General features: G+C 40.0%; 2 protein-coding genes across 2 annotated transcripts in view; both read right to left on the bottom strand.

Moving 5' to 3' along the window:
* Positions 1–15,623: 15,623 nt before the first annotated feature.
* On the bottom strand, positions 15,624–52,350 carry rgs8 (regulator of G protein signaling 8). Its single transcript, XM_033622724.2, has 5 exons — positions 52,212–52,350; positions 27,477–27,587; positions 25,040–25,101; positions 18,052–18,218; positions 15,624–17,543 (listed from the first exon to the last, which is right to left on the bottom strand). The coding sequence occupies exons 2-5, from the start codon at positions 27,575–27,577 to the stop codon at positions 17,349–17,351; spliced, it is 525 nt and encodes a 174-aa protein (XP_033478615.1). The 5' UTR covers positions 27,578–27,587; positions 52,212–52,350; the 3' UTR covers positions 15,624–17,348.
* Positions 52,351–71,909: 19,559 nt separating this feature from the next.
* LOC117253805 (thiamine transporter 2-like) overlaps positions 71,910–72,089 on the bottom strand; it is a 16,080-nt gene continuing 15,900 nt past the window's right edge. Inside the window, exon 5 of the mRNA XM_033621506.2 lies at positions 71,910–72,053. Coding sequence (XP_033477397.2) covers positions 71,910–72,053 — 144 coding nt within the window. The remainder of the gene's footprint in view (positions 72,054–72,089) is intronic.

Below are 72,089 nucleotides of genomic sequence, written 5' to 3'. Positions count from 1 at the left end.
TAGGTCAGTTCTGTAAGATTTCCAAAATGGCTAACAGGATCTGTTTGTTGTTAGCCCAGTTAGCTGTTGTTTGTCTTTTATCACCAGCAGCTGAAACTGCTCGCTACAAACAAATGTTTTTTTTTAGCCATATATAGTGAAAAGTATTAGTATTTGGAACATACAGTATTGAGCATAAAACAGATAGCATATCAGTGGAGTATAATGCAACAGTGATTTAGGAAGTTTCTAGCTTGGATGTCTCAGTAGTTTTTCACAGTAACATTATGTGACTGTCAGAGGCCATTTTAGTACACAAACTCATCAGAGCCCCCATTTTAATAATAATAATAATAATAATAATAATAATGCATCAGATTTATATAGCCTTTGTCAGGACACTCAAAGATGCTTTACAGTGCTGAAAAATGTCAATGATAATAAAATAAAAATGAAAAATGAAAAATGACTGCTGGAAACTAGGGAAAAGCCAGTTTAAACAGATGGGTTTTTAGCAGTGATTTGAAAGTCTGTAGGGAGTCTGCATTTCTGGTGTTGAGTGGGAGGGAGTTTCAGAGGGTTGGGGCAGCGGCGGCGAAGGCTTGGCCCCCCAAGGTTCAGTGCTTGGCTCTAGTGATGGGGGTCAGGGGGTTGGAGTCAGTAGAGCGAAGTCAGCAGGTGGGGGAATGGCGGTGGAGGAGGTCAGTGAGATAAGAGGGGGCAAGGTTATTGAGGGCTTTGTAGGTGATGAGGAGGAGTTTGTACAGGATGCGGTATTGGACAGGGAGCCAATGAAGCTGTTTGAGGACAGGGGTGATGTGGTCCCTGGAGGGGGTGCAGGTGAGTAACCGGGCAGCAGAGCAGAACCTACAGGTGGTGACTGCCTAAGTATTACTGTACAGATTCCAATGGTAGATACACCCAGTTGCCAGTTAATAAGTACACTTTGCAAAAGTTATTGTCATACCATCTGAATCAATGACAATAGATATCAGAAACACCTCTCAATTAGGGCTTGGTAATAAATCAATATTATATTGATATTGTGATATGAGACAAGATATCAACTTAGATTTTGGATACTGTAATATCTTAAATGTTGTCTTTTAATTTTAAAGGTTGCATTACAGTAAAGGGTTGTGATTTTCTGAACTTACCTGACACTTCTAGCTGTTCTATTATCAGTATATCGACATTACTGATGACTTATCAAAAATCTCATAGTGAAAGCACCAATAGTCAATTTCACAATACCATCACTCTATTCAGGGCCGTCGCAACCGGACAGGCAAACTAGGCAATTGCCTAGGGCCCTGAGCTGGAAGGGGGCCCCCAGAGAAGGCTGACATTGGTCCATATCAATGACAATATGATGGAACCCCTATAGACACTGCAACAACGACAACACGTTGGAATCCCCCCTAATGGGGCCCCCTACTAGCTGCTGCTTGTGAGTGGCTAGAGGGGGGCCTCCCAGAGACTGCTGACATTTGGTCCGTAATCAGTGACACAACTTGAAACCCCCTTAGACACTGCAACGACACATTGGGAGACCTCCCTAATGGGGCCCCCTACTAGCTGACTTGCTGCTAGGGTGACCAGACGTCCCACATTGTGCAGGACTGCACAGCATTTCTGTCTCTTTTCATGCATCACGCAAATTGAGACCATGTCCCGCATGATTGGTTGCCACCTGTGCTAGCATTGTTGGAGTACCGTAGTACTACGGTACCTCACGGTACCACTACTGTGGGAAAAGTTCAGAGTCCAATTGCAAGAGGGTGAGTATCCATGCGCCGTCCAATAACGGCGCGCGCTGGCCACCTGGCACTCAATATCAATATAACAAATCATTCAGGAGCACGCTGTGCGAGTACAGGTGAATCCTGCCGGTTGTGGGTCACAGGGGTCACAGACGCCGTATTCTTGTCAAATACGGCGCAAGATAAGGGCTTACCGGCGACGGAGAAGTCTGGCTCCAGGTCCAATAATTTCCTCTTTGTTGATTTCATGACTGCCCAGTAGTACCTGGACAGCCGAGCCGTGGCGGCACACAGGTATGTGACGTGTCAGGTCCAAGGTGCCTCTTGCCTAGGGCCCCCAGAGTGTCTTGAAACAGCCCTGACTCTATTAATATCGAGGTATTTGGTCAGAAATATTATGATACTGTAACTTCCTCCAGATTGCATAAACAGACTCCCAATGCAACACAGTTCAAAACTATAGCTGCCAAACTGGCAATTAAGTTGAATCAATAGCTCTCTAAAACATTTCTAAAAAAAAAAAGAGTTTAACATTTTAACCTTCCAGGCTGTTCACATTCACTGTTTGTACTTAAACCTACACTATAACTTGTATAATGTAATTATAAGCTAGGAGGCTATGATCAGGCAACCTATGTGCTACAAGCTGACAGCAAAAGAGGGAGTCAGGTGATGTGATATAAACAGCGACAGAGTCCAGGTAGGTTGAGATAGCGGTAGGATCCAACAAACATAGGACTTTGACCTAGAAAACCGCGTTTCATGTCATGTGTTAAAATCAACGTATTCTCCGTCCTAAGTCATCAAATACTGCCGCTCGATTAGTGATTTTGACACCGACGCAAAAAGGCATCCTCTTGCAACGGCATGATACACCACTGGGTGGCATCTGTGTGTAATGCCACCGGATGACATCAATTTGAAATGTTGCTGGATAACAATGTAATTTAAGGAGCTGAAAAGTCCCTATACAGCAAGTGGGAGCCCGTTGTTCGCGCTCCATGTGAATGTTGAGCTAAACAATTAGGTTTTTTCCTAAACCTAACCACGTGCATTTGTTGCACAAGGAAGTAAATATGAGGTGTTTCACCGATGGGCAGTTTATTTTGAAAAAAACTGCAGTTCCTGTGAAAATGGAAGTGTTGTATTTTGTATTTTCTTTTAACTGCTACGGTGTTTCTGAACTACAACAGATGCAGGAGGATACCTAGCGCATCATATGGAGACGTGAAAGTCTACTGCCCAAACTTTGATATTTGATGAGTTGAGAGTGACACCGTGTTTTTTCAACCAAAAATTAATACTGAGCTATTTTAAGTTAAGTATGTATGTAACTTAGGCCCAGCCACGGATAGGGACATTAAGGGCTCATTTATGCTCAACGTTAAATACGGATCTGGATACGGATGGAGCCTTCTGTCCGCTCCGCGTTTATTTCGTCTGTATTTCTGCACGTTTCCATAAAGCTCCAAACGGAGCAGTACCACCGGGAATCGTGGGGGCAGTGTTGCTGTCACACTGAGACACGAAGAAGAAATAACAATTCAATTTCTCTCATTGGCAGTACAAGAGAAAAGAATTCTCCGTCCTCCAGTCGCGATGTATTTAACGGCCTCACCAACCACCACCTCCTACAACGCTGCCTCTGTTTTTGTCTTTTATGCAAGAGGTACATAATCAATATCTCCTCTACAGTCGCCATGTTTGTTTCTGAGTTTGTTGTTGTCATAAACTTTTGACGCTGGGCTGCCTCTTGGTGGATATATTGGTTAACATCCATGCCAACGTAAAAGACGCATGGAAGTATGTGGGCAGTGACGGTAACATTGTTTGAAACGGACGTATACATTTTCGTACGTAAAGGGAGCATAAATGAGCCTTAATTCGTAAAAATACCATATGAACTGTGTGCATAACTTTTTGTAAGACTAAGTGCTATCTTCTCAGATACTTCTGTGCCATAAGGAATGACAATGTTGTTACGTTTTTGTGTCTCTTGCTCTCTGTCTTTTAGAGGTTTTAGCAAAGGCCCAGTTGGGGTAGCCACAGGTTTGTAGGGATGTGTAGGTTTTCTGTACACCTCAATGTCACCTGTCGTCTTCAATGTGTACTGCACAGTCTAAGTGTTCTGTGAAGGTTTCCACTACCTTAGTTTTGATTCACATCCACATATTTGAAACAGTGGCCAGGAGCAGTTCCTGTGCACAGTGGTGCTGACGATAGCGGACTACTGTGCCAAAATCTCAACTCTGCTCAGTGACACAGCCACATATGAGACATTGAGGTGCGATCCTACCATTGGCTATGAAAAGAAGGTCATAGATTATCTACAAAAACTGGAAAAGAACAAAGTCATTGACAGACCACTGTATTATCGACTGTACCCGACTGCCTAGGTGAAACGTCTTCAAGTCCAGTTGCCTATGATATACAGTAGCACTTATGATTACCATGACCTGAATGACTGAGAATCTTCACCGACAACTTTTTGTAAGATATCATATAAACCGTTTTATAAGAATATGTTGAACTTTTATGGCAGTAATATTTATCAGTTGTATTAGACTTTAGTAGTTTTGTATTAGTCTTTCCATGATTCAGAATATTGAATCAGCATTTGGTCAAATGAGATTTGCTATTGAACATAGTCAGAACAGAACAGAACAGAACAGTTTCCAAACAGGATGAGCAGCTTGCTCCTTCTGTTTCTATTGATGATGACTACACAGCTACAAAAACCATTGTGCTCTGGAGGACAATCCAGCTCTCCACATGCTTCAACAAGGAGGCTGCACTCCTTTGTTTCCACATGAAGCATTAACCAGCTGTTAAATTTGCTGCGCTTTGTGTTGCCGATCGCAAATCACTTCCACAATACAGGACGTACACATTAGGCTGCAGAACGAACACACAGAGCAGCTGTTCCGATGACACACTCGAACTTAACTGAACAAGCTGTTTTATGTGTGAACTTCCAGTACGCTGCCAAACTACTGATGCATGTGTGCACCCCACTGTGCCGTCAATAAAACTCAATGGAGACAAATATGGAGGAGCTTCCTGCAGGCGTTGTTTGACTTTATGCCTGAGGGGGTGTTGAATGCACTGCAGAAGCAATCATATTCGAGTAATAGACCTGTGTTTGTGGACTGTATGTGATGGAGAAGAGAAAGTGAAATAGGAAAAACCCAACAACCTGGTCTAAGGTCAATGCCACAGGAAGTGTCTGTAATGTTTCCCAGCATTACATCGGCTTCTTTGTTTGTTTGTTTTTTCTGAAGGTCTCTCAGAGCGGTGACTCAGTAGAGAGCGGAAGCGGACAGCAGAAAGCCCATTTAAATGGATAACTAAACGGAAACATTAAAATAGAGATATGGATTGCTGGGAAATTTTTGCCAGTGGATCTGCACAATATTCGAAATGTTTCAAATGGAGATGCAATTATTAAGGAGGGATGATTCAGCTTATTTTGGCCTTGATCTTTGTACAGTATTTATTAATTATGTTGTAATTAAAGCAATTCTTGGCCTAATGCTGGGTATTTGTCCTCTCACTGGTCATGGGTGGACTCATTCTTTTCATAGTATGAGTTCTTTGGGGTTGATATATGTAAATGAATCAAGCCTTATATGTCAGTTTCCGTCTGACACAGCTAGTGCAGCCCGCCCCATCCTACTTGTATGTATATGAGCTGTTCTTATCTGTTGTTCTTTGAGGGGCAGACATTACTGCAGTTTTGTGCTGCATTCATGTGGAATGAGAATAATCTGAAAAATAAGTTCCCAATCCAATTTAATGATACACCTTATCTGTTTCCTTTGGTATTTGTTATCAATGTGTTGTTCAAATGCTCTGGCACTAAAATAAATACGATGTTAACTTATTATCAATATTACTGAATTGTTTGATTTTATAATCTATGGATACATTGCTGCTAGGGAGAGGGAGAGAGAGAGAGAGAGGGGATGACATGCAGCAAGGGGCCATGAGCTGGATTCGAACCCAGGCCGCTGCGGCAACAGCCTTGTACATGGGGCGCCTGCTCTACCACTAAGCCACTGACGCCCCGCTGCTTGTTTTTTTTAACTTTGTCTTGTAAGGTGTTCTTGAGTGCTTTGAAAGGCACCTATGAATAAAATGCACTATTATGATGATGATGATGATGGTGATGATGATGATGATTATTATCTACTTTGTAGCATCCATGTTGTTTCCTCATTACAACTTAAAGCTTATAAGCACACCAATGTTAGGAGAATGACCATCTGAGGAGCATGTGAATGCACCTTTAGTCTTGGCTGGTGGAGGTCTTGACTCAAGTCTGATTCAATGGCTGCTTGTTCACTCATCGTAGCAGGCAGTGTGAGCCATACCCTACGAAAGTGAGGGAGTGGGTGGGAAAAGTTGGGAATTCATGAGCGCTCGGAGGTTCGTCAGTCTGACCTGGTACATACTGGACAATAAAAAGATTTGTTTGTTCATTTTTGCTCATTATTACCAATCAGTGAGAAAAAAAGTGCACATTAAAATAATCGTCATTATTCCTTTATGGCAAAGCCATCCCACAATATTTACTTTGCTTAATGTTTTCTGGCCGTAGAGGAGTTGTCTTAAGATCGAAGAATCTATCATCAGTCATTAATTCAATCTGGAAAAAGTCAAAACAAACGAGTAATACAGCATGTTTATTGTTGATCTTTGGAGGTGCTGGAAGGAAGATTTTGTCAACGTTAGACATCTTTATACTAAGCTAAGAGTGGTATCAATCTTAGTCAGTGTTGTGCTAGTTACTGAAAAATAGTAACTGGTTACCATTACCAGTTACTTAATTAAAAAGTAACTCAGTTATTAACTCAGTTACTTAAACCAAAAAGTAATGCATTACTGAGAAAAGTAACCCTCGATTTAGGACTCTCGTCTTGGCTCGACATCAGGCCATGACCTTGACACACGCGCACTAGTGTCATCTATACTCTGAGTACATCCTGGCTGTAGATGACTGAGTGGGGACGCTAGAGGGCGCTAGGTGCTTTCTTTTTTACAGTGTAGTTTTTCTAAGCCACAAACAAGACAACGCTGCTAAGAAGGATCATATTTTGGGAAACTCAGCCCTGCAGCCCAAAACATTTCCTAACTGTATTGGCTCGTAGCTACATCGCCTAAGTGACACCGGATGGAGTTTAACCAAGGGACTCTTAGACTACAACTTAACAAAACAATTGAACGGTATAGTGGAGTCACACGCTGTCAGGCAGCTAAACGTTTTACAACTACGGTACTTGGATACAAATATGGAAAATGAGCTAAAGAGAACATTTGAAGAGCTACATGATGATGTCAAGTCTGTCGCCAACCGTAGACATTGTCCACAACAAAAGCTTCCTTGGGATAACAATGGATATCACATCACTGTATATAACGTTACTGGGACTAAAAATCTACAGAAGCAGTACTGCTTAATGTTACAGCAGCGGTGAGGCCAGCAGGTCGACAGTGACTTCAGAGATGGTGAGAGACTAGGCTGACCAAACGTCCTCTTTTGCCCGGACATGTCCACTTTTCACATCCCGTCCGGGGCGTCCGGGGCGTCCGGGTTTTTTTAAAAAACTGATGATAATGTCCGGTTTTCCGTGTGTTTGTGTGTGTGTGTCAGAGTGCAGCACAGCAGCATATTTCTGTCCGAACCCGAACCGAGCCCGACATTATTTAATGACCAGAGCACTGAGTTTGTGTCACTCAGTGGTTACAGGCTATTTAACAGGCCGGGCGTGCGCCGTGGGTGCTCAGCTGCGGAGAGGGAGACCTCTGTGTTTGAGACGGGAGTGGGAGGCGGGAGGTCGGAAGCTTCCAGCGAGAGGAGAGGGAGAAATAAAACAAAATAAGATAAAATAGGAAAAACCTGTCTCTGTCTTTTATTTTATTTTCAGCGTTTAATCAAGGCGGAGGCGGGCGGCTGGAGGTCCGAGACTTCCAGCGAGGGGAGAGGTAGAAACAAACAGCCAACGTGTGTCTGTGTGTGTTATGTTCAGGTGTTGTCACGTAAATAACAGTGCCCAAGCAATAAACAGGACAGACAATAGGATTTTATTTATTTTTACACTACATTTTCACTGAAAGCTGACCGAATCTGACCCGAGCTCGAATACAATTTATAGCTACATTTTTGACCAAACCCGGCCGACCCGTCGGGTACCATCGGGCTCGGATCGGTAGCCACACTCTAGTGTGTGTATGTGTGTCCTATCTATAGGGGCCTATCTGAATTTCTGTCTTTGAGATTATTTTGTAATATAACTGAATTTTCTATCCATACATATCAATTTTAAATATATTAAAATTATAAGGCATCTTTGAGTAAACTGCGAGTATCATTTAAGTAGGCTTTAAAGGTTTTAAAACCTGGCCAAAAATAACGGAGTAACGCACCATTTGCTAACGGTAACTGAGTTACTGAATTTAAAAACTAACGCGTTAGAGTATTAGTTACTGCCAAAACTAACGGCGTTAGTATTAACGCGTTACTGCCCAACATTGATCTTAGCATCACCTCTTAGCAAGAAAGGGAATACATGCATTTTCCAAAATGTTAAACTATTAATTTAAACTGAAAAATAGGCCATACTGTGCCATACACGTGCTGTTTTAGTCACCACAGATGACATCAAAAAAATGCTCTCAACCCTTGGAACGTGACATTCCATGACACAGCAACACCTCAAAATGAGGCCAAAACCTTGTTTGCCTTGTCTGGCCCTCAGTTTCACACGTTTTTTCACTGCATACATTAGCAGCATGACTGTTAACTGATTGCAGGGCTCTGTCCTATAAAACATTTCTTCAGAATACTGTGTTTTTATAAAGATACTGTAACTATGCAACCTTGGCTTAAATGCAAAAAAAGTTGGCAATCTCAGCTCACAAGATGTGAGTGAAGGGGGCTTCATGATCTGGCCTAGAATTTTAAATCATTTTAAAGACATACATTGTTTCTGGGCCTCAGCCACATTCCTCTAAAATAATTACTGAGTAAAACAAAATATTTTGGGTTAAAATATTTTAAAAAGAGATAAAGATAAAGATACAAATCAGTTTGGCTGGGATATTAACTACTACATTATTTTAGAGCTGTGATCCTCCCACATAGATCCTTTTATTCACATTTTGAACAAGAAGTGCTAGGATTTGTGCTTGGGCAAGTTTTCCCAAGCCTCTCAACATTTGTGAAGTGGTCGTGTTTGGTCTCTGTGGGAGTGCGTCTGGCAGTGTGTACGGCAGAGCCTCAGGTTGCTCATCTGTCTGATCATCCTCTGGGGAAGAGAGGAGCAGCCTGGCGCAAGCCCAACCAGATGCTCACTGTGGCTGTTAAACAATAACCACTGGAGTGTGCTCCCCCCTCAGCAACACTATGATCCGTAACTACTCCCAGGAGGCTGTTTAGACTGAGGTCAGCCGAGCCCACAATATGCAAACTGTCCTGAGATTTTAAGTGATAATCTGTTAGATAATGAATGTGTTTTACACTGTTTTTGCACTAATTAATACCAGAAATCACTTCATGTTTAAAGATTGTCTTGACGTGGATTTGGTTTTTCTTTTGATTGTTTAAGTTGAGTTTGTACTCTCTGTTTAGTTATACAAGATGCATGTGGTCACACCACCTACTTTACTTTTGTTCCCGAGTATGAAGAATTGAAACTGTTAATGTGTACCATCAGTGCAATGTGCAATGATACCTCAGGCGGTACAGCAGGAGTCACACAAGCATTAGTCAGCTGCATGCTGCACATACAGTGCCAGGTGGGAGCTCGGATTCTTTAACAAGACTCCACAGCCAGGCAGGCAGGCAGCTCTGAAATCTAATGGCACAAAAATTGCATCATTTCCTGTTAGTGCATATCAATATTTTTCACACTATTAGCATAGTTAAAAAAACACATTATAATGAGTTTACCAGCTTACAAAAATATATAACCAGCAACACTGTGCTGCTTTTACAGTATGTTTATTCCAAAAACTGTCAGTTTTGGTGGATTTAGCATCACCCGTGGTGATCCAGCATACATATCACAGAGTTTCTCTTTTTGGATTGTACTAAAATCAAAGTGGCCATGCAATATTTATCTTGACTGACATACAGATCCATACTGTATTCTCCACTGCCAAACAATTAAACACATTTATGAATCAAGTGTTTGCTTTCAAAGATAACCAAGTGGTTGAACACATGTTAGTAGCCTACCCTGTTTCCTCTTAGCAATATGCTACTGTCGCATCTATGAGCTGACATCTTGGTTATCACCACCTCATCTTTTCAATATTATGACGCACATGTATTCATCGTCATTTGCTATGTACATATTTACATATAGTATTTGGTGGAGCCTGCCACCAACACTGGTAGCTAGGGACATTTCTTTTTTTCTTCAAATACCAGTATGAAATAGCATCAAACATTGTGCTTTTTACATGATGATAATTTAGGTGCCCTCTCGGAGCACCTTGGTAACATATGTTTACAGCACAAGCCACATAACTGAAATGTTGCCAGTTAGATTTGGTGGTCTGTGACCTTTGTTACATATCACACCCCCCTCCAGTCTGCCTCTTCTCCATAAACCGACCAATAAAGGTAAAAATTCCCCCCACCTATATAATTATAGGTGCCATCTTCACTGTTAATCCACAGCAAGCACACGTGCCACAGCATGTGCAGCGTCTGTGAATGTCAAACAGTCTTCAAGTGTTTTGGTTATGTCATGACAAGACAACAAGACCATTTGTTTTCAGTGCTGCGCTGCATTCTAGAAAGAAGAGTGTTTTTAGGATAAAACCTGTGACACTGCATTGGAAATCGTTCAGACTTAAGTTGTGTGTGTCAGTGCTGTCACACGTGCTCTTCATTTACTAATTCATTTCATTTGTACTAATACTGACAGAACTAATAGGCCCAATAAACCTTTTAAAAGTGTGTGTGTGTGTGTGTGTGTGTGTGTTTGCGTTGTGAAGTGTGTATTGGAGGAAGGTGGAGTGAAATAAAAGAGAAGTGGGGTTATCTGACTCAGGTGAAACAGATTTCACAATCATGAATAAAATATAACAGGGATGCTCTCTCCAAAAAAAAACACCTCCAGCTGTGAAATGACCGCAACTTGTGGGTGGTCCTTTACCAGTAAAGCTGAAGAAATCACTGATAATGATTAACTTGATGTCGAATGGCGTTGTTTTTTGTGCCGTATCCTAGTGGTGGGGTTGCGAAATGTCACGACTGATATTTGACTCTTATCAACATCACACGCACACACACACACACACACACACACACAGTATGAATGTACCTGCTGCCTTGGAGATCATAACAAACAATCAGTAATGCCAATACCAGGGAGCAGCAGGTACTGTTATTCCCAGAGGCTGCTGTTTGTGACTGAAAATAAGAGGTGACACATAAGTGGACAATCCATCCTCCGGGAATTTGGTTTTATAAGGACCTCAGGGTACAGTACAAAGCTAGATGGATATTATTGACATAGTTATGGTAAAATAGAGCTTTAATGAAGATACTGCTGTTTGTGCTTAATATATTATACCCAGATAACGATAAAGCAAACTGAATTCCACTTTTCCCCACTTACATTGAATTTGGGGTTGACCAGGTCCTCATTTTTGTCATTTATAGATTACCACCTCAACCTGAAAGCCAATGGCTGTTGAATGTTAAATAAGAGACTGTGATCTTTATCCCCCAGGAACTAAACACATCCAGGAATATGCTGTTTTTTAGTTATTCAGAATCATTATTTTACTGCCATATATAAAAGTTGATTTGTAAGTTTATAAAGTAATTTCTCAAGCACTTTTGGATATGCAGAAATGTCAACAATGTCACTGTATATTAATGAATCTGGGCTTTTGTAAGGAGAACTCAACAGTGAGCTGATTCATTTAGAGGCTACATTTAAAACTTTTGGTCTTGTGAAATAATAAATTGACTTGCACTTGGAAAGTGCCTGTCTAGTCTTCCAATCACTCCATCTGTTTGTCTCTTCAGAGTCACATCCACCCATTCACACACTGGTATCATAGGCGAAGGATACTTCAACGTGCAGAGTGGAAGAGCCAGGGATCAAACTGTTGATCGAACAGCTGCCCTGTTAGCTATCAGTTGCTTATCGGCACTTCCAGCAAACACAGAAAACAGTACCATTCACTCAGCCATGGGCAAAAATGTAAGTCCAGTATTATCTCTTTATTAGCCTTGGTTTGGTCTCCACCACCTCCTGAGGAAAAATGCTTCCGTCTTAAGTTGCTACATGTTCCACTTTGATAAGCAATCAGTGTTAGCTAATTGTTAAGTCTGTCTGCTGTGTGTTGCTGAGCAGGTAGTGGGTTCACAGATGGGTTTATCAGAGCTTGTTTGCTGAAAACAGCTGTCAGCTGAGAGAGCTGAGACTGCAGTAAATGTGCTGTAAAACCAAAACAATCAACACAGCTAAAATGGTTCATAGAGCTGCAGAAATGGTCAATAATTCTCTTTGGATTTATCATTCCATAGATTCATTTAATTCAGTATTAAAAACATATTGACAAACTGAGTATTATAATTCACATCTTACGTCATCACAGTCATGTGAGAGTGGTGCAGCCTCTGACAGAGATACACAATTGTTGCAACATGAACAATCTAATTTGTTTTGTTGTTTTCCCGCACAATGTCTGTTGTTTGTCTCAGAGTCGAACAGAACAAGTAATCAACTGTCCTGTTCATCCGCCCCATGATCTATAGTCATGGCAGCACTGCACCATGGGTATTGTGTTTACTATTGATTAAGAGCCAAGAGAGATACAGAGAGAAGAGAGATACTGTAGAACAGTAGGAGAGGGAGAGAAACAAAGAGCAGAGTGATAAAGAGACTGAACCATACTGACGTCATTACCACTCTCTTCACATTAGTTACTGTCAATTAAAAAACACATAAATCGAATCTTTGTTTAGAGTCAGTTGAAGGAGGACAGTTGAGCTTGAGAAACATTGTCAAAGAGCTGTGGTTAAACTCTGCAAACAACTGCATCGTGACTTAGATGAAACCAAGGCCTTCTTACTCTTTAAAAATCATTGTGGAGATAGTAGCTTCGTACAGGACAGCAGGGAGAAATGCTGTCCTTAAAGCAGTGCATGTCGTTGCCTTCCATTTCCATTTACCCACCATGTGAAGGACAGTGTTGCAATTGCAAAGCATCAAGACAGCATCAGCACTGATAATGGATCCCATCAAAGAGGCAACATCACCTACAAATGCTGTACTCTCTGATGCTCAGCTGTAATTTACACTATCCTAACCACAGATAAGTTGGAGCGGTCATCATGTCATACTGAGTTGTTGCTCGGCATGTAATCACTTCCACAGTTGAGATGTGTGTCGGCTGCGTCTGCAGTCTACTGGCCCAGATATAGGCTGGTGTTGTGTCTATTGAGCAGGGTGCTGTCCCACATTCTGTCTGCTCTCCATACCCAGAGAGACTGACACATTACCAACAACATTAAAGTTAATGGACATGGAATGTCACAGTGGGTGACTCCATCCAACCAGTGCCCCAGATACCAGAAGAGAACAGTGGTTTTCTCGTGAGCGGTGCTGTAGAGAGTAGAAATAGTGCCATGAATGTTTGATTATGTGTTTATTATTATCTGTTTTTAGTTCATTCTTCACTACGTGTGAGTCATTGTTGTTGAAGCAGCTGCAGCATCTGACCTATAATGTGCTGAAACATAAAGTTTGCTGAGCAAAGTTCTTTCCCTTTCACACAGTATTTAACTGGGTCTGTTGATCATCAGCCAGTTATCTTATCTTCATTACATTTCTTGCCTGCTAATTATCCCAATAGAAAGGTATATAGAAATCAGACAATACAATCTTAATTCCCTTTCCAAAAATTAAATAGATTGATGAATCACCCCAGACTGAGGCCTAGGCTTTTATTTATTGCTTTTTTCTCCCTGCTCTGGTTTCTTTGCCGTTATAAAATGGCATTGGAATCGAGGTCAATCCTTCCGTCTGATCAGCGGATGAATGCATTTTCATATCTCTAATACCCTCTTGGCATTATGAGAATGAAGTCACGCAGGGCCCAAAATATAGATGCAGATTCATTTTTAATCTCAAAATATAGGGAGGAGGTTACATTCATGTGGAACACAGTAACATACCATATAGGACGATATGTTGTTAAGCCAGTTATTGTTGTATTTCAAACAGTTTGGCCTTTACAGTACACATGCAATAAAGAAAATATTTGTCTCCCCTGAAGTCTTTTCAATCAGCTTATTTAAAAAGTGCAAATGCTGAGGGAGCACATTTCAAACACATTTGTCATGTCACAGACATTTTTTTGCAGTCACTTTTATAACATAGGTTAAAGAATATCTAAATAGTTATTCTGAGTATTGCATCATGCTGAAAATAATTTAGGAAACATGTTTTTCAACTCAGAACAAATGTATAGCGGGCAGGCTGTCACTTTCAGTTCACCACTAGCAGGAAGCCAATGTTTAATATTCAATTTAGTGAGGCACCGAATGCTGGTCATGTGATGCCTGTTAGCAAATAACTTACGTAATAAACTGCAATTTCCATTTTAGTAAGGTATGTTCATTACTTTAGCCAGCACTTCCAAACTCAATGCAAATAATGAGTCATTCTGAATCCATTGTTGATCGGTAGTCCACAGAAACTGATTACATTTAATGATTGTACTGTAGTTCAATGACATGGCTTCAATCAAATCTAATTGAAAATACATGAACGGTAATAAATTACATCAGAGTCCTGGCTGACCTCTTCCTGAATAGGAACAAACTGAAAGCAAAACTGAACCCAACCCATTATTGTAGTCCACATTTGATGTCACATAGAATACCTGCAAGAGTTTACAATACACAGGATTATATAGCTATATAAATATCTAAGTGCAGTCTAGTTTGGCACAGTTTCAGATATTAAGAGTTCACTCACTTCATTGTTCGTCGTAAACACATAAACTACCACAGCAGAACTAATCACCTGCGTACGACGATGTCTATTTCACAAAGAACTGAAGATAAGTAGAGGTAGTGCTGGGCGATAAATTGATAACAGTATTTATCTCAATCAGAATACTTTATAGAACTCTTTACTCAGTGCATTGGATCAAACACACTGTTTTCTACTAGCACTGTGTGTGTGGAACCCCAACAAGTCAATCCAGTTTAATTTATGAATCTCCTTTCAACCGTCACTGTACTTTAATGTAAGGATGAAAAGTATGGTAATTGATGGAGAGATGTGAAGAAAACAGACTTGAGGAATGATATTATTTCACATTTTCTATGTCTGTCTGTGTTTGTCATGCCCCAGCAAAGACCCCAGACAGCCGACATCAAAGAAACAGTGACGATTGATATGGTCCACAGACAGAGGACCCTTCCAACAATAGTGGGACCTCTTTGAGAGTCATTTTTTTAAACATGACTCTTTGCCTAATTTCGGAGGCAACAATAGATAAAGAAAAAGTCCAGATGCTTGCAGAAGACCAATCTTAATAGTGTGCAATCAAATGGACTTGGAAAGCACCTTTCTAGTCTTCCAATCACTCAAAGTGTTTTTACACTACATGTCACATTCACCCAGTCAAACACACATTCACACACTGGTTGGTGAGGCTTCCATACAACCTGCTCACGAAAATATTGATGCCCTCTCACACACCAGGGGCACAGCCATTGGGAGCAATTTGGGGTAAAGTATCTTGCCCAAGGATACGTCGACATGTGTACTGGAGGATCAAACTGCCGATCTTCTGATTAGTGGATGACTCACTCTACCTCCTGAGCCACTGCCACATTAAGATTGTGGGGGTAAAGGGTCTGTGTAAAACGACTGCACTCATGAATTGCCTTCCAAAGCCACCACTGTATTGAAGATATACAACATGTATTAAGACCAGAAAGCAAGAGTGGTGAAGGACTTGGAAGAGAAACTACAGCAGGTGCTCACCAGAGACTATCAGACTTCACTCATACCGCTTTTCTACCAAAATTAGTGTGTGTATGTGGATTTTTTAAACATGGGTTAACCCGCAAAAAAATAAGCCATAGATTCCTTTTCTGTTGCCAGTAGACGAAAGCTGCTCTGCACCAGACGAGCATGTCTTTTTGTGGGTGTTTTTTTTTTTTTGTGTGTGTGTCATGTTCGACACATGGCCAGGCCAGAGAACAGGTAAACAGTAGAGAGGAGCATGGGGGCCTATGAAAACTTTATGATTGTTACTTCTTTGTATATATCTCTAAGTTATTCAGTCTCTCTTTTAATTTCAGTGCAGACTAATTTGGATCATTGTTTGTGTGCTGCTTGGGTAGAGACGGACGGTATTTTGTTATGGCTTGTCATTGCATCTCGCCAGCAAAGGAGCTTAAATTAGCATGATCACCTGGATGTTGTGCTCCTGTCAATGCTGATCAGAGCTGAAGGCGATAAATACCTGTGACTACCACAGAGTCATTTGACCCAGGTGTGCATGCAGATTAAAACCTTTCCCATTGCATTAAAAAGCCAGGTGTTAGCAGGTGTTTTTTGCAGTGGAAAAGGGGCTTCGGCAATCACAGTTACCATAGGGTGAAAGTGCATTATCTTAACCAACAGTAGGAACATCAGCAGTTGCAAGTATTGACTGTTATGAAGACAGAGAAGAGGGATTTTGCTGAAGCATGCATCAAACACTTTATACAAATAGTAAAACAGTGGGACATCGATCAAATTAGCATCGAGATATTTACTTGGTCATACTATAAGTAACAAAATTTAGCAGGTCGCTGTGCCCAACTATTTTTGTCTGTTGGGCTTGAGTTTGCCAATATATGATTTAAGTGTTTGTAATGCTACTTACAGTACCCGTGAGGGTTTCTGGACAATGCTTGTCACTTTTTTTTTGTGTGTTGTTAATTTGCGATTAACTATGAAAAATCACACGATTAATCACAAATAAATATCCTAATCGACTGACAGCACTAAAAATATACATCTTGGGATATAGAATTAAACTGATAAATCCTCAACTCAAACTTGAAAATGTACTCTTGAATTTGGTAATAGTTTGAGCTTTCATCTGTATCTCATGGTCTTCATTCTGAAGCCAGGGGTTAGCATCTGTTACTCAAAAATAAATATTTTGAATTATGAGAAATTATTGTACAAGATCAAGACTTTATTGTGGCATCTCAGTAATTGATCTTTCTATTCAATAGTACTAAATAATTGTGATAAATATTGTTATCCCATGATATGGTACTTTTTATTGTGTTAATATGTTAATACATATCGCCCAGCACTAAGTGGAGGTGAAACGATTAGCTTATCCTTATCAAGTCCCCTTCTCTGTAATTTACAGAGCAGTCCACAAAGACTCTTCTCTAGAGGGATTGCATGCATGGAGCTGGTGCAGACAAAGGAAACAGTCAAGCATTTGGCCCCATCTTTGCAGATTCACAGTATTCAGTGATGATGTCAAAGGGTTAATGAGTGATTTACAGTGTAGGTCCAGTTTTATGTTCTCTGTGGTCTTCATCAGATTGGGTCAAACAGACCTCCGCTGGCTTTGTGCTTGCGACCTGTTGACTATCTCCTGGTACATCCTGGACCTGAGGAATCGTGGGTAGGAGTCTTTCTCCATGAGGCTGTAGATTTTAGCTTGGACTTCGTTGAGGCTGGTTGGGGACGGATCCTCCAGGCTCTGCTTGGTCTTTTCCCTGGTGTGGTAGTCAATGTTTACCTGCCAGGATAAGGAGAGCAAATACACATTTTTTTTTAAAGAGAATGTCCCTCACATTAGGTCATAACATCATTGTCACAGCATTTTTTCTGCACGCTCTACACCACTTGACCATAATCGTAAAAAAAAAAAACTTAACCAAGTAGTTTTGACTGCCTAAACCTCACCTTAACCATAACAGTAGCAGATCATAAACACTGATTAAGAAAGGCAATGGCAAATGAGCTATGTTGGGGTTTAGCTGGGTATGTGATACTGAGAGCCAGTCAGTAAACTGAAACAGGAAATGAGACTATAGTGGGGTTTATCAAACCTTGTCACTCCTCGATCATGTGTGTCTTTCTCAGTAAAGAAATGTAGTCTTAAATCTGGATCTGACTTTGGTCTCTATCATGGGCAGTATATAATTATACCAAGATATCACAATTACTATATATTGATGTTAAGAAAAGGCTTTTCCCAAGCATCATTAAGTAAATTGAAGAACTCATTAACACTGGTCACACACCTCTCTGGGTGCCTGAATATCAATGAACTCCTGAAAGATCTTGTTTGCTTTTGACACAAGCTTGGTTGAGCTTTTGATCTTTTTGTACTCCTCGCAGGCCATCCAAAACTCGATGTTCTCATCGCTGAACTCTGTCTTGAGAAATGTCCGGAAGGCAGCCAGGCCATCTGGAAAGCACAAATGGATTAGACGGTATGAGGAGGCGGTAAAGACAACAAAAACACTTCAAAAACATGATTGATTTTGCAGCATAGCACCTATTTCTGTACAGCAGGATGCTGGATGTTTTTTTTGCCTTCTTCAGCATAGAGTAGCTTGATCATGTGATAATACCCTTCACCCTTTGTTGATATTTTTCCAGTGCGTACACACTCTTATTCCCATAAGCGGGAAACAGCTCTCATGATTAGAACACAAACAAATCAGAACAAAATACTCCCACAAAGAGATCTTTTTTTTTTGCTGTCTTCATCAGTCAAGATAAGTGATCAATTAATGTGCTCCCCATTGATGATAACACAGAGGAAGGGCTGTTTTTCTATGGGCTCATGTCACGTTGACATGTTATTTCCACCCTTCTCATTTCTGCTGTTTACCTAATAAAGCTGGGCAGAGCAGAGAGGGGATGGTCCATCTGTGCATATTCAACATCATTACTCACACACATTCTGATGAGTGTACACACAACAACATGCAGGTTTACATGAGCACAAAGCTACACACAAACACAAACACACACACACACACACACACACACACACAGAGCTGCTGTTTGAAGAAGCCCCCAAATAACCACGGTAACACAAATGGAAAGCAGACGTCACAGGCAACAGGGGATCGTCAAGCTTTTACAGATTTCCCTTTTGTCTACTTGAACTTTGTGGAAAGCTTATGAAAAGATTTCCTTCTTAGTGACACACTTTGTGAAAAGCTGTCGGGGAACACAGACCTCTGCTGAGAATGCAAACTTCTCAACGTCAGTTATGAAACTCTCGGCATCTGGCGCTACATCAGAATTTAAATAGCAGACAATAACAGAAAACAGGTGCCATAATCTTTAAGTTCAGTTCAGTAGTTTGTGGAAAGTGGTTGAATGTTCAGTCTTCTATTAAAGAATAATTCACTCCCCAAATGACCAGTCCTATATCACTTCTTCACCCCATGTGACGGTGAAGAAAACTTTGGTTTTCTCGCATGCCTCCGATGAACAAAGAATCCAAAAACAGAGAAAACGGTTGACAAATTGAAGTCATTAAAGACTGCTTTTAACAACAGCAAAACTATATCAAAATATCTGCTGACAAACTCTCACAATGTCTGCAGTGTAATCCCAGTCTCATTTATCCAGTCAATTTCTCAGTACTTCCCAAACAGAAGGCCCTTTTCAAGAAGAAACTGAATGAAAAGTGGAAGTTATTTATGATTTCTTCAAAGCCAGACTCCATTGACAAAAACAGTAATTTGACCTTACTGAATATGAGAGCTGAGGGGTTTACCACAAAGCAAGATTACTGGCTTAGCGAGGTATGTTGAGCCCAAAGTAATTTTTCTGTCCTACAAAGGTGGCTCTCCTTAAACCTGGCTAGATCGCCATGGTAACTAAGGCCTCAGATCTAACTTGGTTGGGTCTTGTTTATGTTCTGAGTTTTGGCTTGAAATCAACTAAAAAACTTCAATTCAATTCAATATATGAGCGATACGGATCGTGAAAATGCACTCTATCCAGCTTGTTAAGCCGTAACGATGAAAACAGAATGACAGTCCTTCTGTTTCTGTGGCTGTAACGTTACATACATGTCCTGAAGGAAGCCATGCAGTGACAGTAGAGCTTACTGCTTGCATCACGTCTCACTTACATGTGGAACCTAGACTACATCAGTGATGCAGAAAATAAGAGAAGATAAGAGACAAAGTAAGAATATTGTATTATTTTGTTTGCGAGGTTGTTCTTGCTCTTACTAAACCACTGGCTTTGTTTGTGTTTCCTGGTCCATTTGCCAATACTGGCTATAAAAAAGAGAGTAAAATAAGATAAGGAGCCTTCTATAAAATCACAGGTAGCATACAGTTCATTAAATTATTAATCAGGATACTGTTTATATGCATATGAAATAAGATATTATTCCTCCAAACCACCATAACATCACCACTTTGGATTAGGTTTTATGCTGGATCCTGATTTACTGAAGTCTGTTTTACACAGCTGGTAGCCTGTATTTCAGCTGATAGAACACCAATCAAAGAAATTATCACTACTATGGTATTTATGACAGATATTAGCCTATTCAATCAGGAAAATCATTTTGCTTTGATTTGCCCCCAGTGATTTCCACGTCTCCTTCATTATGGGACAGTACATGCTGCATCAAGTTTTAAGTTCAAGAGCTGTTGAATGTGCAGCTGTCACGTTACAGATAAGTGGAGTGATAAAATATATTTACCAATGAGTTCATACAATTACTAATATTAATGCAATCAGTCCTCTCTTGCCTTAATTAAAGCAAAAGAGTTGCTGTTAACTTTGATACTTTTTAAGATTCTTCAAAGGGGGACGTAGGTGACATGCGATTGATCAGTTTTATAAGTCAAATGATGTACTGCATGTCATTTGACTTTTTTTTTTGTTTGTTTTAATTTTTTTTTTTTTTATTACCCCTTTCTTCCCACCCCTCTCCCCCAAAGCAGGCTAGGAAAAGAAGAAAAAAACAACAACTCTATAACAAAAATTTCTGTGGCCATCTGCGACTGTAATCACATTATACTTGAGAAATTACAAAGAAATAAATATTCAAACACTGTCAAAACATTGAGGTGTCATGAGGGTCCTCTCCACTGTGTGATGTGATCAAGAAATGGTTGCCATATCTGATGGAATCTATTTGATTTCCCTGATATCTCAAATCAAATTTTCTCCATATACAAGGTACTTGAGAGCTCCGTGAGCCAGGCTTCAAAACTTGGAAGTATGTCTTTGTTCCAGACTTTAAGAAAACATTTCTTAGCAACGACCATCCCATACTGGATTGACAGGACCTTCCAGTGGCTAAGAGTCTCGAGCTGTTGAGTCCAGCCAAGAATGCCTGTCTCTGGGTCTGGAGGAAGGTCATACCCATAAACCTGGAGTCATCTGACTTGTTTTATGTGAACAAACACAGAGCCTGAAGCGGAAAGTTGTTAACCACCTTTGTGGTACCCGTTATTTCTTACTAATGTTTTAGGGTTCGTGGAGTCATCTCACTCAAAGAGAGCCTGGCTCTGTTGAGCTTGCTTCGTGGTACAACCCTCTTGTCAAACAAGACCTAGATCAATTTGTTTGTGTTATTGTGTGACTTTGATATTTTAAAAGGTTGATTTGGGTTCAATAAAGTCACACAATAACAAAAACAAACTATTGATTGAACCAGTTCATGAAGAATTTTCTCTGTTTGGATTCTTTGGTCACTGTGGAGGCATGTGAGAAAACAGAGTTTTGGTCTCAATTTCAACAAAACAGGATTAAATGACATACAAATGGTCATTTTGGGGCTGAAGTATTCAATTAGTATTTCTAGAATGGCTCCCAAAATCCATCATTTTTGCACCAAGCACTGACACATTTTTGTTGCAGATCTCTTATAAAATGGATGTGACAAAAAAGAAGACTAAATAGTTGTATAAATATTGGTTCCCTAAACAAATTTACAGCAAATGGCTAATGGTTAAAAAAAACTCAATAAGGCACTCTACCTGGTTTGCAAAAACACAGCTATTTGCTGTCTAAGGTCCTCAGTGGTGAAATAAACACCCCACTTAACAGCAAGGCAAGAGAAAACTCTATACATCTCCTAAACTAATGTGGCACTTGAAGTAAATCTTGTATTTGATGAATTCGGTGCACTTGCTTGATTCGTGCACTTTTGTACCCAAATGGTCAAATGGTTAAGTCACTTTGGATAAGAGCAGCAGCTAAATAAATGAAATGTAACAGAATGGATTATCTGACACCAGAGTGCACCAAACAGTAGACACAAGACAAAGACTGGTAAAGTATTAGGATAGTTTTCATTTGGAAAGGAGAGGGGCTAAAGGTCTGTAGCATGGCAGGTGGATGGTGAGACTGAGGCAGATCGGAAGTGTTGTCTGAGAGCAAGGACTGGGTGAGGGAAACAGAGGAGGGCATAAAAAAGGCTGGCAGACTAATAATGCAGTGCAGGTGAAGACCAAGGTGAAGCAAAGGTTTTAACAGGTTACAGGCAAATTAACATGAATTTAGTAGGAGCTCTGGCTGAGAAACTCTAAGACAGGGTAGCACGGGAACTTAATGAACCGACAGGCTGTCCAGAGACTCAAGCTTAAACACATCAGAGCAATTAAGAGCAGCTGGGAGTAATAATGACAATGTACAGCAGCTGGTGGCTGAGACAATCACTGGAGATGTGATTGTGATTGTCGGGTGTGATCATGCAGCAAAATGGGACCAGCTAAGATATTATTTACGAAGTAAGTACATAGCTGCTGCATTCTTGAATTGCTGGCATTTTGATTTGTTATCATCCTGAATAACAACCTTGGCTAAAATACAAGCTGTAACCCTGATACAGTGAGCTTGAAATGCACAGCAGTGTTGCTTGTCAACCTCACACAATGTTCTTGTACTAACAACTTTATAGCAGCTGACAGTGTGCACAGGCCAGGCCTCAAGCAAACACATAATCAGCATTACACACTGTGACACTACAGTGCAGGCAGGTTTACCAGTAATACACTATCCCTTCTTTTAAATGAAATTAAGGCCTAGGTAAATGCAATATCCCATCAAGGGAACATTTGGTACTGTGTCCCTATTGCTTTGACAATACTTATGTAATATGTGTGTGTGCATGTGTGTACATGCTGTAGTTCACCTCTTTAATACTTGGTCAATTGAAACAGGATGCACAGGCGTATCGCGCTTTCCGCCTGGGGAGGCTCTATTCTCGGATCTACAACAAACTTTATGTTTTTTTTTTTTTGGTGGTTGACATTAGCGCTTCATTAGTTATGTGTCAGACAGAGGTGTTATGTCACAACCTCGATACGAACAAAACACATAATGTTTATGTGAGTGCAGGGTGTCTACAGCTTCCTGTCAGTCTAGACTGGCTGTCTCTATGGCCTTTGTTAGCGCAGCATTTGATATGATCACTGTAATCACTTGGATAACAGACCTGTGGGAAAAGTGGTGCATCCTAGATTTGCAAGCTCAAACCAAAGCTTTGAAGCATAATTGTGATTAAGGGCAAAACTGGGGAGTTTCACCTTTTCTGCTTATGGAGCAGAACTGGAGATGATTAAAATCTAAGATAATAATAATGATAAAACAAAATAAGACAGTTTTGGCAGAGAGATGTGATTACAGGTGTGCAGTAAACCACTCATAACCCACAAAATGAAATAATGTGAGACATCACTAAAGCATTAATTAAAGAGACATCCATCAAAAGCAATTGGCATTAAAAGGTGATGAAAAGTGGTGGATGGAGACCAAACTGGAGAGCTCTGACTTTGCAGTCACATCTCTTACATCAGTGGCTGATTGACTCACTTCCTCATGTAAAAATCAAACAGTTATTTTAAAAGGCTGGCAGCAACCACATTAGTAGACAAATAAATAAAATCCAAAAGACCCCTGTGGAGTTTTTGGACTGTTGGTAAACCAAAGAAAGGCATCTAACATTAGGCTCTGGGTTTAGTTTACTGTTTTTTTTCTTTTTTTTTTCACTTTTTTTCAGACATTTTAAAGACAAAATAATTATGCCAAGTAATCAATAAAATAATCGGCAGATATACTGAAGATGGAAATAATAGTTGCAGCCCTATTGTTTTTCCAGTGGTCTCTTTCTGCCCTGCCTTTTTGTAACGCATTGCTACACTTATTTGTGGCTTGCATTTATGCCTTTTGCATTTGACAGGAAGGTGTATAATGTCAACCAAAGCCATGGGCACTGGAACAACACTGGGAGGGATCAAATCTGTTGGGCAGTCTGGGGAATGTGGGGGTATATTACGGTACTTATCATAATAAGTGAGGATACAATGCAATCCATGCAATAAATTAAAGCTACTTTCCACATAAGTTACACACGCAGTACAACATAGCTGATTGACACAATCATATTACATTGGAGTTGTCCAGTTTTTAATACATTTTAAGGTAATCAAGAAGAGAAGTGAGATTTTATATGAATCATACCCGAAATTATTAGGAGGAACACATCTCAGTCTTGTTGCTTCCAAATAAATATTTTTCTTTTACTTACAGTGTATATTTTTTAGCATCTGACCCTCTGGTGCTCAGTAAAACACTAGGCCTATCTTTTTTTTTTAAAAGATATTTTTGGGGGCATTTTAGCCTTTAATTGACAGGACAGACAAGTGTGAGGGGGGGAGAGAGAGGGGGAGTGACATGCAGGAAATGGCCACAGGCTAGAGTCGAACCTGGGCCCCTGTGGCAACAGCCTTGTACATGGGGCGCCTGCTCTACCACTAAGCCACCAACGCCTCTACTAGGTTTATCATTTTGATAGGTAAAGAGTCAATTTTATGTCAGAGTGTTTCTGTTGATTTGAATGAAGACATCTCACAAAGTGCATGTACTCTAAGCCCAGTGCATTTTCTTTAATCAGTGTTCAGTGAATTTGATGTCGCTGTTAGCAGTTAGAAAATAAACACAAGACCTGTTTGCAGATGGATATGTGTGTTTGTGCCAGTGTGTGTTCGGTCCACGGGGAAGGTCACAGACAAGTATATGAGTCATTATGCAGTAAGGAGTTCTCGCAACACAGAAATAAGACCCTTACATAAGACATGCTTGAAGCAAGGGAAACAGACCTGTACTGAGCGAAAAATAGAAACCATTAAAGAAACAGGAAGGGCCTATTTTATTGCTAAGTGGCTTTCATTTTCTTAGCGTTGGTGGTTGGTGACTTATGCAGCAGGGACACTTGAAAAATAGAAAATGTCTACTTACATTTGTGGGAGAGGAGATAATCGAACGATTCTGACCATCGAACAACCTCATCTGTTGATACTCTGATGGAGAAAAAGACAAACTGCCTGTGTAAGATGCAAACCCACCACTGTGCTTTTATGCATTTTTAACACAAGATGCTGCTGTATGTATTATTGAAGAGCAGCTGAGTTTAATGTATGCATCCATCCTGTGCTCACAGCAGTTCCTCTGCTAAAGGCTGTAAAGTAACTGTTACATCAGGTTTCATTTGCAGAATGATGACAGGAGACAGAAGAAGAGCAATAGCTGACCCTATTGCACATTTTAATGCTCTTTTATGAAGTGGTGAGAACATGATGGGATAACACACTCTCTCTTAGAGATTAAAGGGACACATTAACATTATTGTACGCCTCCAGCTTTGTGGATGGTATATGGAGCAAAAGGCCATTTATGAAACACATTCTTGTGAACATAAAAGCTCAATAACAACGTATCTTAAAGAGGTAACAGATGGCATCTTTTCCTAAATATATCATTATGAAAATAATGTGGGCTGCACAGGGTAGTGGCCACAGTAAAATCAGACTATCAGTGTTTACATAGGTTACTTAGTGGCTTTGCAATTGTTGCAATAAGCTTCTGCCACTGGTGCTGAAATTTCAGGGAAAAAATCTGCTTTACGGCAGGAAACGCGTCATGTATTGCGAAATTGGTCGGTCAGCCAATCAGGGACTGGAGCTGGTCCTTATGAGGAGTTGGGCATGAGATAGTTGAGTCATGAGCAAAGTTTGGAGACAAGTGAAAAATGGCCTAGCAAAAGAAAAGGAGCTCCTCTGTCTGAGGAGGCAAAGAAGAGCAAAAAGGAGAGTGATAAAAGAAGAGGAAAAACAAGAGTAAACCTCAGTCAGGCGTTCAAGAGATGGAGGGAGCTCCGTGACCAAAGAGGCTTCAAAACCAATGTCCAGCTAGCTTTCTTTCTAATGGATCAGTAAGTAACACGGCTAAATGTTAGCTAGACAAGAGAGGACTGTACTGTACTGTACTGGCTGCTAGTTAACTCCTAGCTGGCCAGCATCGCAAATCGCCGCAACCAGGGACCGGGTAGCGAGTGTTGGTCGGCTGACATCATCGTTACCATTCTACGGCAGCCCTCGGACAGTGATACCCCCCTCCCTTCCTTCTGTTCTCTTCTCATGGAGGCAGCTATCGATGGACATCGCCCAGCTAAGTTACGCCCAGCTAAGTGAACACTGGACTTTGTTTCCCATTCAATTTGAGCCCCAACCAGTCGCATCGTTTCCATACGGTACCGTTTATTCTAGAGTCGGGACTGTTTACATGTGCATATTGGTATAATTCCACTGTGTCTACTGTTGTTTGTACTGATACTGTACATATTGGTATAATTTACTGTGAGTTGTTTGTACTGGTACTGTGCATTCTGGTATAATTATTTGCATTACTATTTGTTTTTTCTTCAGATAAATCTGATAATTGTTGCTCGGTTTCTTTACTCATTTATTTAGTATAGTGTCCACACACCTTCTCATTCTACATATACATATGGTATACCGGTGGCTTTACAGCCTACATTTTATTTAATTTAGAGAGTCTAATAGAGTCATATTATTGATTATCTCTGATCCTCATGGTCAATTTGGTCGTTGCGACAGTACGACGCAACACCACTGACGTTAGGTGGCGCCAAGCTAAATAAAAAAATGAATTCTATCTGTTGCCTCTTTAAAAGTTTCAAACCTGCCATAAGTCTGATATGAATTTGTGTGTAAGCACCTCACTGGTATACTTTGCATAAAAGTGGGTGGACTGGTGACAAATGGAGAAAAAACACATTTTCTTGGAAATATTTTAAATGTCATGGGGCTTTGATTTACCACCCATATGTTATGCACACATTAATAATACATTAAGCCTAATGACTGAGCTCATTTGCATAAATGGTTGTGTTTAATATGTCATATTGATTATGCCAGGGCAGCTGACGTTTGAATCAGTTTAATTACACTTGCAGAAATGTTATCTTTTGGTATTCATTTGCAAAGGCCTCGTCAACTGTCAAGGCTGTTTCAAACAAGAGTAAAATCAACCCTTGATTTCATAGATAACAACAATAACAGATGCAAAATTTTGGTATAATGAACAAGAAAAGATATGATTTGCTACATATTGCTGGCATGTTGGCTGACGGGATGGCACCACATTGAACTGAAAATCACAAAATACTATAAACTAACAAATATCTTGAAGAAGACAGGTTTTGCTTAAAAAGTTTAAACATTTTGAAAGTAATTTCATTTCATTTGTTCAAACACTGAAGGCCAAGTATGGTGTCTAGAGGGTTATTTAACACAACAGAAGCTGGGATTTTAGTTTTGTTACAATGTTTTTGCAGTCCTGTGGAAGTGGGCACAAGATTTTTTGGCAGACTCACTTCAGACACCTGGCAGTGGTTTCGTGGGCAGGAGGCAGGAACTCGGAGAAGTCGCTGTAAGAGTCAGATTTGTTGGACAGGCAGCCTAGTCTGGTCTTCATGGTGCTGATCCTGCAGAAGAAAACCACACAATTCTTAATTTTTCATCTGGCTGTATACCTCAGCATACAGCTACAACCATCTAACAAAGAAAATATACAATCTGTGCATGTGGGTGCATGGAAACATTTGTCACAAAAATCCTCCCCCATCTATTCTTCCATTCCACTGAGAAGTAAGACTGTGACCAGTAAGTTGTAGGTTTACACTAAGAACCAGTTCCAAATGAATAGATGTGGAAAAAGCAATTATGTCATTAAATGTTGGTGATGGTGATACAAATTGCTTGTATTCGACAAATCCCATACAACCTAAAAATGCATTGTAACTGTGAGCTCAGCCCCTTTAGACATTTAGCCTATGTATGAATTCTTAAATGTTGGGAAACCTGATGAATAAACTGATTGTAAGAAACAAGATGCAGAGAGATGAGCCCAGCTGACTGAACAGGACTGGACTGGATGCAGACGACAGGTGCAACTCCATATGCAAGGAGCCGATTGGGTATGGCTCTGCCTCATTCAGCACGGAGCTTTAAACATCCCTGATAACCAAATTCACATCATGATAAGGTTTCTTGTTCGAGTGTAGTTTGCAGAGCTTAAGAAAAACTCCTACGCAAATTGCTGCATTTAGTTCTACAGAGGTTGAGCTATGGAGAACACTCTGTCTCACCAATTTATTTATTTGTTGGCTGTGGAAATTAGAAAATGATTTTTTTGTTGATAGTCTTTAAATTTAACTATGACATGATATTAAAAACAAAACCCATTTCTCTCAACCAGAGATCTGAACACACTGAAATGAGCCATATCCCCATCCCTCATCACAATTTGTCCCATCTTATTTGTACACTGCTGCAGTCAAGTACCATCAGTCAGTGTTTTGCCCTCCGGGGCACACGAGTCACTCCAGATGGGGCACGGTCGTAAAGATGCAACGTCAAACATTTGTGTAAAAGTAGGTCTTGGAGGGACAGGCAGTTTTTAATACATTCAGGTAAAATCCTGCAGGCTACACTTTTGAACATGACGGGCCATGACAGAAGAAATGGAAGACAACGTAACAAATGAAAGATTGAATTAGCCCTTTCTGATTTCTCCTTTTTGTGTCATTAGGGCTATGGGCCCTATCTGAAGGATCTATAGCACATTGTCTAAAAGGTGTGATGGAAGTGCATGTCCAGCCACTTTTGCTAGGTCAATGGTACATAATTGGAGCACAAAATAAGGTGCAAGGGGCTAAGAGGCTGTATTTATTGCCCCAATTAATCATAGGTGTGTTCTGGGCGTAGCATGAATTCAACCAATCAGAGTGTCATCACACCTGTCCTGTGACTGCACCTGTCGCACCACTATTTACATGGCAAAGTGAATGGTTTTCTGCTAAGAATATTGCAGTAAAGCAGTAATGTCAGTTCAGCAAATATCATTAGACATTTAAGTAGGAAATCTAAAAACTGTATGGTTATAAACTTAAAGCTACTCTTACCTTTCTTGCATTTCACACAGCACTTAGAAAAACTTTGAACATCGACAACTCCCGCCTCCCTCCAAAGTCCCATCCCCCTCCTCCTGCAACTCCACCTCCCTCCAAAGGCCTACTGCCCCCTCCTCCATTATGTCCTCATTATGTCTATGATAGACGTAGGCGTTGTCATGGTAACGTTAGATACACGGAAGAGGAGGGTGAGTGTAACGTTACAAATGCAACCCCGGAGTTTTAAAACTCAACCGGAGTCAGTGATGACTGATGAGTTTTAGAATAAGGTGACAGTGCTAACGTTAGATAGCAGTGTTAACGTTACTATTAAGTGGAAACGCATAAGGAAGATAATGTTAATGTTTCAGAGGCTACGCTACAGTAGGCTAATGTTAGCCATTAGCAACTGAATGCTGTGTTGTCATATAACGTTATATGTTACATTAGAAGCAAACTAAACATAACGTTACCTGTCCTGCACAGTCAAACACAACCCCAGAGTTTTAAAACTTATCCGGGGTCAGTGATGACTGATGAGTTTTATAATTTAACGTAAACACTAACGTTAGATAGGCTAGTACAGTCAGAGGCCTCCACGTGGGGAAGACAGACAGAGTTTTCTTAAAACCATATGAGAATGGTACAATGAGTTTTTATCTCTGGTGGAATTCACTTACATTTTAGTGTGCCATCAGCTTATTAATAGCATTTTAACCTAAACAAAGAAAAGTGCATAGGTAAGTGTCGCTTTAACAGAGGAAACAGAACTAAACTGTAGCTTCTGAAGTAATCAACGCTGCTCTTCGTGTGTAAATGCGCACACTGTCTCTCTTAATGGAAGGTCAGGCAGCAGCTCTGCTCTGGTCTCTGCTATGCTGACATTTTAGAGAATGTGATTAATAATTTCCTCATTATGTCCCTGTGTGTGTAAAAAGGCTTCTCAAAATTACATTTCTGCTTCTGTTTTTTGGAAAAATTTATAACATATAATACAGTCTACAGTCAGCTTAGCTTAGCTTAGCTTAGCACAGAGACTGGAAATAATGAGAAATTGCTTGCCTGCCTCTGTCACAAGATAACAACATCCACATACAACACTTCCAAAGCTAATTCAATAACATGTATATTATTTGTTTGATCCAAATAAAAACAGTATATACTGACTATACACTGACTTTGATAACGTGTTAATTGGCGAGTTTTAGAGGTGCTGGTGCTTATACCCTGGGACTGCTACACATTTACATGTGTATTGATCTCTTTAATTAACTCAGAAGAAAAAGTGTTTCCCCAAAGTATTCGTTAAGAAGATCTAGTTCATTTATTCATCAAACTTCAAACAAGGTACGTCAAATGGACGCTTTATTTGTGTTCGAACAAGAGAACCCTATAACCTTTGCAGCAATGCTACATACACATGATGCTTCCTTGGCTTTTACATATATTTATAACCTTTATTTAATCATCTCACTGAGATCAGAATCACTTTGAGTGACCAGAGTACAGCAGAGGGAAAGAACAACAAACATGGCTAGACAAAACAAAAATACAAATACATGCAACAAACATATCCAGATAATAAAAGAACATATCATACTAAGAACACAGGCAGACATAACAAAACCACGCAGCAGCAGTGACAGTCCACCTCAATACATTTCAAATTAAGTGTTTAAAATCAGCGAGTGCAATGGGACATTAAAGTTTTAAAGTCCTCTTATCATCCACTCATCCTTCCATTCATAGTTTTTGTCCATTCACCTTAAAAGCCACTATTTTACAAGTATTCACCATTAGTACTTCTGTCTCTTACATAGTATCAGCTGGACCAGTGGCTTGTTTTGATGCTTGGGCCTTGTGCTGGGAACATTACATGAAATGTACTGTTCATTGGCTAACCAAAAGCCATTTGCTGGAATTAATGGACTCCATCCACTACATGTCTACCAAGGCTCTTTAAAATGTCACTTTGTGTCCTCCATCTACCTCTGACAGCTTGTTTTGAAGTTTAATATGTGTGTGTGCAAGAGAGACAGCATGTGCATTAGTGTTTTGGTTGGACTAATATATCAGGTTTCTGATATTACCTTTAAATGAATATTGGATGGCGGTCTGCTTTCATCAGGTGTGAGTATCAGAGAGGTAAATATATGAGATTTTGCATAGAGAACATGAGTTTAAAAAACATCAATAAAACCTGCCACATGGGAGGTGAGGGGCATTTGTTTTGGGATTTAGCAGAGAGTTAATGGTTCGTACGCTCTCTCGGAAGATTTGCTAACCAACCAAGAACAAATGTGAGGAAACAAAACACTTGAAATTTTGCAGCCTTGTTTTGAAAGCAGTGTAGGTATGAAGCTGTCTGCCCCAGAAACCCAGATGTTATATAAAAGAGATGCACTGGAGTGGAAAGGTAGCTTGCGTGTCATCTACAGCATATGAGTCATAATCTCAAAGTGCACTTCATTTGTTAATGTATAGCTATTTTCAGAAAGGACTGAAAAAATAATGAGTGGAGATATTTAAAGTGTAGCAGACTATGTATAGACTATGAGTTTGAAGATTACCCCTGAGGGGCAAGCTTTACGTCAGAGTCCTCCACAGACATGTGGAAGGTTGTTAAAGAGTGTTGTTAGGATAATTTTCTCACACAATGATGGCAGTAACACCAACACCTTTAACATTTGTTAGGGATGCACGATAACGTTTCTTTTAAACCGATACCGATAACCGATAACTTTCAGCTCCTAAAGGCCGATACCGATAACTGATAACCGATAACACACACACATATACAGTATATACCTAAGATCATGACATCAATACTATGAACAAAACCAAAACAGTTTTGACTCTTTAAATGAAGAGATACTTATTTTTTCCAATGAAAAACTATTGACAAGCATCTCAAACATTTTCAAAAAGATATCAAACAAAAAAACTATTTGATATCTCAAATGAACATCAATTTAAATAAGGTGCATTACTTACTGATATAAAAATAAAGGCCCCTTGAACTGATGCAAATACATGCATCAGAATTACAAACTGAAAAAGTTCATTCCAGAAGTTCAAAAAAATAAATATATATAGAAAATGATTGCACTCAACAAGTTAGACAAACTGAAAACGTGCATTCCATAGTAACAAAAAAATAAGTTTAAAGAATTTTGGCATATGGTCCCATTCAAATGAATAACTTTTCACTAAGGTAAATGAGGTTCAGTTGTTCTTTTATCTCATATTAGGAGAGAGAGAGAGATAGAGAAAGAGAGCGAGAGAGAGAGAGTGCATCTGTGTGTGTGTGAGATAGTGTTGTCACGGTACCAAAATTGGGACCCACAGTACCATACCAGTGACAGTATCACAGTTAAATGAGGCAGATGTGCCTTTTGTCATTTATAAAAAGGTAAATCACTTTTCACTTTTCAGGAATAAATTACTTATTGACTTATTCATACTTCAAAAACAGCATCAATAAGTGATTAACATAGGGGGGATCAAAATAAAATAAAAAATTAAAATAAAAATCAACCAGCCACCCTCCTCCCCTGACAAGTAAAGAACAGTCCCTTCATAAGTAAAGAACAGTCCCTAAGTTCGGTGAGGTTTGTGGGCCGTTACTGACACAAAGAGAAATGTGATCGGCCCGTTTCTCCTCTGACACGCCACATACCTGTGTGCTGCCGCGGCTCAGCTGTTCAGGTACTTCTGAGCAGTCATGAGGCCAACAAGAGGACATTATTGGACCTGGAGCCGGGCTTATCCGTCGCCGGTAAGCCGTTATGTTGCGCCGCGGAGCACTATGGCCGCCGTATTTGACAGGAATACGTATTCCTGTCTGTGTCTGTGACCCCCGTTCAACCCACAACCGGCAGGATTCGCCATTATAGGACAGTGTGTGCTGTTATTGGACGGCGCATGGACAATCACCCTCTTGCGACTGGACTTTGAACTTATCCCACAGCAGTGGTACCTGAGGTACCGTAGTACTACGGTACTCCAACATTATGGTATCATATGTACTGTGGAGTTTTAGTGCCGCGGTCTACCGTTGGCACCAGTATACCGTGCAAAGTGTGAGAGAGAGTGTGCGTGTCTGTGTGTGTGTGAGAGAGAGAGAGAGCGTGCGCGTCTGTGTGTGTGTGTGTGTGTGTGTGAGAGAGAGAGAGAGAGAGAGAGAGAGAGAGAGTGTATGCATCTGTGTGAAATTATGACCGGGTTAACAAGTTGTTTTCTGACATGAGGGAGTATTCTTGAATTTTCCCAGTCAGAAAGAGTTTTTCTGATTATGCCGTCGTCACTTGAACGCAGCATTCACTGCAGGCCATTCAGGTCTCATAGTGGGAGCGGGGCACTGCCGTTCTGACAAAATTATATATGTTATCGGGGCTATTCGTCATGATATCAGACTTATCGGAATGACGTAATAATTCCTGTTATCGGCCCGATAATTATTGGCCCGCTAGTCATCGTGCACCCCTAACATTTGTACTCATACTAATGCAGGGCACATTGATTTCCTTAAAGCCCTACAGCCATGGAGGCTACAGAATATAAAGCTAAAGATCATCGAAATCTAAAACATTACTTGGTTCTTCCTCTGAGGAACATGGATGTGTTTGTACGTAAAACTGACATGGCACACATAACATACTGCACGCAAGTAAACTATTAGTATGTGCCGGAGAAAAGGTCAGTATATTACTAAAATGAATAGGATACATCTTCTGGAGAACATTTCAGCAAATTTTATGGCACTCTGGTTATTAGTCAGCTTATGTACAAAGTTAATAGATGGGCTAGGGATGGAGGACACAATGGCTAAAATGGACTGATTTTTAACAGTAGTTGGAGACAGTAGTTAACAGTCCATCTCACCACAAGGTCCATTTAGCCGCTGTTCTCGAGCTTTTGATTGGATCAAGCGATCATCCCCAGCAGATGACGACAGGTGCTCAAAGTGCGCAGAAAGAAACCATATTTTAACCTTTACAATCCCTTGACAACTGGGCAGCTCCATCTGCTGAGGAGGACTGATCAAAAAGTATCTTAGTCTGGACCAAAGTAATGGATAGACAGACCAACTTACCAATACTGCACATTATAGGATGTGATGATACTGACGTTTCTACACAGCAAAGGTTTGGGACTTTGGGAAATTTGGGACTTTTCACCTCTGCACAATAACTTTTATCTTCTGTTTGATCAGTTTTATTCAATTTTAGCCTTTTTTCTTTTATCTTATTTTACTCTTTTCATATGTACCTTTTTTATTGCCTTATGTTTTTATATCTTTTTATATATCTTTTCTTAAAGCGGACCTATTATGCTCATTTTTAGGTTCATACTTATATTTTGGGTGTGTACGAGAACATGCTTTAATGTTTTAAAAGCCCTTTATCTTCCTTATACTATTTGTGCAGGAACACCTATATTCACTCTCTGTCTGAAACACTGCATTTTAGTGTCTCTTAAGTCCCCCTCCCAAATACCCCATGTCTGTTCTGATTTGTCAGCATTTCCAGGTCTTCTGCATCTGCGCTCTTAGCCTCTCTCTGCACCATGATTGCTGCTGTGAAATGACTCAAAATCTTCACAACTGAACATATTCCATGAAGAATATGATTCGAAATAAGGGAGAAATTAACAATATCTGCAACCAAGATTCCATGTTTCCCTGATGTTAGCATGTAGCTACATGTAGCATTCTACAGTGAATCACCATTAAACACTTCAAAACCTAAATCTTGACACGAACATGAACAGCTGGAATATGATCAGGGAGAAATTAATCAGCAACCGAGATTACACGTTTTCCTAGCTACATATAGCATGTCAGTTACCTAATGTAAAGAAATATGTCCAGCTGACGTCAGCTTGTCTTGAAAGTAGAAAAAAATGAGACAAAAACAAAAGCAAAAAAACAAACAAAAACAAAACAAACATTGGAAACAGTATACTCCTTGTGTGTGTGTGTGTGTGTGTGTGTGGGGGGGGGGGATCCCAACTTTCAGCATGAAAATCCATTATTTGAACCTGTAATGCATTTTTATCCCATCCATGACCCTTCAAGTGGACAAAAATGTCCACCTGTCATTTAGCCATTTGTATTGTTGCTGGGATAAAATTACATTACAGGGTCAAATAATGGATTTTCATGCTGAAAGTTGGGATTTTCAAATTTAACCCAGAATGACGCCCACATGCAAAAAATCACCCCCCTGTGACCTTTTGTTGGGCACCTTCTAGAAAATGGACATTTTTGTCCACCTGAAGGGTCATGGATGGGATAAAAATGCATTACAGGGTCAAATAACGGATTTTCGTGCTGAAAGTTGAGATTTTGAAATTTCACCCAGAATGACACCCCCATGCAAAAAATCACCCCCCGTGACCTTTCATCTGTCTGTGAGGGAGTTTTGAATTTTGGAAATGGACAAAAATGTCCAGGGGTCACACAAGGGATACAGAGCAACACATTCTCACTCCGACCTTGTCACACATTTACATTTGGTTTCCATGTCCACATACGACGTGCAAGGTACCGTGGGTGCATTAGTTGTTGACGTTCTGGGACAACATGTAAAGTTCTGCCTGTTACATGCATTGGCTTTAGCATCTTATGGGATACGAACACTGCTCTCTCAGGTGAAAGTCTTTTGGTTTGTTGGATCCATCCAGCACCCCTTCTGCCTGACCCACTTGAACTTTCGCCGCCTCAACTTTGTCCTTGTCCCTCCATGTTTACTACCCTGGAAATCCAGAGTTCTCGCTAGGGCACAATTTGAATTTGTTCAGCGAGTCACTCTGCCCTTGGAGCCGAGCTGCACCAATCACATCGGTGTATCTGATATAGGCGGGCCAGAGGCGAGCTAAACAGATGACGACAGCGCTGCGACGACGAAGTCCGGAATCAGTCAGTAAACATTGCAAGATGGCTATGGATGAACACCAGTTGTTTGAAACGGCTTTGGCCGCTACAATGAACGAGTTAGACTTGGCTTTTTCTCTAAAAGAGGAACAGAAGACGGCGCTTGAATCTTTCCTTTGCGAGAAGGACGTTTTTGCTGTTTTGCCGACCGGATATGGCAAGAGTCTAATCTACCAGTATATATATATATATATATATATATATATATATATTGTTACAATGGTGGAAAATAGGATGGAAAATAAGAAAAAGCATAAGAGGTGCATTTAAAAATTTTTTGCATCTTATGTAGATTACTCTGAATTGCTGCAACACAAATAAATCTTTCTTGCTTTGCCTTTGCTCGTAGCTTCATCTTTGATTCCACCACTGAATTTGCTTTTTAGGTGTAGGTACCCTCATTCATGGATTGCATAATTAGAGAGAGATACACAGAAAATAGAGGTTATTTCATGCAGACTGTATATGCATCAACACGCTGTCAGACTGCAATTAGTGCTTTGAATTTTATGTAAACACATCTGGCCCTGAATTATTATGAGGCATGAACCCATGGAAATTCAAATATTAAATATTGGCATATTTGACAGCAGCTTTCATACATAAATATTGGAAGAGGAAACCAGCCTTCAACAATTTATCATGGTCGAATTTGTATGTGTGTCAGCGTGTGCCTTTTCTCAGCAGAGGTCATCAAGTGAAGATGATGAGGAGAGACATGGATATATTGATAATTCTGGTGTGTGCCAAACTGTCAATAACGTGATAACAGACCTCTCCCTTCTATTTTGTCTTCTCCCCTCGTCTCTCTTGACAAATCTGTATCTGTATTTGTCTGACTGTTGTGTGCTGCATTCTTGGTCTGCAGTGTGGTGCAGACACGTGCTGCCGCTGAGCTATTTATAAAAATCCCTGACAAATCCATGTAGTCAGGAGGAAGCAGTGCGTGTTCTATTCAGCCATGCAGCAAGGCTGGCTCCTGGAGGAAGGAGGCTAAAAACAGCAACAGCACTCTAATGTCCCAGATATACACAAGTGTGCCTCATGAATCTGAAAGTACAAGTAACATCCACTAGACATTCAACGTCTGAGATGCCTGTTGGGGTTGGTGGATTAAAAAGTAAAAATCTAGATTGTGTGTGTGTGTGTGTGTGTGTGTGTGTGTGTATGGACATCTTGTTTGATGTTACCTAACTTGGTGCAATGCAGGTTTTCAGATTTTCCTAAATGTCCTCATTTTGGGATGCTGACAGCAGTTCTATAGCTTGGTGTAGTATTAGCTGACATGCTGCAAAGTGATTATGAATCAGGTTTTTTTTAATGTAACAATGAATAGATTAGATGAGAGATGTCCACACAGAAAAATCAAATGAATATCCTATGTTATATCTCCTGCTTTAAAAAAATGTAGAAAATGGGCCTGATGCCAATAGGTAGACAGTATACATACTCTACTATAGTATACACAGCATGGTAACATATGCATGGATGCTCAAGTGCACGATATCTGCACTGTCTGACGTTAATGCTGACGTTAAAGACGTTTTAGCTCAAAAGCTAAAAGAAAAACATCTTTAGAAAGGGGCACATCTCTGCTCTTATTCCTGCTCAGTGCAGGTAAAAATAACAACTTGTCAAGTTCTTGGACACTTTTGGCTCTGTCTTATTAAAGCAGATCACGTTTTTGTCCTAAATCTGGGACAACCTCCCAAACTACGTCATGATGTTTTTATACAGCACTGTACGTGCATGAATATAGTGCCGATTAACACCCCATTAAACGTTTATATTTACCATTATAGCATCACTTTACCTTCATATACTTTGCTTACTGTTTCACAAACTATTTACACCTCTGTGTGACTATATATATTTATTACTTCTCGTTATGCACATATGTATTTACTGCATTGCTGTTTACATCTAGTTTATCTGTTTGCAATACTGTAATATTACTTTTACTTTATATTTAAAGGAGCTCTTTGCAAAAATCAGAGTGTGTAAGTTGTTTGGATATGGTTCACAACACAGAGGTGGTTGAGCTGGGGGAACAGGAGGGCAGGTGATACACGTCCACGACCTCATCCCAATATCAGCAGTAACTGCTGTCTGAAGCAATGCAAAAGCGGCAGCAATGAGCTAGCCAGTAGGATATACATGTAGTAACATGCACGTATGGCTTGACCCGCTTACCACAACAAACCACTGACCAGCTCTGATAACAACACACACACAGAGGGAGCTTGATTTCATTCTCTGCTCAGGATGCCATTACTCCACCATGTCTTTACATAGCAGGTAGTGGTTTGCTGTTATATTAATGCTGCGAGTGTCATATAAAGAACATTTGATTTATGCATGTATTTTAGCCTTATAATTTAACCTGTACAATTTAATGTCTTATATTCTTATTTTGCTTTTACTTGCATGAGTTTTTTCTTTTTCAAATACATATTTAATGCACATTGTTGGAAGGAGCCTGAGATCAACAACTGCTTCTGTATATTTGCCATGCATATAATAAAGAATCTGAACAATGACAATCACCAAGTCCATTCCTATAGATAATTTGAATTTTACATTTGTAATACAGAGCACACAATTCTGTTACTACTAGTACTCATGGATGGATTACCGAACAGGCGTACCGAGCACATGTCCAGGGGCCCAAAATGCCAGATGGCCCTTGGCCTTCATCTGCAAAATGTCACCTAAATTAACATGTCCCAACCAGGAAGAGACTGAAAATGACCACAACTTTAGATTCAAAGGAACTGCAAAGAGACACAAAATAACTATAAAAAGAGTCAAAATAACACAAACACATTAAATAAGACTCAAAACAAAAACATGGAGACACGAAATGACTCCAACGTAGGAGAGGTGGTGGGGCCCTTAGCATATCTGTGCCCAGGGTCCCATTTTGTCATAATCTGCCCATGTTTGTACTACTACTAGTACTTACTTACTTACTAAACCACCACCAGCAATATTTAGCAATGGTTATAGACAATAAATTAATAAATAAATATTCATTTCACTTCATATTTACCCTACAGACATGAGAATGATATTACTCCTCTCATCCAACTCTTGCAAAGACAGCAAATAAGCATATTTCTCAAAATGTCAAATTATTCCTTTAGGTTTAATTCAAAAGTTCCCAAATGTTTGTGAATGTTCTGTCTAAAATGCCCCCCCATACAATATCATTGGACATGTCCTACTTTTTTTACAGCCTCACTCATTAGTAGTCGTCTCTCACATATCCATTAATTAACTTTAATTCATTAACTTGTTAATGAATTCACTCGCTCACTGTCAGCTTCTTTCCCACCTCCACGTTTTCACACAAATTAAAACAGAATCACTGACTTGTCTTATCTCTGCAGAACCACTGAGCTGTCGGGATGATTTCCTTCTAGGACACAGTGTGGCCTGTTTTTGCGGATTTATTTAAAGAGAAAACGGCTCAAAAATAGTCCACCAAATGCCACTGAAGGAACCATCATGTTCCTCGGGGCTAATCAGAGGCATTTTAGAAATGGCAGACAGTCACAGAATTTGTAGATATATGTGTAATAGTAGGTCTGTACAGCAAATAAAATAAAAGCTTTCAAGTTTTAGGATGAGAAGAGAAATAAAAGAATAGCATTTGCTCATCATCCATGCTGAACAAAGAAGAGGCGGGGATCTTTAAATCCCACAGTACTGGATGTCTCTCATATTTTGTGTTATCAGTCCCCACTGTATTAAAATGTAATTACATTCATCATCTAGCTTTTACTTTTCATTCTTTCCAGGACACAGTTTGGGTTGTTTTCAGGCTAATTAAGATGCACAGTGACTCAGATGACAAGTTATGGAGGGTGACTGAACAGCACTTCAGTCCTGGCAAGTCCGGGCATGTCCCTTTCCTCTCTGCAGCCAAGCTGTCAGATTCGGGACTTGAGTCACAAGAGCACGACTGTGGTCTTGCACTTGTGTGTTTGCACGTGTGTATTTGTGTGCTATACTGCCTCGAGAGCGGAAGCCCGACTGCCCGCAGTCAGACCACCAAGTATGTGTCAGACCATCTGATGTGTTTCCAACATTAGAAACAACAGAAGGAGGAATTTGGGTTCATTTCTGTCCTCACACACATCTGTTGTGATGGCCCAGCAGGCTGGACAGGACTATCCAGAGCACACTCTGGCCCGAGGAGTCGCTACTCTGATCCAGAAACCCCTGCAGCTACAAACACCATTGCCTCTCTCAGACTTGTCTCTCTGTGCCCACGTGTTGCTGTCTTTCTGAAAACTTTAAAAAAAATGATAGTGTAAGTTGGTAAAAGTAATAACGATGAGCATTTTTGCCACATTAACAAATGCTTTTTAAGGGAGTGGACTGGATTAAAGCAATTATTTTTTTGGTACTTTTTTGTATGTGTACTTTCCCTTGTGCCAGAGGACTCTGGTCACTGGTGTTTACAGTAAACAGGCGCTAGTGTGTCAAGGCCAGCACGGAAAGTGCTTCTGGGAATACACAGTGTGCAGAAAAAATGCATTTCCTACACATAAGCTGATATTTATATAAAGAACAACTTGACATTAATTTTTTTTTTTTTTTTGCAGTCTACATAATGATTTATAAAATGTAGGTCAAAGGAGCATTAAAAAACTTAATTTTGCTTTTGTGTGGCAGATTTTATCATTCTTTTTATTTACATCACATGCATGATTTTATTCCTGTTTTTCCTTGTGAAGCAGATAAAAAATCTGTTTAACACTGTCATAAAGTGAAGTGTTGATGATCTTTTTGATGTTTAATATCAATGATTGAGTTGTCATCACCGCTGGCTCACAGGTACTTGTGATGAATTAATAAACAGGTTCTATATATAGCCTCAGCTGTGAGTAATATTCACACGTACAGCTGGTCTGAAACTGTTGGAGTCTTGCCGGCGTGGTGCAATCAGTCCAATTAAAGTCCTCTGCTGTCCTCCTCACTGACAGGTAGAATGAGTGGTGGAAGAGGTGGAGGGTTGATATGCAAACAGGGCATTAGGAGTGGGTCTGCATAGAGACACTTATGTAACAGAGTATATTTTGGTTGCAAATAACACCTATTTTTTTTTACAATTATTTCTGTCTTTGTGGGCACTTGTGTCTTTTTTCAACCATGAGTATCGTCTGCCCCTGTTGGTCCACAGCATAAAAAAATATGGTCAAAAATGTCCACAGAAATGATATTTCCAGAAACTGATTTTCAGTTTACCACTCAATTCAGTATTGACTAGTTATGTAACGATCAATAATAATTATGCTGTAAAAGCTAGTTTTCAAAACTAGACACCTGGGATCACTCTAGCTGAAACACAGCAATCCAGGACTTCTGCTAGGGGTGCTGAGTATGTGTGTTTGTTGGGGTTGTGGCAATGCCTCCTTTCCTTTTTCCTACTCCCCTTCCTCTGGCGCCCTTGCTCGGACCACAGCTGTCTTCAAACTCGGCCTTCATTATGATCTCAACTACATATCTGTAAAGTTTTGTAAGGCAGGAGCAGTAGCATAAGGTAGATACGATGGGCCCCAGTGCACTCTGTTGTGACGGGCCCTAATGCATGCTAGCTGCTAGTTATAAGGTGCATACACACACCACTGGCTACTGTATCCAAAATCCAAAGGAATCTTATTTAGGGAGCTTTGCCACTTTCTCCTCCTGTTTGATTTCTTCTTTCTCTCTCACTGACACTTTTATGTTTGAAAGGCATGACTGCTCGCTGGGCTTAGATGTGCTCAGCTTTTCAGTCCTGACAGATTTTGCACCTTAACTAGCTACCAGATCATATCATCTTGTCACATGATCAAATAGAGACTTGACATTAGACAGCATTAACATACATGTTACCAAAATCATCATGCATACATGACAAAAATATAAAAGAAAATAAAAAAATATCAATAATATGGTTTTGTTTTTTTGTTTTTTTTTACATATAGTTTATAGAGAGTATTTTTTTAAATAGATGTAGAATAAGCATTTGATTGTGTTATGGATTGCTACTGACTATTTTACCCAAAAAGTAAAGATAAAGACAAAAAAAATCTTGACAGAGATGGGTTTGCATTTTTGAAGGCATATTTGTTTTTATTTATCTATTTTTTATTTTTTATAAACGCAGGTTTAGTTCTAAGGTGGCACTCTAAATCATTGCAAGGGCCCCCACAGGCCCCAGTGCAACTGCCCTGACTATATTTATTCCCCTGGACAGGGGTGTAAAATGGGGGCCCACTGGGACCCTCCCTAATTCCTACCCTCCTTCTTCTACCCTGTTTGCTCTGACCACATCCATTTTCAAACTTAACCTTCATTTTGATCTGTAAAGTTTTATGACTTTATGCATCTTTCACAGTTGTGATGATATTGCATTGACCAAGTCTGTCCACAGATACAGACAGACTTAAAACCACATTTTGCCATGATACCACACACACACACACACACACACACACAAGGATAAAACATCACCAGCAGTCATGACATTGTTGCAGCTGGTAATAAAAAACACAATTAATAAGCTCTTGTTTAAATGTTATATTCACCTTCAATAACGTAATGTGGGGACGTAATATTAGAAGATAATAAGTAATAGACTTAAAACTCTGGAGTAGGTAATTCTGTTTCTTGCTATGCATCATATTCCATAACCCTGCAGCCCCTCACTCCTCTTCTTGGCTTCCTGTGATGACACCTGAGCACATTGCTCACATCAACAGTATGATGGGTCAACCTGGGATAAAGCTACTCAGGGGGCTTTTTAGCCCATAATGCCCTGATTCTATTTTCATCTATTTTTCTGCTCAGAAAGGTACACTTATGTATGGTTAGATTAATGTCACTCCCCACGCAGAGCCTCCTATCTATTTATTTTGCATCTACTTAATCTGTGTCCCGTCTACAAGCCTCAGCAGCTTATAATTTAATCTCCAAAAGAATAGAAATGCATTGTGCAAGTCTGACAGGGACATGGTGCATTATGTATATATTTCTGCAGCGTGTTTGGCAACCTGAAAAAGATCACCCATCTGCTCTACAAATATTACTACGTTCATAATCTTTGCACTGAGGTACAGTCATGTTCATTTGGATTAATGTTACTGTCCTGCCTGCAGGTGCTCTGCTGTTATCACTTTTTAATACAGACTTGCACTGAAAAACATGTAAAAGCTCATAAAAGCATTTTTAACACTGCTGCAATTCTCCTAATATGAAATATTATCAGACATGTATGAACCTTTCTATTTTCATTTGTAATTCTGAAAGCAGAAAATAAGTTTTCACACTTTGAATAGACAATAAAAGGTGCACATTAAATTAGTGCTAGTGGCTAGAAAGAAGCAGCCTGATGGGAGGTATCTGTAAAACTATTCAATAAATGCTATTAATAGAGCTATTTTTGTTCATCCATCCACCCATACCTTAAGTTGTTTTATGCTTATGCACATGCTGAAGTGAGTCCCAGTATGCATCAGATGAAAGACAAGGTACATCCATATCCCATGGGTAAGTCACTACTATATTATACTATATAAGGCAACTTGGTTAAAATTTAAGGTAACACGTGGCCAAAATATATAATTTGATTTTTACTGTATATGCTTAATTTATGATTGCCATTTATATCTGTTAAAGATTAGAAGGGAATTTAGTCTTTTGGATATTTTGACAGTCTGGGTTACTTGCCTTTATCCCAGATGGGGAAAACCTCTCTGTTACGTAAGGAGTTGATTTGGGAACAGCCAGCGAGTAGGAACTGTTGTCAGGTGCAAATGGAACAGTAAAAAACACTTCATAAGATTAAATGAGGTTCTGCTCATTAACATCTGTCATCACTCCAGTGTGCATGAATGTGACGAGCAAAGCTGAGCTATGAAGTTATGAGGTGAGCAATATTTAATTATATACCCCTCTTTAATTTTACACCACTAATTAACTACTACTTTTAACTATTCATTCATTCATAACTGCTTGTCCTGTGATTTCTTTTAAAATTTGAATAATAAAAAAAAAATAAAAAATTAAGTACAAGTCAGTTTCTTGATAAGGTTGATGTTGCTATTCTGGAGCCATGCACCTTCCCAACTAGTATGAAGGCTAAAGTATACTTCTGTGTCAAATTAACGCCGTACTCTGCATGCTGTAACCTATGTAGCCTGACATGCACCTCCCCAGAAATGTAACTACACGTAGTGGCGAAGCAGAACTCGTCTATATTAGTAAGCTGAAAACCATTTCCCTCAGTGGAAACAAAGCTTGTATTTACTTTTATTTCACAGATAAGAAACAATAAATTATGAAGACAATAAAGGCCCATAACATTTTAAGTCTTGTGTGTGATTTATCCTGGCCTCATATGAGCAGAGGAAATCTCCGCTAGTCGTTAGGCTAATTTATACAATGTAAGCTAATATGCCATAGGCCTGTGCTATTACCATGAGCAAGTTGTATTTGTTTGGAAAACGTGTTTAGTATAAGACAGTTGTTTTGTTATTGAACCTTGTGAGTTGTAATGGATGCGTTACTTTTGTTTAATGTTGCTGTTGTCCCTGGCTTCATATGAGTAGAGGAAATCTCCGCTAGCCACGAGGCTAATTTATACAATGTATAATGCCACAGATCTGTGCTAAAAACTTTAGCATGTTGTGTTTGTGGGGAAAATGTGTCCAGCAAAAGACAGATGCTTTGGTCTTATTCATGAAAAGTGACTAAATCTGTGTGTAGATTTGCACATAAAAGCCTACGCTACTAAAAACCTACTCTGGATTCAGGAACGCTGCGGGAAACTCAGATTTGATTGTAAACACGTGTGTATGATCATGAATGCCAATCCACTATAAAGTGACAGCGCGCTCCCGGTAATCAGCAATTAGCATAAATCCCCGCCCATGAATAGCCAATGACCACCATATAAGGAGGTGTAGGTGCATCCTGTCGACCTGTCAGTCATGGCGCAAAGAAAGAAAGAGAGAGAAAGAAAAAAGATTTTTTCCGAAGTGGAGATCGAAATAATTTTGGGTGAAGTGGACTTAAGAAAAAACATTTTATTTTCTTCAGTTAGTAGTGGTGTGACAGGGACAGGCAAAGAGAAGGCCTGGAGGGAGGTAACAGATGCTGTTAATGTTGTCTCCGTGATACAAAGAACCATGTCAGAGGTGAAGCGTAAATGGTTTGATATGAAACTGGAGGCAAAGGAACGCATAAGCACACACACACAAAAAAAATACAGCGGTCACCAAACAAACAGAAGATTCATTTGTGGGGTTTTGAATGAAGTGGGAACGGGAAACCAGAGATGTTTTGTGCGTAATGGATAAACTCTAAATCAGTGATGGCTGTTGGAATGTAGAGCTATTTAACATGTATTTTAACAAATGATATAGCCTACAGCAGTTTGTATGCATCGTCTTCAAATTATTTGAATCTCAATAGCCTAAAGCTCTGTTTTATACAATGTAAATTAAACATTTTTCAAATCAGATTTATTCATTCAAATGATCAAAAAGCCACAAAAAAAAACAAAAAAAAAAAAACGTGTTCTCTCAAATAATTCTTTCAGCTGGCGCGTGCTCCTTGGTGGCTCCACCACCTGCTGCTCCTGCTGAACCCAGGCACCGAGGCCGAAGAGGCTGTGATCCGGCTGTCCTTACGGATATTTTTATTATCATCATTCAACATGTAGAAAGAACGTGTAGTCTATTGAGTCGATTTACATAGATAATTCACAATCATGAACCTAATCTGGATCTTAAACCTGCTAACTGCCAACTACTTTAACTAAATGTGTTATATTTTTAATATTTTTGTCATGTTTAGATTACGTGTTTCAAAGGCATCTGTGTATTGTGTACATAGCAGAGCGCATTACGAATTAAAATTGTAATTTCCAATAGTGAAAAGCAATATTTATGTATTTTACTAAATTTACTACTTACTTACTACTAAAAGCACTACGAGTGGTCAGGAGCAGGAGTAGATTTTGTTAGTAGCTATGAAAAGATCAGAGCTATTAAAATATTGATGAATGTGGACATGCACGCAAATTTCTGTCTGCAAACAGTTTACACACAGATTCCTTCTGCTCACGTTTCATGAATGAGACCCTTTGTCTGTAAATTCTGCGAGTTATATAGTCAAACCAGTTTGTATACTAATTGAAATTGTCGTCATAGAGCCATGTTTAAAGTGTGTTTTGAATCAACTAAACTTTACAGCACTTAACAGAAACCCTGCCGCCGACTAGTGTTTTGGAGGTGTAACTGCAGAGTGATACACCACCGCACAAGTATAAATCCTCACAAAGGCGTAGGGTACAGTGTAGGCTCTGCATAGAGCTGAAGCACAAGTATAAATCCATCTTAACTTATCCTGAGTTTGTCACTACTCCAATCATTAGCAAAAACCCTTCTTTGCCTTCTTGGGGGCATACAGTGAACTCACAGAGCAAATGTGTTAGCAGTACACATCCAGTATGCACAGAGCAAAATTAGCATTCATTTGGAGTTGACTTTCAGCTGACCTGCAAAATGCAAGTACAATATTTACTTTTTTTCCAGCTCAGTTTGTGTCTACCAACTCTTCCAACTGCTAAATGCTCCACTGTGTTTACCAGCCAGTTGCTAACTTTGTCTGACTACTGCTTGTTGCTGAGCAGGTAGTATAGCCCGTTGCTGTGGGAGTTGGCGAGAGTGGTAAGAGTCAGCAAAAAATGTGCTGTAAATCCAAGACAATAAGGCAATGAGACAACAGTAAGTCAATGAAATATTCTGTCATGAGGTTGGCTGCAAAGTCAGGTGATTTGTTCTTCTTATTATTGGTCATGAGAGACATTAAAGAATTATTTGATTCATTGATAATAATAATTTTAATTATAATTATATAATAATATTTAGCTGAATTAATAAACTAAAACTAACCACAAGCAATGGCAAAATGTCCAGCTTTAATTGAGCGCAGTATGCTTTAAAATCCAATAAGCCCCCTTACAGCCACTGTCACATTATGACATGCCTCTTGAAAAAACCTGTTATCCATATTTGCTTTCACCTCAGACAAATCCCAAAACTGACTGTGCTTGTATCTCTTTCCACTCTCACTCACCTCACAGGTAACAGGAGGGCAAACAAGGCTGAGCAATGTTTGGCCAAGCATTTGACTCAGAGCTATGTCAGATTACACTCAAGTAAATCTGCCTGTTTCTGACTGGACAGATTTATTAAAATCACATGCATGCCAGGGGTGCCCGGGATGATAAGAACACTGCACTGACTTGCAGTAGCCTTTAGAGAACATTTTGCTTGGTGATAAAATTAGAGCTTGTCCGGGACTGTAGGCTATATCCAAACATGATGGGATGTGACTGGACTGACTGGGCTTTTTATGGCCATGCTGAATTTCTTGTTTAGGGTAGTGTTGGGATAAAAAGAGTAAGAATTAATAGCTGACAAGTTATTCAGGATTTGGGGCTGTAGTTGGGTTTTGCTAATGAGCTCTAACCATCCAGTGCAATCTGGAGCAGAAATATACATGCAAATCTTAGATTTTTGATCTTGCATCAAAGTTTACAGAACGGTGATGAAGTTATATTAAGGTGCATGAGGACTGGAAGTAATTTATCAATTCCATGGCTGACTGAAGAAAAGCAAAATGGCTGTCATGTGTTTGAAAACATTCTAGATATTTGCAGTGATTTAGCACATCCAACCAGTCACCCTCACCACCCCGTGTAACAAACTCTGTGATGCAGGTTGTTTTGTTCCGTTCAGCTTTAATTTTACTGTTCAGTGCTTTAGACGGAGTGCACATCTCCCATGTCTCCAGCCTTTAGCCACTTATGTAATCAGTGTGTTCCAGGTATTTGCAGAAAGCTGTTCCACACGTTGGCCTGACGCTCTGTCTACTGCCTCTCATGAAGAATTTGAAACTGTGTTGTCATACAGTATGCATGTAGCAAGGACTTGGGACACTTGCTCATGCTTGAATCAAAACATGTAGTGACAATACTGCTTTACACAGTGAGAGTGGAACAAAAGAAAGGCTACATGTTTGTACAAGTTACCTCCAGTGGTATCTTACCATCTTGGATTTTTAATATGTGCATCTGAAGTTTTTGCTGCTACCTGAATATAATTAAAGTTAATGGAATTTTGTTTTTGGTGCCCACAGCTTCAAAAATTTAAAATTTTTGAAAGGGGTCTTATTATGTTTATTTTCAGGTTCATACTTGTATTCAAGGTTCCTACTAGAACATGTTTACATTTTTTGATGTTCGAAAAGCACTTTATTCTTCCCATACAGTCTGTGCTGGAGCACCTGAATTCATCCTCTGTCTAAAACGCTCCTTTTAAGTGCCTGTCTCTTTAAGTCCCCCTCCTGAAAAAGCACAGTCTGCACTGATTGGTCAGCATCTCCAGGTCACCTGCGCTCTTGGCAACTTTGCACCATCTTTGCAGCCAGAGGAATGACTATAATGGAGTGTACATTCTCTACTGTGAAAAATCACTAATATAGCTTTTAAACCAAAATATTCACAACCTGACATGTTCCAGCATGAAACATGATCTGAAATCAGGGAGAAATTAAAAAACATCGGCAACCAAGATTACTGGTTTCCCGGACGTTAGCATGTAGCTACATGTAGCAGCACACTTGCAGCTGGAGAATGATTGTAAATGGAATATAGCAACACTTTCTACTGTGAAAAATCACTAATAAAAGCATCCAAACCAAATTCTTCACAACCAAACATGTTCCAGGAATAGAATCCAAAATCAGAGAGAATTTAATGGAACTGGTAACCAAGATTACATGGTTTCCTGTTAGCATGAGGCTACATGTAGCAGTGTAGGCTACATGTAGCAGTGTAGGCTACATTTGCAGTAATGAGCCTGGAGCATATGACCATAAAGAAAACTGTCATGAACAAAAATTTGGCATAGCACATCTCTGCAAACAATTGATGCAATACATTTGTGTGTTTCATATGCATTATATCAGCATTTCTGACATGATGTAGTTCAGATTACATTTATACGAGCTGAGTTTTTCTATCAGGAGAAGATGGGGATGGTGAATGGTGGAAACTTCGGTGAGCAGTTAACAGGCAGCAAACAGCAGAAGGCCACTGTTTGAGGCCTGCCATGTTTTTAACAACAATTTAACATTTCCAATTGTGATTAAGGTCGGCATACAGTACAGGCCAAAAGTTTGGACACACCTTCTCATTCAATGCGTTTTCTTTATTTTCATGACTATTTACATTGTAGATTCTCACTGAAGGCATCAAAACTATGAATGAACACATGTGGAGTTATGTACTTAACAAAAAAAGGTGAAATAACTGAAAACATGTTTTATATTCTAGTTTCTTCAAAATAGCCACCCTTTGCTCTGATTACTGCTTTGCACACTCTTGGCATTCTCTCGATGAGTTTCAAGAGGTAGTCACCTGAAATGGTTTTCCAACAGTCTTGAAGGAGTTCCCAGAGGTGTTTAGCACTTGCTGGCCCCTTTGCCTTCACTCTGCGGTCCAGCTCACCCCAAACCATCTGGATTGGGTTCAGGTCCGGTGACTGTGGAGGCCAGGTCATCTGCCGCAGCACTCCATCACTCTCCTTCTTGGTCAAATAGCCCTTACACAGCCTGGAGGTGTGTTTGGGGTCATTGTCCTGTTGAAAAATAAATGATCGTCCAACTAAACGCAAACCGGATGGGATGGCATGTCGCTGCAGGATGCTGTGGTAGCCATGCTGGTTCAGTGTGCCTTCAATTTTGAATAAATCCCCAACAGTGTCACCAGCAAAACACCCCCACACCATCACACCTCCTCCTCCATGCTTCACAGTGGGAACCAGGCATGTGGAATCCATCCGTTCACCTTTTCTGCGTCTCACAAAGACACGGCGGTTGGAACCAAAGATCTCAAATTTGGACTCATCAGACCAAAGCACAGATTTCCACTGGTCTAATGTCCATTCCTTGTGTTTCTTGGCCCAAACAAATCTCTTCTGCTTGTTGCCTCTCCTTAGCAGTGGTTTCCTAGCAGCTATTTGACCATGAAGGCCTGATTCGCGCAGTCTCCTCTTAACAGTTGTTCTAGAGATGGGTCTGCTGCTAGAACTCTGTGTGGCATTCATCTGGTCTCTGATCTGAGCTGCTGTTAAACTTCGGATTTCTGAGGCTGGTGACTCGGATGAACTTATCCTCAGAAGCAGAGGTGACTCTTGGTCTTCCTTTCCTGGGTCGGTCCTCATGTGTGCCAGTTTCGTTGTAGCGCTTGATGGTTTTTGCGACTCCACTTGGGGACACATTTAAAGTTTTTGCAATTTTCCGGACTGACTGACCTTCATTTCTTAAAGTAATGATGGCCACTCGTTTTTCTTTAGTTAGCTGATTGGTTCTTGCCATAATATGAATTTTAACAGTTGTCCAATAGGGCTGTCGGCTGTGTATTAACCTGACTTCTGCACAACACAACTGATGGTCCCAACCCCATTGATAAAGCAAGAAATTCCACTAATTAACCCTGATAAGGCACACCTGTGAAGTGGAAACCATTTCAGGTGACTACCTCTTGAAGCTCATGGAGAGAATGCCAAGAGTGTGCAAAGCAGTAATCAGAGCAAAGGGTGGCTATTTTGAAGAAACTAGAATATAAAACATGTTTTCAGTTATTTCACCTTTTTTTGTTAAGTACATAACTCCACGTGTTCATTCATAGTTTTGATGCCTTCAGTGAGAATCTACAATGTAAATAGTCATGAAAATAAAGAAAACGCATTGAATGAGAAGGTGTGTCCAAACTTTTGGCCTGTACTGTATTTCTAGCAGTGTTTGTGGCACCGATAACTGGGTATTTTTTGAGGTGATGTTTGCACATTTTTGGCGGTGGTTGTGGCGGCAAAAACTAGGTATTTTTTAAGGCAACGTCGGCACATTTCCAGCGGTGGTTGTGGCGACAACACCAGGATATTTTAAGATAAAATACAATGTTTTCCTAACCACATCCAAGCATTTCTTGTGCCTAAATCTAGTCACATGTTAAAAATTGAATGTAAAGAAACGTAACATTTCAACATATTTGTTACATATGAAACAGAAAAATGTAACATCTGTGGTTTGCAGAAATGTATACCAACACTTGTTCTGGCAAATGGGTTGAAACAAGCAAACTACTCACTATGCATCTTCATACTGTCTGCAAAACGTTTACTGTAAGTATATTTTATTTGTTTTTCTTACAATATCTGCTCCTGCTAAGTTGATGATTTTGTGCTGATTTTATTATTATGTTTAGGGAAATCAAACTACTTGGCTAAAGGAATGTAACAAGACATGTTGGTAGGAAAAAGCTTACTTACTGTCTTGTATGAGTTGGTGTGAAGATCAATACCACTCTTATGTTTGTATGGTACATAAGAAGCAATCATTAGTTGCTGCCTAGCTTAGTTTAGCACAAAGACTGGCAGTAGGGGGAAACATCTAGCTTGGCCCTGTTCAGAGGAAGCAAATTCCTCCTAACAGTACCTCTAATGCTCACTAATTAATATGAGATATGATAAGTGTCATGGTCAATGACATGCAAAGGTAGGGCATGTAGTGGAAGGGTTCACAAGTGAAACTTCTGAGTGTTATGGAAGGGCTGAATGCACCTCAGCCTGAGGTAGAACTTGTGTGGGCTTCAAAGCCTAATACTCCATCTTTGATAGCTCTGATGAGTGACATTTACTGGACTGAAAAGCCCTCAGAGCTTTCAGCATCAAGGGAGGGAAGGTGGGAGGGTGTGAACTGATTTTCAATAGTGCTCACAGGAAATGGGATTGAAAGCATGCGTGAATAAGCAATCAGTTGGAGAGAAATTTGGACATGCAGCCACACACAGTGTATACAAACACCCATAGCATTAGCTGGTTAATAGGTAATAGGAGACCACTCTTGAATGCAGCTTGCATTTCTCCCCTGCAATAGTTTGATTACTGTTTTTCAATACTAGCCACATAGACGGCAGATCACTTCATCAACAGTGTTTTCACTGATGTCACATTAAGCCTCCATTCAAAGCAGCAGATAATAATCAGCCCCATGGACCATTTAGAATGACAAAGATGCACATAATGCCTAGAGCCGTGTCCACAGAAGAATTACATAACACTTTGTCATCCAATAAATAATTATGGATCCTTTACCTTGAGTCTGATGTGTGCGAGAGATGCTGGACTCTTTCTCCCCTTCTTATTTATCACTGCCTATCCCCAACGTGTGTTTTGGCAGAACGCAGCCTCCTTCTAGCCAATGCTGGTGTGTATTTGTATGAATCTGTACAGCTCGGAACTGAAGATATCTTGTGTTACTGATGCCAGCGAGTGGGAGCTACACGCGGCATGCTCATTGGTGTGAAATCGAGGGGGGAGAGAGCAGCCGAGATGGAAAGAGGGAGAGGCAGAGGGGGTGGAATCAGAGAGAGACGGAGGGGGAAGAGAAGCTTTGTTTGCACAGGGAAATCTCCAAGGACAACATGAGCACATCTGTGAGGTGGAGAAGGGCTGTTCAGGGATGCTGTGGTTGAAGAGATGGGAACATAAATGTGTAGGGCAGGAGGGGTGCAGGAGGGGCGCAGGAGGTGGATGTAGAGGTCTGGAATAAGGCTGTTGAAGGTTTGAGTTGTGGAGAGAGATTCATCTTTAACCCTCTAAACAGAACCAAAATCATCTGGCACATTTGCTTTTATTTTGTGCTGAAAGAATAAGTAGATTAACCCAATGACATTAATTTTTGACTTTCTCCAGCTTTATCCTTTAAAAAAAAAAATTCACACTGTGAATTGGGGGTTTTCCACTCTTACATAGACATGGCAAGCAGAACTTGACGGTCAGTTTTCAGTTTTATGATATTATGTAAAGTAAATTAGTAATGCAAAGGTTAACTGATAGGTGTATTAGCTTATGTAAATAACAGCGGAAGAGGAAAAAGACAAAGACAAAAAGAAGAAACTGGAGGGATGGGACTAGAGGGGTGCAAGTATTACACATATTATCGTATTACAGTAAAATACTGTGCATTTTACTTCCTTGAAGCGCAGACCACAGCAGATTCACTACCATGTGTGCATCTGTGCAAAGCAAGAGGTTATGTAACACAGCATCTACAGTACACGTGCAAACTACCACTCAGACATTAACATGAAAATAACATGCAGGCTTACGTTCTTTCCTGCAGTCACCAGCATGCGAATAGTTTCTCTCACGGTTTCCCCCATCTGTCTTAATGTTAAGTGATATCGTAAATATTACATACACACAAAGCACACAGGGATTGCAATTGCACCTTCATTTGTTTATACTGTAAAACATATGGAAGATGATATGCGACAAGCATTAGAGGGCATCGAATGAAGACAGAGTGCAGAACATTTATCTTATTGCAATCTGAGGAGGAAGATATGATCTGCAAGGAGCTGAGAGTGTGGAGGAGGAGGCGGCCTGGCAGAGGACAGATAATTCTTGCCACTGAAAAGACAACCAAGTGTTACATAAAATCGCGCACACACACACATGCAAGCAAGCACACACGCACATACACACACAACCAAGTAAAAGCACTGCCTACACACACATGTTCTAAGTCTCTGTCCGGTGTCTCTCTCCTCCTCAATTTTAGACATGCACACACACAGTTACACAATTTTAAGGGCTGGGGTGGTGGTAAAAAAACAAACAAAAACGATTTAACAGCTTGAGCAATTAACACCATTATTCTATCTGGAAAGTAGATCAAAGACTGAGTGAAAAAACATTCTACAGAAAGAAACACAATGTTAAATGAATTTGGAACAAAATCTAAAGGAAATGAAATAATAAAGACAGGCTCCAAAATTTGCTGAAATACAGTCTGTCTTTTAATCATGGCTGTAGTAATAACAAGAACGGTCATTGAGCAATATCATTACATTATTTATGTACTTGTACCCACAGTCCTTCTACGGGATATGCATTTGCATGCATAAGCTATATGTGCATATGCAGGTTCTAAGTAGTTTCTCTTCATCTCTGCACAGCTGGTCGATAGATGTGTAAAGTGGGCGCAAACATCAGTTTTAGGAAGTCACAGCAAATTTCAGATGCTGTTGGACAATTCAAAAATCACTTTGTACTGAGGCCTTAACAGGGGTGTGTGATGTAAACCCAGAGAGAGCAGAGTTAGTGTGCTTACTTTAGTTTATATTTTTTTAAGATACTTTTTGGGGCATTTTTTGCCTTTAATGGACAGGACAGCTAAGCATGAAGGGGGAGACAGAGGGAGTGACATGCAGCAAAGGGCCACAGGCTGGAGCCGAACCCGGGCCGCTGCAACAACAGCCTTATACTGTACATGGGGCGCCTGCTCTATCCACTAAGTCACCGACACCCCAGTGTGCTTATTTTCTTGCTGTGCTGGCAATGGTTAAAGAATTGTACTCCAATAGAAACTGTAACCCACTTACCACTTTCAGCACAAACTGACTACACTACACTACATATCAAGAATTTAAGAGTACACATGTTCTCCAAAGGAGCCTTACAGGCCCTGAGCATCCATTGTGCACTTGACTAGCCCGAGCAAAAACTGTTGAAGAACTTAAGTACCTAAGATTGTTAAATATAAATATATATAATTTGAATTTAAATGTCAAAACAAGCAATTTGAAACTCTTAGAAGAGGGGTGTGTGTGAAAAGATCGGATTCAAGATAAGAATTGAAGCCCAGACATAACCCAGTAGTTATTAAATGTGGGATTTTCACTTTGGCAAATTTGCCTGTACTGTATATTCTCGCAGATTTCTAAATGAGTAAATATGTACAGTCTCTGTGTGTTCTGACTAGGGATGTCCCGATCCAATATTCAGATCGGTATTGGCCGCCGATATTAGCAAAAAACATGCATCGGCATCGGAAAAAATGCCGATCCAAGAACTCCAGTTTTTCATGGAGTCTGATCCAGGTTTTCCGGCCAGCCCAGTGCTCCATGAGTCAAGCAGTCCATTCCAGTGATCCGCTCCAGCACTTACTATCAATCCACCAGGCCAGCATGCAGACACACAGGACACAGCAGCACCAGGCTGGCACTGACACTACTAAAATAACTGAAAAGGAAAGGCTGCATTGTTTGTTAAATGCCAACAATGTCTTGTGGTGTTAATCTATTTTTTATTTATTAGGGGGCCAAAGCACAAGTGTGTGGAGTCTTGCTGCTATTTTAATTTCAATGTTAGACATTTTAAAGATTTCTTGTGTTGATTTATTTTCTATTTAGAAAATAAATCAACACAAAGCAGCCAAAGCAAACCAGCTATATTTTTTATTTAATGTTAATGTTCAAGTTTAAAGTTTGTTTATTCAACCCTGTTAACAATAAACAGGTCAGTTTCTCATACCAACTGTTGTGGATCATTCTAACTAACCCGATAGTTGTTCTTGTTAGAGTAACATTGCTTGATCAAACCTTTTCTAACATGACTGACAACAAAATAAGTGAATATGTATAATACGCGCTTGGATCGGATCGGAAGTGAAAAAGCTGGATCGGGACATCCCTAGTTCTGACACTTAAATTTAGGCTGGACAAACCGCTCAGAGGTATATAACACATCAAAGAAACTTCATAGCCAATACCCACAATAGTTGTTTGGCAAAGAGCTCATGAAAGCAAATGCTGTCTGAAGAAAAGAGTGAAAACATTTGGTGCAAATCAAGTCAGGAGAAACACAGCTGTAAGAGACCATGGCTTCTTCATTAAGTCTCCTTTTCCAGCTGCACCTGGCAATTATAACAAATGTGTCTTCGAAATCACCCATTACAGTGTACACACACAAAAAAAAAGCTGGGAGAAGTAACTGTGCTCACATATGAGCTCTTGAAATTATACTTTGTAAAGTTTTTTTCTGTCATCCTGCAGGGAGCAGAAACTATGTGTGATTCAGAGCCCTTTTCAAAAGCGAGGAAGCAAGTCACAAAGGGAGAGTGATGAAAAATGCTCGCCCACGTAGTTGACCAAGGATGTGTGACCTTCATGACGCTGCAGCTGTTTGTATCGTAGGTTTCTCAGTCAGACATCGTCTTTGTCTCTCTCACTCTCTCTGGATGACTAATTGGAAATCCTCTACCGGTACACGTCCTTACTTAATAAAGTAATTAGTCTATCACATTGTCTGATATACACAGTCTGCCAGCTCTGTGGGGCATTTTACACATTTCAAATGCCACTTCTTACGATCTGAAAGCTATTAAAAGGAACATCCTGCTTCCTGTTGATCAGCCACACCATAACTGTATGAAATGTTAGACATGTTGGCAGGATGTCTATCGGTCTGTTAGTCAGTCCATCACTTTGGTCCTGATTAAACTATTGGATGGATGCCATGGAATTTCAGACTGACAGTCCTGGATTCCAGAGAATGGCACCTAATGACCTAATGATTTTTCCTCTAGCGTCACCATCAGGTCAAACCTTAATATGAACAGCTCTTTGGTTTATATTCAAAAACCTGCAAAATCCCATCAGCTTCACTTGCACTTTTTTTTTTAGTGTCAATTAGCAGATATTAGTATGCTAACAAATAACCAAAGATGGTGAACATGGTAAAAATTATACTAGCCAAACAATGCAAGTTAATTGTCGTTGCCCTCTCTTTCCCCCCTTCACACTTCAATCTGTCCTGTCATTAAAGGCAAAAGGCCCCAAAAATAATAATAATAAATAAATATATTTATGCTTTTGTTCAATGTCTGAGCCCCATTTCCTCCCAGGGTGCACCACTGTACGCAGAAAGCAAGCATAGTGTCAGTAAAATAAGCTCAATAACAGAGCACCTCAGCTAGAAACATATGATTGGTTAATGTCTCACTGCCGTTACTGAAGCATAAAAAAATTAAGGCCAGCTCAACTTTGATTTGTAGCAAGTCACGCCTGTCAGCAGTGACAAGTATAGCATGTCATTTTGTAGCTTTATGTCACGGGCTTCCATTAAAAATGACTTGTAGCCTGTTGCTTGTAATGTGAACACAGCTCTTGGTGTGTTGTTCACTATACTTACAGTAAGAACAGCCAAAAGTTTACAGTGCCATAGATTCTAACGACCTAGTGATGGCATATTTTCAAATATTGTCCTTTTTGTGTCCCTCAACCACATTCCCAAAAAATCTATTTTTGTGTTTTACCAACTCTATTTTAGGTAATTCATATAAAAGGAACCGCAAACATCAATTCAAATCAATATGATCTAACTATTTCATAATTTCATCTGCAGTCCCTGAGCTGATGTTATGTATTTCATGAAACTGTCATGCTGTTGGTCCAAATGCTTATAATTCATAGGCTTCTAAAAATAAAATTTTGTTTATTCAGCTTGGACAGCTAAGATTGGTTCTTTCTGGAAGGTTATATATTTTGTGAGTTCCAAAAATATACTGTGGCCTTTTTGACAACATCAAATTTCCAGCGCCAATCACAGACTAGTGTCTGGTATATTGATTGGATACTAATTTTGGTGTCAAATCCCCTGCATCTATTTTCCAGCGTTTCCCATTATCTTCATTATAATGGCTTACACAATAAAGCCATTTTGGCTTACACAAGGAGGAGGCTTACAGAACTGCCCAAATAGGTTCAGGGATGTAATAAGACCCCTGGTAAACCTGGACATTCCAAAATTACTGTGCCCCGGTCTAAATACATGTTGCGTCTGTCTCCATGATTATCTCAGGCTATCAGATTTAATTTCACAGCTTCCATATTAATCTTTCTCTCCTACTCACATTGTGTTTTGCACAGATGACCTTCATGTAAACCCTCAGAGTATCCTAAAATAATATAGATTAGTTAAATTTCTCACTTAGTGAGAAATTCAAACTTGCATTGCCGGTTAAAGCTGCTAAAGATCTGCACTCAGGTTTATGATCAGTTCAACATTTATCAGAGAGATTAAGATAGTACATCGGAGACATTTTTCTGTGCTTTCCAATCTCTTCTATCTTAAAATTTTAAATTTTACCACTATTGAGGTAGCAAGCAGAGCTGTGGCTGACTCTTAAAGGTTCATGAAGACACTTTAAAGGGGAACTAATGTTTTTTTCAACCTGGGCCCTATTTTCAGATCTACTTTTGTCTAAATGAGTGATAGGATGTTTAAGATTTGACATTTCTCCAGTACGAAGCTAGGGCTGCCCTGCCTGCAGCCCGTGAGCGCGCGCTATATTACATAATACGGCACTCAGACAGCATCAAACAACGTCAAAAATGCATCCACTAAAAGTGCATTTTTTCCACACAGATAGGCTCGGATTGTTAGTATAATTATCTGACAACATAACGGAAAGGAGAAATCAAGCGTAGCGTTAGTTCTGGCAGGCCACGACGTCAAGCTCTAAATTAGCCTTTAACGGCAAGCAAGCAATCCTCAATCAGCTGATGGCTCAGCTGACTGCCCCTTTGCTCCTATTGGAAAATTGCATTCAGAGCGCGCTATTTAAACAGCTCTAGCCTGGCCCCTTTTGCTGCTTCCTCTGCTGGTAATCGCAACCCACCTCCACCCCAGCTCCTCCTGTCATGCCGTTTTCTCTGCTCTATCTGGGTTTCTTTTGCTGCTGCGCTCCCTGCTATAGCCGTTCATGATGGCTCATGAAGGGCAGGAAGGTGTGCTCTTCCTGCCTCAGGCTTTCCACGCAAGCGCGTGGAAGAGCAGGGGGTCCCAGATCCTCCTGCTATGCGGGTCTGAACTTTATTGTATTCATTTGCTTGCTCTGCTCTGTCTGGGTTTTCTTTTGCTGCTGCGCCCCCTGCTCCAGCTGTTCATGATGGCTCATGAAGGGCAGGAAGGTGTGCTCTTCCTGCCTCAGGCTTTCTACGCAAGCGCGCAGAAAGCAGGGGGTCCCAGAACAGAACCATACCGCCAAATGTAATATAACTTGTGCAAGTAAATAAAGATTATTTTTGACAAAGTGGTCCTGACTGAAATGCAATTTTGAGCAACAAGAGGCAGAATAGGAAGACAACAAAAATGTCTGCATTAAAATGTACATTTTACATCAGTTGAGGCTTGAACTCACGACCTTTGACATCAAGGAGCATCTTTTATCTCTCTGAATTGCAGCCCCCAACCTGTAGCCATTTCTCTCTCTCTCTCTCTCTTTCTCTGTGTGTGTGTGTTTTCATCTCTCTCGTGTCTAGACCAAACTGAACAAATATTTATAGACGGACAAGCAACATCATAATTAAACAGGCTTTTATTTTTTAAATTTATTTTATTTTGAAAATTGGCCGGATTCTCTCGTCTTTTCTGTGTCTGACTTCCTGTTTGGTACGATCCGCTCTATCCAGCTTAACAGAAGCGCTCGCAGCTCGCGTGAAAAATAGACCAGACACCAAACTGAAGCACTGCAGTGCGCGAGCCTCTGTGGGCGCTCCGCTTTGCTCAGCGGCCTGTGTGGACAGTCAGTCAGATAGGTTAACATGGGCGCCGATTGAAAACTGCCTCCGCTGCTGGGCGCTGCGCTTCGAATATTCCTGCGCCGGAAATCCAGCACCATGCCGGAGAACTTCAAGCCCTGTAATATAGCGCGCACTCACGGGCTGCAGGCAGGTCAGCCCTAGCTCTGTACTGGAGAAATGTCAAATATTGAATATCCTATCACTCATTTAGACAAAAGTAGATCGGAAAATAGGGAACAGGTTGAAAAAAACATTAGTTCTCTTTTAATGTCATTGTGTTCTCTGTTAGCATACCACTTGGGGCACCGAGTCCAATGTCACAAAAAACACTTGACTGTGTCAGGCTGTCACAGTTGTAGTTGTAGCAGTAAAAAATTAAGGATGACATCCATAGAGAGACTGATACACAAGTAAAGGTTTGGGGAGATGGAGGCTACACACAGTACATGATGAAACAGATGGGACAAACATCATCCATGCCCTCCTGCAGAGAGCATAGGGGGATATGACTTTAGAGGGCAGAGGGTGAAAGAGGGAGAGATAGCTAAGTGTTCCAAATCCTGCCATATTTTGCGATTAGTTTGGATGGAACCCTAAGCCCAGATGGATCATATGTAAAGCAGAAACACCCGTGTCAAAGCCCCCTTCCTTCTGCTTGCCTCATGCACCAGTGTATGTGTTAGCCCACGTGCCTGCCATGTGATATTGACAAATAACCTCACCAAACGGTCAGGCCTGTTATAGAAGGTCACATGCCCAGATTAGGGGAACTCTGTGTTAGTGTCATGCCGTGACATTACATGGTGAGAAGAGGGAAGACCCATGTGTCAAATAAGGCAGGAAGCAGTGGTTGACTAATGCAAGTGAGCATGCCCACACATTGTCCAATCACCTTTTGATCCAGGGGTGAGAAGACTGGGGGGCTTCCCCCTACAACACCAGCGGGTAGGATCTGGTAACAGGTGTTTGTCATGGGTGGGTAAGTCGATAGAGATTGAATCACTCAAGCTCTGTCCAGAATTAGAAATAGTTAGCAGCACAGAAGTAACACTTTCTCCCTAGATTCTGGTCGAAGCAGTACAGGCAACTTTCAGTGCACTGCTCTGCAGAGATGAGTGATGAAAGGTAATAGAGCCTGTAGCAAGGCTCCACCTGTGTTCATAGAACTAGTGTCACAATAGGAAACTTAAGTGACATGCACAGGTAATTGCTTAAGTTGCCTATAAGCCCCAGCCCATGTGCTCTCTTTGGCTGAGTTGCACCTCTGCTGGATAAAGACCATTTTAATTTTGCTGTTGTGAAAAAAAAAAAAAAGCCTGGCAAGCAACGTGACAGAACATGACACAAAGAGATACCATATGAGCCCTGTCACGTGACAGTAAGTAGTAAGTCTTTTCATGTTGTGAAAATGATAAATGATGAATGGATTAACCGTCGAGATGTCCTGTAAATGACAGTCTCCACATATGCTTCTGAACAATGTGTCATGTACGCATCACGTTGCACAATATTGCCTTATATTATGTAATCCCATGAACCAATTTTAGCTACATACCTAGCTTGCTATTGTATAGGCAGCAGACAGCATGCAAGACAGAGACAGCAGAGACAGAAAGAGCTGAGGGAGGAAGTTTACAGAGTTGGATTTAGACTTTAGGCAGGTGAACAGAAATGTCAAGCAACCATTTCCTACATAATTAATGGGAAGTAGGCCTATTTTCTCAGAGGCAAAGGTGAAAGTAGGCGAATCACTAAGTTAAACTGAATAATTCAATCAATAATTAATACGCAGTATATTAAGTCTGTGCATCATATTGTAAATGAGTTTCATCTTTAACATAATGTTAAAGAAAATGTTGTTTTGTGGGGGGCTAATCCCAAAAACTGATCAATAAAATACTTCAAATAGCTACAGAGAAATATGGGATGATAAGGCCAGAAAGTATGTTCATGAAATCCTGTATGACATATTGTAATATAGCTTATTACTGAGATAATGGAAAGTGACGCAAGCACAATATTGGCATAATTTTGAGGAATTAATTCAGGTGTGGACACTTGACAGAGCGTTAACAAAAAGCAATGGTCTATTTTCAAATTAACCTGGTTTACTTTGGACATGGACAAGCAGGTAGGAACGGGTGGAGAAAAGTGTCGGGTGTGATGTGTGATAGAAGAGTATCAACAAGATTAAAAGGAAAGGTGCACAAGACAGTGGTGAGACCAGTGATGTTGTTTGGTTTAGAGACAGTGGCACTGAGGAAAAGACAGGAGGCAGAACTGGAGGTAGCAGAGATAAAGATGTTGAGGTTCTCTTTGGGAGTGACGAGGATGGATAGGATCAGGAATGAGTGCATCGGAGGGACAGCTCATGTTAGATGTTTTGGAGATAAAGTGTTGGAGATAAAGTGAGGCCAGACTGAGATGGTTTGGACATGTTCAGAGGAGGGATAGTGAATATATCGGTAGAAGGATGCTGAGGTTGGAACTGCCAGGCAAGAGGCCTAGAGGAAGACCAATGAGGAGATTTATGGATGAAGCTAAAGAGTCGGTTGGTGTGAGAGAAGAGGATGCAGAGGATAGGGTTAGATGGAGGCAGATGACTTTGGACATGGGCTTTATGTTAACTTACACTAACAGTGTACAATTATTATTAATCTTACTGACCTTTAAAATGTAAAACAATTTACAAATTTAAACTGATTTGTGGTTGTTGAGGGAGGTGCCCTTTTTTCAGGTTATAGCCACAGTCCCTCAAAATGTCTGTGCACATCCCTGCTAACCTTAGGTTTCCAGGATTGCTATATATTGCTGTCTTCAACACACTGCCCTGTTGTGAGGGATTTTCTTGGCTACACAGTATGAAAAAGCAAATAGAGAATGCTGCCTGTGTGTTTAAGTCTGTTTGTATAGTCTGCATCAACTAGCTTATACACTATATAAATGCAGCCCATTTAACTCATTCCCCAAAAGCGCTGCCAGTCCTTTTGAGGAATCTATATATGTCTGACACTTGGCTAATGTGATTTTATTACATAGTTTTTAAATAAAAAGGTAGATTTTAATAAGGTTATGAAGTAATTCATCAAAGACAGATACGTCAGATCAAACACAGCAGAAAGTCAGCTGGTTGATGTAATATTTGTTGATGTAATATTTTCACAGAGTGCTCAGCGGGAGTGACATGAGACAAGCTTCAACAATAAAATCATAAATAACAAGGACCACACCTGTACTCTACAGGTAATGTTGTAGTGTTGACTCAAAGCTCTATTGAGGGAAACCCCTGGCTGTCAGTACTGACCGTACGTGTAAATGTAAACACATAGAAAAGGAAGTTGCCTGAACTTCTGGAATGCCCCTTTGTTGAGCAGCGCTGAAGAACCTGTGGCGGCCCTGCATGGCAGTTACTCAAACGAACACTTGGGAAATTAACAGAATTACTGTTCGTTAGTCTGTTATCTCAAATAGTAAATAGCTAAATAAAGTAGAACAATCCCACAGCATCTAACAAGTATGAAGAAGAGGCAGTCTGGCAGCAGAAATACTGTCTGTATAACAGGTTGGTGTGGGAGGTACAATAGAAAATTCTACAAACTGATATCTCTTGCAGGACTATGTCTAAGAACCAGTGATCACACGGTTATGGAACGGAAACAGTTCTTCCGACGTGAAACATTTGGTGTTATAATTCATGATTAAGTGAAAGCCAGAAAGAAAACCTATTAAATAAGAGGGAATGTCAGGTGGCTGCTAACTTGATAGTGTTAGAATTGAGCCAACTCAAGTTTAACTTGAATCAAATAAGCGCTCGCTCTTATGCATTTTAAAAAATCTAGAATGTTTTTTTTTTTCCTTCTAATTACTTTATGTGCACCCCCAGCTAATTTATTTTCTTTTCAGACATTATTAAAAACAATTCTATTGTGGCAGGTAAATTTTTTAATGCATGCAAACATGCAAACCAGAGACAATAAAACAATTTTGTGCGATGCAATATTATAAATATAGAGGCATCTTTCCTAAAAAAAAAGTCACTTTTTCATTAAAGCCAAAACAGCCTTGATATGTTGCTGTTAGTAGTACAACACTGATTAATTGCGACTCTTTTTCTCCCAGTTATTACTGTAAAGTTCTGATGACTATCTGAACTTCACCATGTGACTAGTTGCACACACACACTATACTCCTATTAAAAAAAATCTACTGCATGATGTTTTCAGTAATAACAGTTATTAGATGAAACCATTATCAGGCTGCACATAATCTGTGTGATGATCCACGAGGATTTTAATGAGGGTGTGTAGACTCATGCGTCAGCCAAAGTATTATGATATGAAGGTCATTAATTGTGTCTATCTTTAGCACTTCTGCCACTATTTTAATTAATGTACCCCAAGTGAGCAGCACATTGCTTTCTATTCTCTCAGAGGTGAGGGGATGATGATATGACTTAAGCAAACTTCAGTAAGATGTATAGCTGCTGTTTATTTGCTGAGCAGCTGATAGTGTGATACTAAGCAGATGGTTGCAGGAACCCGTTTCCTTGTTTCCTCTTACAACACTGTCCAGTCAGTGTATTCATCTGACGGAAAGACTGATGACCACACTTGAATAAACTCAACACACCCTTTTGTGAAAGCTTGACTTCACATGAATAATCATCTGTTCCTTGAAGTGCTCCTCAAGAAAGCATTAGCTGTTGACAGAGTTATCGTATAATTCAAGAGTCTTATGAATTCTCATCCTAAACTCCGTCTGACAGCAGTAGCAGAGCAGTTGTTGTGTTTTTCAAATTTCAGTTAACTCGACTTCAGATCACTTCCACGAAGTGATTCTCACAGGAACACACCTTATCCCAACAGGACTTTTTCATAGAAGACATTTTGACCTGTCGCAGTAGGAAAAGCACAAGTGTGAAAAATGAAATTAATAATGACTGAACTTCAGTTTCAGAGTCCTGGTATTGTGCATGCTGGCTAACTGTAACACAGTCATTCCTTACTGAGACAACAGAAATTAACATAAACAAATAAATAATCACAACAGCTATTGTTAATGTTATAAATAACACCTGAGCTTTTCCCATTATGACAAGTCAAAATGTCTGTCTAATGTCTTAAAGGGCCAGTTCACAGCAAACTCACTTACAACTCGTGGTATCTAATTAGCCCTTCCTAAGTCCCACCCCTTTTCACTCCGTGCTACAATAACACTTGAAAAGCTTGGAACACAGCAGAACCGTGGTTTACTTTCCCCTTTCCTCTTATACCCGTTTTCCACCAAAACTTGCACATGTATGTTTTTATTTAAACACGGGAAAACTCACTAAATATAAGCAACATACTGCTTCACCATTGCCAATAAACTAAAGCTGTGTACACAGCTCTGCAGTAGAGTAGCACCTTTTTTTTTAAAAAAAAGTGGTCTGTCATGTTCAACATCATGGACAGGCCAGAAAACAGGTTGGTAAACAGTAGGGGGCAGTGTGGAGGCCAGTGAAATTATTACAGTGGTTACGTCCTTTTATAAATCTCTTGTTTTTTTCAGTCTCTTTCAAACTCCATGTAGACTAATTTGGAACAATGTTTGAGTGCTGCTTAGACGGAGACAGACGGTATTTTGTGGCGGTGCATTATTGCATCTCACAGGTAGGCTAAAGGGCTAGAATAAGTGCATTCATTTGGATGTTCTATTTCCATCACTGCTGCTTGAAGCCAGGGCTGATGACTACTGACTACTCTGACTACTGCAGAGTTATTTAACCTTGGTGTGAATGCCAACTGTAACCTTTCCCTCTACATACAAAAGCAAGATGTTAGCAGGTGTTAGCAAGTATTCTGCGTAGTGGCAAAGGGACTTAATACTTAGAAAACCTAAAATTGAAGATGGTCCAAAGATGTGGCTGGGGGACTGTCACAGTCTTCACAGACAGGTTACATTTTCTTAAGTTAGCTACTGTTGGCAAACGCTACTAAATTCTTTGGCTACCGAACATATAGCTACATCAAATAGAGTTAGCTGAATGCCAGACATCAGCCAGGTTCTCTTCCTCCTTGTTGCTGTGGTAATATTAAAGAGATTTGCAAAAGGACAGACACTGGTAGGCAGGGGCGCCGCCAGGAATTTTGGGCCCTATGAAAAAAACTCACATTAACTTTTCAATCAAAATAAATTAAGATCATCAACTCAAAATAATGAAAACAGCATATTTTTGATACCAATAAATGAAAAACACGAAATCCTACAGAACACTGACCCAAATTACCTACACTTCTGTATCATCACCACCACTACATTACATACATTAAATACATGTTTTTGTTTTGTTTTGTGTGTGTGTGTGTGTGTGTGTGTGTGTGTGTGTGCAAGCTGCTCAAATAAATTGCCCTTCATGGGAATAATGAAGAGCCACCCACTCTACCCTCACCAACTGTCTGAGTGAACTTCAATCATGGATGCAAGCCAACTTCCTCAAACTCAACTGTGACAAATCTGAAATAATACTCATCGGCCCAAAATCCTTCTCTACAGCAACACAAAACTTCACCCTCAGCATTGACAACACCACCCTCTCTCCCTCCCCATTCATCCGCAAATCCATCCACCTTCAAATCACTCCTCAAAACCCACCTTTTCAAATCCGCCTTTAACCTTTAACATTAGCTTTGCGTTCTCGGTTCCTCATGTGCCCTCCTTTTCTTTGCTTTGCACTATACTTTTGCACCTTGTTGTTTTATATTGTCCTTGTCTTCTGTTTATGTCTTTGCACTTACATGTATGTACTTCTTTTCTTTGGTTTTAAATGTAAAGCCTCTTTGAGAGCTGTAAAAGTGCTGTATAAATAAAATGTATTATTATTATTATCATTATTATTATTATTATTATATCTGTATCTATAGATGTCATTTAACGGCCATAATTCAATCGAAATGAAAGCATCTAACTGGATTATTTTAATATTGCCTGTAACTTTAATATAGGCTGAGTTAGGCTACTTCATGTTTCCAACTGTCCAGCATCCAGTACAGACAGATGTAGGCTGTTTTTGTTTCATAATAATCATTATGTGGAAAAATAATTTGTTTGAATTTCTGTCATTAAAAATTATTTCGTTTTCTTTTTTGTAATGGTAAAAAAGAGCAAGAGAGACATTGCCACAGACTCCCTGCAATGATGCTAACTGGCATGTCATTCAACACAGTGTTGCTCACCTTCTTCACTGGGACGGGGAGGGGTAAAGTTATGCGGGGACAGGGCTGCTGCTTCTGACTCATCTGTTGTTGAGTCTGGTAAAAGGGGCAGGGACAACTGGTTTAATATAAATATCTTGCTAAACATTTACCTGCACTGATTAAATGTAGGTTAAAAAGGAGTTAAGTGTAGGCTAACACTAGTCTGTAGCTAGCTTATTTCACTATGGACATTAAGCTAACAGGTTCATTTCTACCACTCACAGACTATAGGCTACCCACCTTTCTTGGAGACAAACTGGGTCACACAATGACACCCTTTCTTTTGCCTCTCCTCTCTTTCCTTTCTCTCTTTCCTTTTGTGAAAACCAGATTTTCTTTTAGTACCAGGTGGCATGATGATAACTGTAGCGCTCTAGCGCAACTGCTGACTGCTACTAGGCACCAGTCAGTGTGCTAAGGCAGGACCAAACCATTTCATGCAGATACAGGGGGGTGGTCAGTCAATATGGATGTTTACTTTTTGGTCAATGCGTATATTTAACTCTTACTGCCAAAAACAAGTAAAAACAAAGAGATCATTAATTGTATTACTATATCTGAAAAAAAAATTCTTAATGATGATGGTGTAATAATTTTGTATTACTTTTAACTATTTTTTGAGCCCCTGACTTGGACCTGTCCTAACTTTTCTCCCCTATATCACTGCTGGTAGGTTGCTAACATCCTTTTCACATGACTTAGCCAGATCAAGGCCAACATCCCTTTGTTTATATTATGTCTTTAAGGCTACATGCCACCCTGAAGTAACTTTCTTATCTTTCTACAATTAAGAGAAACTAATGTTAGGTCAGCACCATGGTCTGTATTCAGCAGTAAATACACAGAGTACTTTACTGATCCCATAAGGAGAAAAGGCGGCACATACCCAGCAATGTAGTAGCAATGTTGACCGATAGTCTCGTCCTCCTTGGTCTCTGCTCCCCCCTTCTATGTTGAGAGTGAAAGCCTGATTTTGTGTCATTTTGCCTTGTCCATAACAGTAAACATTGTGAATACATCCTTCCATGATATATTGTGGTCCTCGCTGTTGGCTTCCTAAAACTATATTGCCTGACGCCCAGAAATGTATATCATGGAGACAAACAGAATTCAATTTGTAGCCCTCAAAGCTTTAAAGATATTTAAAACTTAAGTGAGAGAGAGGAGAGTGTCCAGAGATATATATAAATGCATAAAACAAGCTACATACCACTAGCAGTCATTAAGGGAGTAGGCCTATAATTTTTGTGAATTGGGGGAAGCAACCCTTTAAGACAACCCTTTAAGACTTTAACCTTATGATATCACTCAAGTACCTTGGAAGTGCATTATTTTGAATATGTATCTCAAATGATAATGACATAAGATTGTATGCATGGTTTGATTCCAACTGTACGTGTGACCATATGTACATTGTGCTTCTATATTGTCATAATATCCCAAAATATGCAGCAGACATTGCTTGGCACTGCAACAATTTTTGAAGGGATCATGAGCAATGCCACAACAAAAGGGCAGATGTCCAAGTAAAACCAGTAGTTTTAATAACCATAGAAACGGTCATAGAGGAAGATAAAAAAGAAAACCCTTTCAGTTTCTCACCTTGACATGGTTAACACGCTGATGTTAAGGGGAACTATGCCGTTTTCAAAATTCACGTGTATTTCCTATAGTCTGAGACAGTTCAAAAATACAAGTTAAAATGACCATCCCTCTTCTCAGTCCAAAAACTAGAGCACTTAAACTCAAATTTGTGATGTCATAGAGTATAAAGTCTGGAGCTGCTCCATAGACAATTAGTTAGGAAATATGGTCTAGAGGACACTGAGAGCACAAAGAGGAATGTTTGGGCATATGGGTACATTTTCTGTTTCAGAACTGTGAACATTACAATAGAATAAAGCTCATAAAGAAAACAAACAGTCTGTGGGTCTACAAAATCAGTCTACCATAGATTGTCTATGGAGCAGCTCCAGACTTTATATCCTATGATGTGAGACTCACTGTTCTGGTTTCTGGCTTTGAGAGAGAGTAGTTCACGTTCACAAATATTGTTTGAACTTTCCTAGGTCATGGAAATAACTTGTTAAGTGGGTTAAATATTTACCATGTTCTCCATCTTAGTCTTAACATTTGCTAATTAGCACCAAACAAAAAGTACAAAAAGTGATGAACAGACCCAACGGCATTGCCATCCTTAGAGCCATGCTGTTATCATAGCTAGAATCAGCCTCAAAACAAGACACCGATACTTCTGTTACAGACTGACTAGTCCATACCCATTGGTAGCTTTGTCACCTTCTACCTATGTCAATCCTCAATGCCTATGCGCAGTTTCACATAGATTGACCACGTCAGTGAGTAGAAAAACGTGGGACAGACAGAATGACTGACTGACAGAATGACACACTGACAGTTTCCGTGGTTATGTACAGCATACCATACCATGACTTAGTCATACCAAAAATTAAAAAATAACCCCAAACATTTGGCCACAGGGGGGAGCCACAGCGATCGGTAGCATTTTAGCCATTTTTAAGCATTTTTCTGTTGTTATAGCGCCACCCAGTTGCCAATTAGAGTTAAATTTCTCCAGTCACCTTGAGGCGTCCTGTTCTACGTATCTACCAAGTTTAGTAAAAATCGATATGGCAGTTAGGCCTAGATAAGAAATTAGCTCTCTAGCGCCCCCATTTTGTTTGATGGGGTCAATAATGGAGGGCTCCCCTCAGATTATGTGTGGTCATATGCCTACAAAGTTGCGTGGTGATGGGTGAAACCCTTGAGATGTTATACACCTTTATGTTATGAGATGCTCAGTTTTAGTAAGTTTTCCAACTTTTGCCAAGAGGGAACTTTAGATATTGGTCCCTAGATTATGTTCACCGAGTTTCATGCAGATCGGTCAAACTTCCTAGGAAGAGATCGATTTTAAGTAGTTTTTCAAATATTCAAAATGGCAGAAAATCTATATAACTGGAAGTTATGGGTTCTTGTGGCAAATGTGTTCCTCATGAGGTGAGGCATCTCTGTGCAAAGTTTCATGTCTCTACGACACACATGAGATATGCCCATTCAAAGTTTGCAATTTCAATCGGTTGCTATAGCGCCCCCCTTTGGCCAATTGATGTAATATTGCTTCATTCACATCCTCCCATGACCTTCTACCACTGTGCCAAATTTCACATGGATTGACCAAGTCAGTGAGGAGAAAAACATGGAGCAGAGACACAGACAGACACACACAGACAGTTTTTTCGTCATTATATAGGAAGATATTTTCATTCAGTCTCGCCTGAACATGGAACCTACCATCTGCTCTGGTAAACAAAGGGGTGAGTAAGACAGACGCTATCATAAAAACAAAAGAATAACCACTGAAGAACAAGGATACTCAAGGATACTTTTTTTAGCCATGGGCACACAACAGCACACATATGCATGCATTAACCTTAACACAGTGTCATCTTCTTTAGAACTAACTGACCCTTTCTTTAATCAGATGCATACCTGTCTTCACTCTTATTTAACTTATTAGTATTTATTTAATTTATAGCAGATGACCTGCAGTAACACAAGCAAGGGGAAAAAAAACAAGAATATTGTTGTAGCTGACTGATATCTTTATTGACTTCATTAAATTATCTATCTAGCATTTAACCTAATAATGTTGCAATTAGATATCTTTAATTTCCTAGCCTTAGTTTTGAGTGGCAAGGAAGCTCTTCACTATACATTTAATAAGAGTCTAAATGACAAAGCCAGACAAAAGCAAGGGACATGTCATTGTCAAGTTATGATCAATTAGCATGAGCGACGCATGTAATATGCCAGCTCATTTCAGCTAATAGCTACCCCTGTCATCCATCTTGGAACCTTAATTATTTTACTGTTATAATTATGAATTAGGTCAGACGTGACTACACATGCATCATCTGACCACAGGGTCGTTTGCATTTTATTTTCTGTCTGCCTGGCTGCTGTATGGTGTTCATGATTGAGGACAGAGCTTGCTTATAGACTAATATAAACATATGGAATTGGAGCATTGGGTTCATGCACCACCTGCTGAGAGTCACAGCAATTAACTGATTTGAATAAGGCGGCTTTTCCAAGGAGGACAATGATTACAGCATGTTTAGTCCTACTTCTTAACTTCCTGGAAATAAACATTTATACAAGCACGCTTATACAAATATTTAATAAAAGTGGTTGCACACACACACACACACACACACACACACACACACACACACAAACATGAGTAGCTACAGCAGACTGAATCAAGGCTCTAAGCCTAAAAAACAAATGGACTGGTTACCTGGCAACAGCAAGATATGCTCCCTGTTGCACCTAAAAATGCCCCTAACTAACCAAATATACCCCTAGCTTATTGCTGATTAAATATGAAAACATGAACACTGAGCTGAGAGGCATTCAGAGAGCTCTGGGATATAACAAAATCAGGAAGTCTCACTTTAAGTAGCACAAGAGAAAGTGTGTGAATGATACTCACAGAATATAATGAGAGCAGGCTGTTTGTCCTGTCTGGGCTGTGCAGGATTTGTAACAGAGCTTACATAAATAATCATGCCCGCCTGATCACTACTAGTTTCAAAATGATGAGCCCGAATATTGAGGGCACAATCAACCACAACACACAAAAAGCAAACACTAGACCAACTGTGGATCAGGCAGGTCCATGCATATGTGAATACTGCATGTACATTTAGTCTACATATACATAAAAGTCTTTCCATGCTGACATTTTGAAATCACAGACTCATAGCTTTGAATTTCCAAAACTGTTGACTCTTTCTAGCAAACTAGTAATATTTACTTTAAAAACACACTTACAGAATGACAATCTAATATTTCTGCATTCAAATTAAAACCACCGCAGAGCTGCTATATGGTGGTGGCATCCTTATTTTATATTGTGCAGGTAGTGTCCTCTTGTGGCCACATGTTGGTATTGCACTTTCAGTATTTCAGTCACAGCACGTCTGCAGAATCGATTAGTTAAATCCTGCTGATGACAGACTGATAAATAACTCAACCGCAGAGACGTTTTGATGGATTGAATATCTTGATGCACTCATATCTCCAAGCATTTTTTCCTGGTTCTGTTGCTGCTGTAATAATTGATGACAGTGATAATAATCCTCATGTTGTCTTGAGGGTCTTCAAAGACGTGTGGGCTCTGGTAAGTTGGTGGCTCTCTCTGCCTGGTTGTTTTCGACAGGACGTTTAATGTCGAGCAGAGTATACATACCTCTGACTGTGAACAGCAGGGAAATGGCAGCAAAGTACGAGGCGTAGACAATGAACTGAAAAGAAATGAGAGGATTACTTGGATGAAGACT

The sequence above is a fragment of the Epinephelus lanceolatus genome, chromosome 6, assembly GCF_041903045.1.
Source record: "Epinephelus lanceolatus isolate andai-2023 chromosome 6, ASM4190304v1, whole genome shotgun sequence".
NCBI classification, from domain to species: domain Eukaryota; kingdom Metazoa; phylum Chordata; class Actinopteri; order Perciformes; family Serranidae; genus Epinephelus; species Epinephelus lanceolatus.
Note: the sequence above shows the minus strand (reverse complement) of the source record. Positions and strands in the feature narration are given on the sequence as shown.

Coding starts and splice junctions, on each gene's coding strand:
- rgs8 (XM_033622724.2), bottom strand. CDS start 27,577: ATGAAGACCAGACTAGGCTGCCTGTCCAACAAATCTGACTCTTACAGC. Junction 18,219..25,039: donor TTATCTCCTCTCCCACAAAT/GTAAGTAGACAT, acceptor TGTGCTTTCCAG/ATGGCCTGGCTGCCTTCCGG. Junction 17,544..18,051: donor ATATTCAGGCACCCAGAGAG/GTGTGTGACCAG, acceptor TTATCCTGGCAG/GTAAACATTGACTACCACAC.